The sequence below is a fragment of the Haliotis cracherodii genome, unplaced genomic scaffold, assembly GCF_022045235.1.
Source record: "Haliotis cracherodii isolate W230 unplaced genomic scaffold, xgHalCrac1.p SCAF_5, whole genome shotgun sequence".
NCBI lineage: Eukaryota > Metazoa > Mollusca > Gastropoda > Lepetellida > Haliotidae > Haliotis > Haliotis cracherodii.
Window position 1 is genome coordinate 5226385 of NW_027266308.1, and position 72089 is coordinate 5298473.

The 72089-nt window shown below is 40.9% G+C and overlaps 1 protein-coding gene across 4 annotated transcripts; it reads right to left on the minus strand.

The window, feature by feature from the left end:
• Window positions 1–1990: 1990 nt before the first annotated feature.
• Window positions 1991–58946, minus strand: LOC139442095 (limbic system-associated membrane protein-like). Of its 4 annotated transcripts, none has more exons than XM_071222880.1 (8): window positions 58295–58946; window positions 30712–30818; window positions 24273–24477; window positions 19557–19709; window positions 8282–8410; window positions 7448–7735; window positions 5620–5919; window positions 1991–4901 (listed from the first exon to the last, which is right to left on the minus strand). In XM_071222880.1, the coding sequence occupies exons 1-8, from the start codon at window positions 58362–58364 to the stop codon at window positions 4789–4791; spliced, it is 1365 nt and encodes a 454-aa protein (XP_071078981.1). In that variant the 5' UTR covers window positions 58365–58946; the 3' UTR covers window positions 1991–4788. The 4 variants fall into 4 exon arrangements, with proteins under 4 accessions (XP_071078981.1, XP_071078983.1, XP_071078982.1 ...); XM_071222882.1 differs by having other exon boundaries at window positions 5719–5919; window positions 19533–19709; XM_071222881.1 differs by having other exon boundaries at window positions 5695–5919; window positions 19533–19709.
• Window positions 58947–72089: the final 13143 nt, after the last annotated feature.

Genomic DNA, 72089 nt, shown 5'->3' on the forward strand with positions numbered 1-72089 from the left:
AAAGAAAAACCAGTTATCTTTGGGAGGTATTAATCTCTCAAAAATATATCGATGAGGATAAGGCCATTTATCAGCGAATTTCCCATGTGGGGCGTATTCATGAACGAGTTTCTAGGCGAATGAAACCATGAGAGGAATTTATTCGTTTGAGACTGTGTGAGGTCGGGCAGAATGGAGGCCAATTTGTCATGGGACATCGGGGTTTTATGTTTCTAAGCCCAATCAGCTGCAGGACCACTTAGGGCCTTAGTGAGAACACAAAGTTCTTTGAAGCATACAGCGTTGAGGACGGTGATAAACATTCTTAATATTTCGTAACGTGCGTATTTTATTGAAGATCAAATTGGAAATAATTTACTAATTTGTAATTATTTGTTTAATCTGTTTAACACTGAACCATAATTCCGTGCTGAGTGATAAAACTCGTGTAATAAACCAGTGATAAAAGCCTTTGTAATTTGTCTGGTGATATAAATGCTAATCCACAATGATAGCTATTCAGTTTATGTCTAAGACATGAACATCGTTACCATCGTATAAACTCAGACAGCTTCTGAGAAGCTATTTGATTCAAATTAATCAGATATTCTCAAATTCAAGTTATTGATTTGAACTGAGATCGAGCAAGAAACTATATTCATCATAAAACTATTCATCGACCCTCTGTAAAAAAGTCATCTTTTCATACATGTATTTCTCATTGGCATTGCATTTCGTATAAAATGACCAGCCTGGATTGATGTATGTAATCGTACCCCGACTTCGTGAGACGATGTTCATAATATCAATCACTGGTTTGTCTAACCTAGACTTGATAAGTTACAGGCCACCATCATATAATTTCGTTATAAACAAACGAAACAAGCAACATAATAATAAGACCTGTAAAAAACTAAAAACATATCCATCAAAGAGTTGACTGACTCGAAATTCAGGTTCAAACATTATATTCAAACTAATTCTTAAACAATTCAAAGAGGCGTTAAATCAAACTCACTCTCTCACTCACAGAACATAGGTTATCTTAAAGTTCTTCCGTGGTCACTTGCACTTCGTATAAGAGGAAGATTAATTGTGTTTAAGAATAAAGATCCAGCTGTATTATCTTGTTAAGCCCTCTACAGTGCAATGCTTTCGGTGCAAACATAACATTAATGAACCGCATTGTTAATTTCGAAATGCAACAATGTCGTTAATCTGGAAGCAAGTCTTGCGATGGACAAACTTAGCAAATATCTTTTTATATAAAAAAAACCAAGCAATGTTCAGCAGTAAGTTCAAAAATGTTTTATTCTACATGACTGCATGAGCATGATAATGACATACAGCATAATCACATGATATCATGACATAACGATGTAACATAGTTTTCGCCCTTTCACATCAACAGTAAAACGCATCACGTGCACACTGTTTGCGTACATCGTATCTACATGACAGCGACACCTTTTTCTAGTATCCATCTGTCAAACGTAAAATGGAAACACCAGTCTTCTGTTTCTTCAAACATTAACATAGTAATAACATGGATGACTGTGTGAAAGAAAGAAAGTTTGAGGTGTTTTGAATTCGTTATATTTACATGTCTATAGATAAGGTTGGTAAAATTCTAACTTTCCCCCAAATAACCATAAACCAGGCCAGTATTATGACAACAATCAGCATCTTCATTTCAGAATGAAACATGTTATGTTTATCACAAAATCGTTTCAGACAAAATGACCAAACACGAGATCTTTAATGCTTAGTGTCTATATACTTTGATATCTAAACGTTATAAAGACAATATCAATGGAAGTTCTGGAACAAATTGAACTCGACAATTGAACCAAATATGCATGTTTGATGATGAAGTAAGACGAGTTCTATGGATGAACAACTTCTTTATTACAATAGTGCGACGTTTCGGTGTAGATTCTAACACCTTTATCAAGCAATAGATAAAGGTGTTAGAATCTACACCGAAACGTCGCACTATTGTAATAAAGAAGTTGTTCATCCATAGAACTCGTCTTACTTCATCACTCCAACTTCTAAATGCCACTGAAAGAAGTTATGTTTGATGATGTTTTTTGAACACAAACAGTTACATGGTCATGAAGAATATTTCTGGAATTATCAACTGGATAGTGTGTGTCTGAATTAGCTAACCGGTAAATTATATTCTCGTTGTATAAACTGACATTTCTCTTAATTGCATGTTCGCTGTTCCCAATAACGTTTCGTATGTACATTATAGTAATATTGTGCAACGTAGTCTTATATTAGTATTATGTTCAAAAATCATTCGTCCAACCATTTCAGTTTCTGAACAGTAATAATCAGTGTCTTGAGTGTGAAAAGTACACCAAACCAGTTTTAGTGCCAGAAAGAGTTGTGATGTAATTCATTGTGTCGTCATGGTAACTGATGACGTCAAAATGGTCTGCAAATCATATTGGTGCAAGTTCATTGTCGCAATATCTCCTCGAAGATATTGCTTCATTTTACCCAAGTCTATCTCCTGTGGAAGCCAGGTTTGGATGACACATACAAATGATAGCATAGCGTAACATAAGCGCTATGCAAACATACATATTACCCATCACTTTGGACATGATCATCTCAGAGTCAATATAATATTGCCATGTCCTCAGACAGCAATCATCTACATCAATGTATGTGATTGACTTTCACATCCTCTTGACTCTACATTTGATAACAGACAGTGACATGTAATCACAGCAATTTATAGCGAACTTATACATGCAATGATTATAAGTACGATGCAGAAACTCTCATGGTCACACTCACGTATATACAAACATATACATGCAATTTAAATATACAGTGCCAACTATCTAAATGTCAAAAAAGATATGTACAAAGCTTTTCAAGACATATCAGGCAAAGATAATATCGCAATATACCAACTTAAATAAGTCTGAAAAGATTACAATCAGGTTATAATACTAAACTGACGTAGCTTATCCTTTGTACATATGTATATATAAAACAGTTCATCTCGGAGGATTGCCTTGAAGCAGTAACAACAATTTGAGATAAATGCTGCAATGAAAATAATCATATTTGAATTTTTTATTTCTAAATAAAGTAAACATAGAAATAATTAAAAGTCTGAGAACGGTTCATCCATGAATTATGACATGCCGATTTCTTTCATGGCCATGTAACACCTCGTGCCATCAAGCTATAGATCAAAATTCCCTATTTATACTCGTATACCTGTCACAGTTAATAATGATCTTGTTGTGATTACACCAGGAGTTTGCGAATCAACTGAGCTTGTCTCTACAATCTGACAACAGTGCATCAATGTATATTTTTTAAACCAACACGAGATTCCCAATTGAGGCAGCAGTTGACAGCACGGCAATTGAAATTCCTAAAAGAGTTAATTATCATGATACTGTGCGTATGGTCTGATATCTCTGAGGAAGAAAGAGTAATTGTTCTAAATGTCGCAGTTTGGTTTAACTTCCGCCATGAAATATGTGACCAAAGTGGTCCAGTATTACTAAACCCTAAATAGTTCTCTGCTTCTTGTCCATCACTACAGACCCGTGAAGATCCGGGGTAGAATAGGTCTCCAGCAACCCATGCTTGCTGTAAAAGGCGACTACTCTTGTCGTTAGAGGCGACTAACGGGATCGGGTGGTCAGGCTCGCTGACTTGGTTGATGCATGTCATCGTATCCCAAATGCGTGGATCTATGTTCAATCACTGGATTGTCTGGTCCAGACTCGATTATTTACAGACCGCCGTCATATAGCTGGAATACTGCTGAGTGCGGTGTTAAACATCAAACCAACCAACCAATCCATCACTACAAGCAGTAGCAAATGAGCGATACGTGATAATGTACACTATTGACGACAAGCATCTATATCTGACACAATATGGATGGTTAATATACATCTTTGTCAGTACTACGTGCCCTATACACAACCATGTTATAAAGTATACAAGTATATAAACAGCTGAGCAAGATGATTGGCTTCTTGGCTTCAGGTTATGGAATCAGGTTAACGTATTTGGTAATATCTCGTCGTGATGATGGACATAAAGTCCTTACGCAAACGTTGAATGTATATCCAGGCATATGAAGTCACATTGCAATTGTTCTTTGGTGTATTCGTGGTATGGCCTTTTGATTTGTCACCATCGATGTTGTTTCATATTTCACAAAGGCTTCATTTCACGTTTCCCATTTGTCTATAGCATATCCACATATTAAATCCATAGTGTGTGGACATTCATGGAATAGTTGATTATCGTCACCGTGAGCTACTGTGTTGGAGAGTTCTTCTGGTTGTAGTCATCATGGAATGCTCAACCTGTCTTCGAAAACAGTATCAGTTTCATAAATTGTTTGATACAACCAACTTGGCACCAAGACATTGACCTTGTTCTTGGTTTACAAGAACATGTTATTACACAAACATTTCCTGTGGCACACCAAATGTTGGGTAAGCCAATAATATAAAGGAGAGACCCTCTTTAATTTAATAACTGGATCTCTGGATTGTTCATCTAACTTGAAGAACACACACTGACATGTCTTGTTTAGGAAAACTCTTTCTCCTTTTTATAACAGTTTTCATTTTACACATCTGTAATAAATCATAATTGCACAGTAGGTGATACAAGTTCTGTGATTCCGTGCCACCGTTCTGTTTCCTGCTCCTTGTTGTCGATGGTATAACTTTGAACCCAGGATCAACAGGGTTAGCATTAAAGCTCTTTTCCTTCCTTGCATAGCACATACCCCACACGACGTAGAAACAGTTAGCTATGAAACCACACAAATAATAATCCATATAAAACTACACTGGTTGAGCAAATATTCCTATGTGCCTGTCCTTGGACTGTTTTAGACTGTATTGGTCCACCAGGTGCACCTACAAGAGAAAAACAGGTAAGGTCGTAATAGATTATAACCCTTGTCAAACAAGGTTGTTCGACTCCAAACTTACAAACATGTGGATGCAGATAGCACAGTGATCCGAGGCGCCACAACCCTAGATCTATGGTTAATTTCCCGGATCCATTACTTCTGGGTTCGAATCCAAGATTACTATCTTTGACGCGTCAGTGTCAAAGCCGTTCTGGTACGTTTAACTAAAGTGGTTATTGAGTCTATGCACCATATTTTTCATACAAAGATTACATTGGGTTATGACTGAAATAATGAATGTCCAACGTGGAGAAAAAGCCAGACTAACTCTCTACACAAATGACGTCAACAAAATGGTAAACAAACCAGTGAGTGAGTCAGCAGGTCTCAGACGTTTACCACTTCGGTGAAACCCACAAGCACGGGTATCGTGCTGAAAAACCTAGAAACATAATTGGGGCGAACCGGGATTCGAACCCACAATCATTGGTTTCTGGCGTGTCTAAGGGACGCAACTCTGCACAGCGAATAGCGGCGCTTTAAACGACTGGCCCACCCATGCCCCCAGTTAACAAACGAATGCACATGCAGTTACAAAAAATTGGCAACAGGTGATTCCTCTTTTATTCGTGTATCAGTGCGAATAACGTGCAAATAACCTATATAATCATTGTATTCAACCATGGAAAAAATTGGTATCTATATATATTTTGTATACATACACACAGGCAACAGACTGCCCGTACACAGGGTCGCCATATTGTTGTTGATAGTGTTGTAGGCTTTAAGAGAGTTACCCGGAACTAACTGTGGCCTCTGACCTGGCCTCGGTGTGGGTTTCCTGGTGACTATGTTGACCAATGTCCCTCCTGGTCTCCCATCCTGGCGATTAGGGGGGTTACGGCTTGCGTGTGGGTTCCACGTTATAATTGGAATGGTTGTCGTTGTAGATGAAGCAGGGGGTGACGTAGTTGGAATTATTGATGTAGTCGCTGCTGTCGTTTTTCGGTTTGCAGAGTAATCTGATAAAAATGAACGCACGTTTATCAAACTTGTACTCCACTCTCAAACCTATTCTAAATTATCATAAACATTTGGAATGTTAACAAGGGTAGAAATTATTAGGTGAGGTGAAATTGGGTTTAATTTCGCGTCCAAGATTATTGCACTTATAAAGCGACGTGCATGTACGTGTGTGTGTTTGTGTGGCTGCTTGTACTAGTCCGGGCTGATGCCGATTTATAGTGCTAGCTCACTGAGATACCATGCCGCAGCTTAACATGAATACCACACTCAGACACAGTATACTGACTCAGAGCCGACCAGTCCTTGTTTTAGCCCCTTAATGCCGAGCGCCAGACAGGGTAACAACAAGCAGCATCTTTTAACGTCTTTTGGCATGACGTGGTCGGGGATCGAACCCCGGACCATCCGCTCTCCGTGCGGACGCTCTATCACTATACCGCGGAGGCGGTCCTAGAAATTATTAACTGTTATGGGAAGCACAGTACATTATGGGCCGACCATTTGTTATTATAGGGGTGAGCTGACATAATGTTAAAAATAACTTGTTCCAGAAAATAATAGAATTTTTTTTGTTGCCTCAAGTTTGTTAAGAGAAAAATATTGTTCGCTACAAATTGCGTGAACTTGCGAAAGGTAATGAAATGGTTCGACTCCCTCTTTCAGAAAAATCCACACTTTTCAAAATATTTAATTTTGTAAAATTATTATGTAGTCTATCTTCAGTAGAAACTGTTTTATGCCATTAAAATATGATAAAAGCGACATTATAAAAACTCCTTCCAATAATCATAAGAAACCGTTGTACGATTTCGCTATCAGTGATGATACAAGGTGTACGCGAAAAAGGTGGGTGTTTCCTGCCCCACCGGTGACCCCATCACAAATACATGCAAAGACAAGTCAAGTGTTTATTTGAACAAACACGGGAACATATGTTGTTATTGTACAAGTCAAAATATAGAAGTATAGAAATAGTCACTGTTGCGTCAAATTTAGAAATGAGTTCCACATGTCTACCATACAACTTTTCGAAAGGGTTCCAAAGGCATTGGATGATGTAACCATGATCAAACAACATTTGAGCAAGAGTCGTATGACGCTATTTGAAATCTTTGTAAAAATCATGCTCGATTGTGAAATGTGGACATCAAAGGTTTGAACAACTGGAATATTCCTCGACATGTAGGGAAAAGTTCATCTCTCTTGTCATACATTCTTGTGGATGGGTAATTGCCACTGCCAGTGAAGGAACTAACTACTGAGTTCACTACATTACGGAATAACCTCTTGTTTTCTTAAGGATGCATATACAGTTTCATACCCCAAACATATTTTCCCTCACAGCAGTTCTGTTATTTATGTATATATTATGTATTGTTGTTTATAATTATCATATTTTTTTAATATTTATTTAGTTGTACATAGCATGACTGCAGAGTTCGTTCTTAATAAAAAAAATTATTTCGAAGCTTGTCAACTGTCCATGTCTGCAACTACTAAACCGTCCTCATATGTAAAACTCACCATATAAAATCATATTCTCAGCGTCCTTCCCTACAGAGTTGGAAGACATACATGTGTAACTGCCAAAGTCTGTTTCCTCCAGGTTCCTGATCCGCAGACTGAGGGTCATGGTGTGTTCCCCTTCGTGATATATCTCCACCCTGTACTTGCCACCGTTAGAAATCACCGACCCCTTCCTCATCCAGACACTGATCTCCTGGGGATAGGCAGAGATTTTGCACTCCAGTATTGTCTCCCGACCTAGGTCATGACCAATCCGTTTGTTTGGAAGACGTACCTCGGGCGGAACTGTTTGAAAACAATGATGTGATGTGATAGTATTAAAATGAACACAAAGACACAACACTTGTATGAACAGTTAAAACCCATGCAAAGTTGATAGTGTTAAAACAGGCAAAGCTGTGGTTAAAAAAATGCGTTGCCACCCATCACGTTATTAAAGTAAAACGACTTAATACACATATCTGACTTAATATTATAGACATACTACCTTAATAATACCTTAATCAAAATTAAAGAGGTGACCCAAAATGCTACGAATGTAGTTTTTAAGATGTAGTCATATATAAACGTACAGTATTTCGTACAGTGTGACAGTTTGACCCTGTATACAATTATACCTCTATGCGTGTCTAAATACTACCCAACATTGGCAGTTCTGCCCTGATAGTTTTAAATTAAGTCTTAACTTAAGGTCATCGATAAACTGAAGGGCAGATGTATTATTTTGCAAAAAGTATTCATCACTATTTGGAAAATCATAAATATTCATATATCAAACTTTCTGGGTTCATTTTTAAAAAAATGAACTTACAATCTTCGTCACTCACTTACATTCAACCGAAATCCGTATCAATCTGTTCACGGCTGGGGGCACCCCGTTGAAGGCGACGCATTCATAGGTGCCACCGCAGTAACGACTGACGTTGTGGATGAGGAGCACCTCACCGCTGATGCCGATCTCTAAAATATAGTAAATCATGTCATATCGATCTTACACGCGACAACAGTAAAACATGTCATATCGAACATTGTCCTGTATGTGCGTTCTGTGTTCATATAAGGTTTATTCCAGTCACTGCAATTTACGACTACATACCATAATAAGAGATTATATCCTTTCATCACTGGATATCGATTTTACAAAAAAACATGGCGTATCAGTTGACTTGCTATTATGTTTGCTCATGGTTTTTTTAGCTCTTAAAGGAGAAAAATCAGGTGTTTTATTTCCTTTCATAATGCAGATATATTGTAATGGCCTTTTACGTCACCTACATACAGTCCATTTAAAATGAGAAGTCAGCCTACGGTACACGAATATGCATGATCAAAGTGTCATCAAGTGTTCATTCAGAGGCTTGTGTCAGAACAAAGTTTTCAAAGAGTAAGAAGGGACACAAATAAACCAAATGTATGCATAAACTCAATCAATGTATGCATGAATTCGTATGCATGAAGTAAATAGAATTAAAAGTCATATCCAAGACCAGTAAGAACGTATTTCAACCATGCGTAAGAAATCCAGTTCATGCTCTTACATTCATGCTGGAAACTTAAATTAAAATACTTCAAATCAAATGATTAAAGTCAATCAATTTTAGATTTATCCAGAAACGGCCATTCCCATTCCGTAAATAACACCAGTATTGTTCCGTGCAACTGGAACTATGTGTAACTATTAATTTATTCACATGTAAAGAAATGAATCATACATTTAAAACAAGGTGTTTATAGATGCATTTTACCTTTAACAAATGTAGGATATAATCGGGATTATACGTTAATTGATCAACGTGTAAATGCAGCAAATTTCCAACTCTGCTGATTGGTCGAATAACCTCATTCCATCTTCAGCGGTCTGTCTTTTTTCTTTCTGCTGTTGCATTATTCTTATACATGCATGCTACATGCATGACTTATTAATGATTGCCATGATTCGATGTTCTTATGGCGATTTTGTGTTTGAAAAAGGTTATTTAAAATGTCACCTTTTTCTGCGCTATAGCACAATCCCTACGGCTTGAAGTTATTTAAGAGATGAAACGAAATTATGCAGTTTCCATGGTACTGCTTGAGGCACATGCCGAGCTGTACATGGTATTTACAATGTCATTCCAAAATATCATGAGTTGAGTGTCTACATGAATATTGTATATAATGCACATGCACCTTGAACGCTTTGATTAGCTGCAGCTCAGACATGAAAGCAGCAGCATCATACAAAAGCATGTATTATATATTTAGACTAAAATACACTAAACAGAAACATCATCGGAATGCGCTGTAATGGTCTCAGGGGTACGAACCCTGAAGTGTTTTTTTTTAACTTCTCGTGAGTACCTTCGGTTTCGTCAATTGGCGCTGCCAACATCGAGCCATTGTCTGTCAGCGTTTGTAAACTGATCTGTTAGTGTTTCAACTATCCTGTCAGCTACCAGCGGATGAGTGGGTTTTATTTTATGTGCACATGAGTGTTTATTGTACTCTGGTGGTGAGTACAGTAAAGGACCTGAACACTAGGTATAATAAGCACAGAAAAGCACCTCAAAGTAAAGGACCTGAACACTAGGTATAATAAGCACAGTATAGCACCTCAAAGTAAAGGACCTGAACACTAGGTATAATAAGCACAGAAAAGCACCTCAAAGTAAAGGACCTGAACACTAGGTATAATAAGCACAGAAAAAGCACCTCAAAGTAAAGGACCTGAACACTAGGTATAATAAGCACAGAATAGCACCTCAAAGTAAAGGACCTAAACACTAGGTATAATAAGCACAGAAAAGCACCTCAAAGTAAAGGACCTGAACACTAGGTATAATAAGCACAGAAAAAGCACCTCAAAGTAAAGGACCTGAACACTAGGTATAATAAGCACAGAATAGCACCTCAAAGTAAAGGACCTAAACACTAGGTATAATAAGCACAGAAAAGCACCTCAAAGTAAAGGACCTGAACACTAGGTATAATAAGCACTGTTAAGCACCTCAAAGTAAAGGACCTGAACACTAGGTATAATAAGCACAGAATAGCACCTCAAAGTAAAGGACCTGAACACTAGGTATAATAAGCACAGAATAGCACCTCAAAGTAAAAGACCTGAACACTAGGTATAATAAGCACTGTTAAGCACCTCAAAGTAATGGACCTGAACACTAGGTATAATAAGCACAGTTAAGCACCTCAAAGTAAAGGACCTGAACACTAGGTATAATAAGCACACTATAGCACTTCAAAGTAAAGGACCTGAACACTAGGTACAATAAGCACAGTATAGCACCTCACAGTAAAGGACCTGAACACTAGGTATAATAAGCACACTATAGCACCTCAAAGTAAAGGACCTGAACGCTAGGTATAATAAGCAAAGAATGGCACCTGACAGTAAAGGACCTGAACACTAGATACCAGTATAAGGCCTGCACACAAGGGTTGGTTGGCTCTAGTAAAGGAACTGCAATCAAAGGTTTGGCGGGCAATAGTATAGGGCCTACACGCAAGGGTTGTGGGGACCAGTATACGGCCTGCACACAAGGGTTATAGCACCTCACAGTAAAGGACCTGAACACAAGGCATAATAAGCACAGTACAGCACTTCAAAGTAAAGGACCTGAACACTAGGTATGATAATCACAGTACAGCACCTCAATGTAAAGGACCTGAACACTAGGTATAATAAGAATAGTTCAGCACCTCACAGTAAAGGACCTGAACACTAAGTATGATAAGCACAGTATAGCACCTCAAAGTAAAGGACCTGAACACTAGGTATAATAAGCACAGTATAGCACCTCACAGTAAAGGATTCGAACTCTAGGTATGATAAGTACAGTTCAGCACCTCACAGTAAAGGACCTGAACAATAGGTACAATAAGCACAGTATAGCACCTCACAGTAAAGGGCCTGAACACTAGGTATAATAAGCACAGTTCAGCACCTCAAAGTAAAGGACCTGAACACTAGGTATAATAAGAACAGTTCAGCACCTCACAGTAAAGGACCTGAACACTAGGTATAATAAGCACAGTATAGCACCTCAAAGTAAAGGACCTGAACACTAGCTATAATAAGCACGCTATAGCACCTCACAGTAAAGGACCTGAACACTAGGTATAATAAGCACAGTATAGCACCTCACTGTAAAGGACCCGAACTCTAGGTATAATAAGTACAGTTCAGCACCTCAAAGTAAAGGACCTGAACACTAGGTACAATAAGCACAGTATAGCACCTCACAGTAAAGGACCTGAACACTAGGTATAATAAGTACAGAAAAGCACCTCAATGTAAAGGACCTGAACACTAGGTATAATAAGCACACTATAGCACCTCAAAGTAAAGGACCTGAACACTAGGTATAATAAGAACAGTTCAGCACCTCACAGTAAAGGACCTGAACACTAGGTATGATAAGCACAGTATAGCACCTCAAAGTAAAGGACCTGAACACTAGGTAAAATCAGCACACTATAGCACCTCACAGTAAAAGACCTGAACACTAGGTATAATAAGCACAGTATAGCACCTCACAGTAAAGGACCCGAACTCTAGGTAAAATAAGTACAGTTCAGTACCTCACAGTAAAGGACCTGAACACTAGGTATAATAAGAACAGTTCAGCACCTCACAGTAAAGGACCTGAACACTAGGTATGATAAGCACAGTAGAGCACCTCACAGTAAAGGACCCGAACACTAGGTAAAATAAGTACAGTTCAGCACCTCAAAGTAAAGGAGCTGAACACTAAGTATAATAAGCACAGTATAGCACCTCACAGTAAAGGACCTGCAAACACTAGGTATAATAAGCATACTATAGCACCTGACAGTAAAGGACCTGAACACTAGGTATAATAAGAACAGTTTAGCATCTCACAGTAAATGACCTGCATGTTAGGGATGGTGTCTGAGTATCTGACTTATTCACCAGTGGCAGTGAGGACAATACAAGGTCTGAACCCTAGGGATGTTGGGTGATCTATGGGACCTGCACACTACGGGTGGTGCTTATAGTAAAAGGCCTGAACACTAGGGGTGATGCACAGGACCTGCACACTACGGGTGGTGATTACAAGGTTTAGTTGGCACCGGTAAAGGGCCTGCACACAAGATTTAGTTGGCACCAGTATAAAGCCTGCACACAAGGTTTAGTCGGCACCAGTAAAGGGCCTGCGCACAAGGATTGTGGGCACCAGTATAAGGCCTGCACACAAGGATTGTGGGCACCAGTATATAGCCTACACACAAGGTTAAGTTGGCACCAGTATAAGGCCTGCACACAAGGTTAAGTTGGCACCAGTACAAGGCCTGCACACAAGGTGTAGTTGGCACCAGTATAGGGCCTGCACACAAGGTTTAGTTGGCACAAGTATAAGGCCTGCACACAAGGTGTAGTTGGCACCAGTATAGGGCCTGCACACAAGGTTTAGTTGGCACCAGTATAAGGCCTGCACACAAGGTTTAGTTGGCACCAGTATAGGGCCTGCACACAAGGTGTAGTTTGCACCAGTATAAGGCCTGCATACAAGGTTTAGTTGGCACCAGTATAAGGCCTGCACACAAGGATTGTGGGCACCAGTATAGGGCCTGCACACAAGGATTGTGGGCACCAGTATAGGGCCTGCATACAAGGTTTAGTTGGCACCAGTATAAGGCCTGCACACAAGGTTTAGTTGGCACCAGTAAAGGGCCTGCACACAAGGTTTAGATGGCACCAGTATAAGGTCTGCACACAAGGTTTTGGTTGGCACCAGTATAAGGCCTGCACACAAGGTTAAGTTGGCACCAGTATAAGGCCTGCACACAAGGTTTAGTTGGCACCAGTATAGGGCCTGCACACAAGGTTTAGTTGGCACCAGTATAAGGCCTGCACACAAGGTTTAGTTGGCACCAGTGTCAGGCCTACACACAAGGTTAAGTTGGCACCAGTATAGGTCCTGCACACAAGGTTTAGTTGGCACAAGTATAAGGCCTGCACACAAGGTGTAGTTGGCACCAGTATAGGGCCTGCACACAAGGTTTAGTTGGCACCAGTATAAGGCCTGCACACAAGGTTTAGTTGGCACCAGTATAGGGCCTGCACACAAGGTGTAGTTTGCACCAGTATAAGGCCTGCATACAAGGTTTAGTTGGCACCAGTATAAGGCCTGCACACAAGGATTGTGGGCACCAGTATAGGGCCTGCACACAAGGATTGTGGGCACCAGTATAGGGCCTGCATACAAGGTTTAGTTGGCACCAGTATAAGGCCTGCACACAAGGTTTAGTTGGCACCAGTAAAGGGCCTGCACACAAGGTTTAGATGGCACCAGTATAAGGTCTGCACACAAGGTTTTGGTTGGCACCAGTATAGGGCCTGCACACAAGGTTAAGTTGGCACCAGTATAAGGCCTGCACACAAGGTTTAGTTGGCACCAGTATAGGGCCTGCACACAAGGTTTAGTTGGCACCAGTATAAGGCCTGCACACAAGGTTTAGTTGGCACCAGTGTCAGGCCTACACACAAGGTTAAGTTGGCACCAGTATAGGTCCTGCACACAAGGTTTAGTTGGCACCAGTATAAAGCCAGCACACAAGGTGTAGTTGGCACCAGTATAAGGCCTGCACACAAGGTGTAGTTGGCACCAGTATAGGGCCTGCACACAAGGTGTAGTTGGCACCAGTATAGGTCCTGCATACAAGGTTTAGTTGGCACCAGTATAAGGCCTGCATACAAGGTTAAGTTGGCACCAGTATAGGGCCTGCGCACAAGGTGTAGTTGGCACCAGTATAAGGCCTGCACACAAGGTGTAGTTGGCACCAGTATAGGGCCTGCACACAAGGTGTAGTTGGCACCAGTATAGGTCCTGCATACAAGGTTTAGTTGGCACCAGTATAAGGCCTGCATACAAGGTGTAGTTGGCACCAGTATAGGGCCTGCACACAAGGTGTAGTTGGCACCAGTATAGGGCCTGCACACAAGGTTAAGTTGGCACCAGTATAAGGCCTGCACACAAGGTTTAGTTGGCACCAGTATAGGGCCTGCACACAAGGTTTAGTTGGCACCAGTATAAGGCCTGCACACAAGGTTTAGTTGGCACCAGTGTCAGGCCTACACACAAGGTTAAGTTGGCACCAGTATAGGTCCTGCACACAAGGTTTAGTTGGCACCAGTATAAAGCCAGCACACAAGGTGTAGTTGGCACCAGTATAAGGCCTGCACACAAGGTGTAGTTGGCACCAGTATAGGGCCTGCACACAAGGTGTAGTTGGCACCAGTATAGGTCCTGCATACAAGGTTTAGTTGGCACCAGTATAAGGCCTGCATACAAGGTTAAGTTGGCACCAGTATAGGTCCTGCACACAAGGTTTAGTTGGCACAAGTATAAGGCCTGCACACAAGGTGTAGTTGGCACCAGTATAGGGCCTGCACACAAGGTTTAGTTGGCACCAGTATAAGGCCTGCACACAAGGTTTAGTTGGCACCAGTATAGGGCCTGCACACAAGGTGTAGTTGGCACCAGTATAAAGCCAGCACACAAGGTGTAGTTGGCACCAGTATAAGGCCTGCACACAAGGTGTAGTTGGCACCAGTATAGGGCCTGCACACAAGGTGTAGTTGGCACCAGTATAGGTCCTGCATACAAGGTTTAGTTGGCACCAGTATAAGGCCTGCATACAAGGTTAAGTTGGCACCAGTATAGGTCCTGCACACAAGGTTTAGTTGGCACAAGTATAAGGCCTGCACACAAGGTGTAGTTGGCACCAGTATAGGGCCTGCACACAAGGTTTAGTTGGCACCAGTATAAGGCCTGCACACAAGGTTTAGTTGGCACCAGTATAGGGCCTGCACACAAGGTGTAGTTTGCACCAGTATAAGGCCTGCATACAAGGTTTAGTTGGCACCAGTATAAGGCCTGCACACAAGGATTGTGGGCACCAGTATAGGGCCTGCACACAAGGATTGTGGGCACCAGTATAGGGCCTGCATACAAGGTTTAGTTGGCACCAGTATAAGGCCTGCACACAAGGTTTAGTTGGCACCAGTAAAGGGCCTGCACACAAGGTTTAGATGGCACCAGTATAAGGTCTGCACACAAGGTTTTGGTTGGCACCAGTATAGGGCCTGCACACAAGGTTAAGTTGGCACCAGTATAAGGCCTGCACACAAGGTTTAGTTGGCACCAGTATAGGGCCTGCACACAAGGTTTAGTTGGCACCAGTATAAGGCCTGCACACAAGGTTTAGTTGGCACCAGTGTCAGGCCTACACACAAGGTTAAGTTGGCACCAGTATAGGTCCTGCACACAAGGTTTAGTTGGCACCAGTATAAAGCCAGCACACAAGGTGTAGTTGGCACCAGTATAAGGCCTGCACACAAGGTGTAGTTGGCACCAGTATAGGGCCTGCACACAAGGTGTAGTTGGCACCAGTATAGGTCCTGCATACAAGGTTTAGTTGGCACCAGTATAAGGCCTGCATACAAGGTTAAGTTGGCACCAGTATAGGGCCTGCGCACAAGGTGTAGTTGGCACCAGTATAAGGCCTGCACACAAGGTGTAGTTGGCACCAGTATAGGGCCTGCACACAAGGTGTAGTTGGCACCAGTATAGGTCCTGCATACAAGGTTTAGTTGGCACCAGTATAAGGCCTGCATACAAGGTGTAGTTGGCACCAGTATAGGGCCTGCACACAAGGTGTAGTTGGCACCAGTATAGGGCCTGCACACAAGGTTAAGTTGGCACCAGTATAAGGCCTGCACACAAGGTTTAGTTGGCACCAGTATAGGGCCTGCACACAAGGTTTAGTTGGCACCAGTATAAGGCCTGCACACAAGGTTTAGTTGGCACCAGTGTCAGGCCTACACACAAGGTTAAGTTGGCACCAGTATAGGTCCTGCACACAAGGTTTAGTTGGCACCAGTATAAAGCCAGCACACAAGGTGTAGTTGGCACCAGTATAAGGCCTGCACACAAGGTGTAGTTGGCACCAGTATAGGGCCTGCACACAAGGTGTAGTTGGCACCAGTATAGGTCCTGCATACAAGGTTTAGTTGGCACCAGTATAAGGCCTGCATACAAGGTTAAGTTGGCACCAGTATAGGGCCTGCGCACAAGGTGTAGTTGGCACCAGTATAAGGCCTGCACACAAGGTGTAGTTGGCACCAGTATAGGGCCTGCACACAAGGTGTAGTTGGCACCAGTATAGGTCCTGCATACAAGGTTTAGTTGGCACCAGTATAAGGCCTGCATACAAGGTGTAGTTGGCACCAGTATAGGGCCTGCACACAAGGTGTAGTTGGCACCAGTATAGGGCCTGCACACAAGGTGTAGTTGGCACCAGTATAAGGCCTGCGCACAAGGTTTAGTTGGCACCAGTATAGGACCTGCACACAAGGATTGTGGGCACCAGTATAGGGCCTGCACACGAGGTTTAGTTGGCACCAGTATAGGGCCTGCACACAAGGTTTAGTATAAGGCCTGCACGAAAGGTTTAGTGGGCTCCAGTATAGGGCCTGCACACAAGGGCTGTGGTGCCTACATATTCGGTATGGAATCCATTGGTTATCAGGTTTAATATTTTTGTTTTTAACAATCACGAGATGATGTTACACATTAATTAGATTAATTCATATTTTGGAAAGGAAATATTTCAAATGTAAAAGATAAATGTTTAATGGAAAAACTGCAAACTAGGTAAAAATACTGTTTACGTATCTTAGGATATTACAGGTTTCAAACAAAGAATAAGTATACAAATGTGCACCAATTCCAATTAACAAGCCTACCAAGTAACGTCTAGACCAAACTCATCCACCACCATCCTGGTCACCCAGTTCTCACTTACAGTGGAAATCATTATATTCAGCATTGTCGTCTAATCTTGTGGATGATGGACATAGATCCTTATTAAATCCACAAAGAAATAAAGTGGTTTACTTTGCTGCTATGGAAAGTGACAAGTGATCCGACTGAAGAATACAATTTCCTCCACCCCTGACTGTGTCGATGTCCCATATGTCCCCCTGACGTGATCTTTACGGCCAGATTGACGCCAGACAGACTCCGAGGTTTTAATAAACCAACTGTAGTCCTTAAACACACTTTAATTTCCTTCGTTCAGTGTTCGCTTAATTTCCTGACTTTGATTTCGCTGTCAAGTCCAAACTATGCTAAAAGTAAAGTTCAAAGGAGACTGTCAAATACCACAGAGCATTTCCTCCATGTAGCCCGAATTAATGGCTTGGATATTTCATCATTTTTCTTTTCCTGTCGTTCCGTATTTATACCTGAAAGGAAATAGCTATCTTTTCGTGTCAAAGTAGCCTCGTTGGAACAGTTATTTCTCAGAAGGTATCTTAACGTAGTACATAGACAGTCGCTGGGCTGTATTTATTACACAGCGGCTATATATAAATAGATGCGCCTTCCCGATACCAGTAACGGGTTTAATGTCATTCCGGAGAACACAACCCCCTATCCTTGAATTGCCAGGAATTACCCTACGTCACGACGCAACTTTCCTTCTTTTCTCGATAGGGTTTCGTATATAGGCGCAAAATTCTATTTTCTTACATTTGATAATATGCATCCATATGTGTGTAATGGTTTGCGATGGTTTGTCTGATACCGCAAGTTACTGAAACTTCATAAAGTATATGGAAGCGTTGCTGCGAAAATAAACAATTTTAGATATTTTAATAATGTGAAGATTACATTACGACGTTTATTCATATTATTCTTCAAATGTTAAGAATATCAATCAATCAATATTTGTACATATGCAATAATTAACTTGTAACGGGGTCAGCTTTCTCAAGGTCGTAGAGCTTGATGTATAACTGGAACAGGTTTCATTACGATAATTAAAGAACCAAAATTACGACTCTTGTTATTGGAAATATAATATTTTACCGTTCCCGAAGTCGAAACAGTATAACCGTTTTCACCAATATCCTACACATATCACGTCAAAGGAGAACAAACCGTGGCTGTAACCATGTGGGGATCAAACTCGGTCTTCGGTGTGAAGAGCGAACACACTTGAACCACTGTGCTACTAAACCGCCCCCTGTAGTTGTTGTTTTTGTTTTTTTGTTTTACGCCGCACTCAGCAATATTCCAGCTATATTACTGCGGTCTGAAAACTAATCGAGTCTGGACCAGACAATCCAGTGACTGGCATCATGAGCATAGATCCACGCAATTGGGATACTTTGAAATGAATCAACCAAGTCAGCGAGCCTGACCACCCGATCCCGATAGTCGCCTCTTACGACAAGCATAGTCGCTTTTTACGGCAAGCATGGGTTGCTGAAGACCTATTCAAACCCGGATCTTCACGGGTCTTGTAACAAAGGCAGTCAACCCCAAACATATTGTGCAGAGAAGAATATGGATATAATTGTTGTATACAAGTCAACTTTTGATACAGATAAAAAGATATGTATTTACCGTCTCAACTCTTAGAAGACAACGACCCCGTTAATCCGAACGGTACAGATTCAAGTGAATACTTCCGGCGGGATTAATACATTGTCTGATTAACGAATATCTGCATATATTTATACGTCCCTAGCAGTAATCGTCCGAATCACGTGGTTTCCAAATTACCTCGGGCTTATTGTATATGTACATGTATGAGTATACATTAAACCATTTTACTCATGCACACTGACCTCACGTACGGCAGGTGTCATGGCTTAAATAGTGACAGCGTTCAAAACAGTTACATGGATGGTTGCCATAGTTACCTTTTATATATATATATATATATATATATATATATATATATATATATATATATACACATATATATATATATACACACATATATATATATATACCTTTTACCTTTTATATATATATATATATATATATATATATATATATATATATATATATATATATATATATATATATATATAAGGTAACTATGGCAACCATCCATGTAACGAGTATATATATATATCTAGATTTTTAGAATAATTATAATACCATATAGTACCATATAGATATCGTCATAGTCTCCTGATTGCAAATACACCTTATTACTTCGGGAGTGACATAAAATCAACATGCAAACAAAACCAAATATATCTTACTATTCGTGCCTGGGCAGAACTCACTGGTTTTAGTATCATCGTCATCGGTTGGTTTATGTCTGTACCACGTGACGGTTGGCATGGGAATCCCCGTGACGTTGCATATTAGCGTCACTGTCTCGCCTTCTCGTACAGCCATGTCCTCAGAAGATAGCTCAGGTAAAATCTTTGCTGGAACTGAAAGCGAAATACTTGATACACGAAATAAAATAAAAATTATGGTAAAATGATGAAGGGAATATCTGAGAGAATATCGGACCTGTTGCGTTTCATTGTTCATGTAATCGTTAGACGAAATCGATACTTCCAAGGTTATGACATAGTTGTCTGTTAGACTTTATCTCCTAAGAACAAAAGAAGTATGCAAAACAAGTGAGTCTTATCATCTTAACTTAACATACGTAAAACATATACCATGTTGTTGTTGTTGGGTTTTTTTAAATTACTTTGTTTAATATATACAGGTTTGAGTAACATGAATAAAAATGTGTACATATTTGAGTAAGCAAACCATACATTTTCCATATAAACACATGTTTTACGTATTTGAGTGACAGCTTTCTGAGGTTGTGTGGGCTTCGAAAGTATTTGCTCTGCTTAGTAATTACATATCAAATAAACTCGGTTTCTTCAGTTTTCATGATGGTATTAAGCCATTTCATAGTAACTACTTAGAGATTTTCCTAACATTTTTATTTCATTATTTGAGTGAGTGAGTGAGTATGGTTTTACGCGGCTTTTAGCAATATTCCAGCAATATCACGGCGGGGGACACCAGAAATGGGCTTCACACATTGTACCCATGTCGGGAATCGAACCCGGGTCTTCGGCGTGACGAACGAACGCTTTAACCACTAGGATACCCGACCGCCCCTTTCATTATTTGAAAGGAGGTGTGTCAGCAGAACGCTTGTTTGTTAGTTTCAGGTGAACAACTACATTAGTTCGTTAATTTATCAGCTGATCAGCTGAATAGTGAATGGTCACGATTTTCATGGTTTTATTTATATTTCTGATACTTAAAAACTTTTAAAGCGCCCCAAGGATGTATTCACACTATGTTCCATAAAGAAATTTGAAAGGCATTATTTATACTTTTTAACAAAGTTATTTCGGTGGAGAAATTTCAATAAAATATTATTACACAAATGCAAGTACTTTCATGGTTATTTCAACAATTTCAATATTATGGGCCATTCCGTTTCTTCCAATAGCGATATGTACAGGACATTGGCTCTGTTAGCCGACACGATTGATCTTGGGTGAGAATTGGCGCCCCAAGGTAATTTCATTCCATATGCTGTCACTAACTAAATATGACAAATATTGGTAAGGGGCTCACGGGTTTCGCTCCTTCGTCACAATAAACGTGAAATATGCTGATACCATTTCCCCCGGGTCAGTCCAAGATCCCCAGTCTTAGTTAGATATAGAACATAACGTTCCCCTGCATGACTAGGAACACAATTCGATATTTTCCGGAAATGCTACATTTAATGTAATCAAGGATGTTGATCTCTTGGGAGAGCACTTTGAAAACGGGATCGATAGTAGGTAAATACCTCAGTATAATTGTGACTGAAAACGCACACTGAAAATCACAGTACTTTAAGATTTACTGTCATATTGTGTCACTTTGAATCAAAATCGTAATTATGGGTTTCAATAGCAACGTTTCACTGCAATTGAGATTATGGGTTGTCAGAAGAGTACAAACGCCAGTCCAGTCTTCATGCTTTGAACAGAAATGACTCATTGCGACAGGCTTCGTGATTGAAGTTAAAATTGAATGTGTACACATGGCTTTAGCAAAAGTCTAAAATTACTGAGAACAACATCGATCACTTTTATCGGAAATATTCAACTTCAAATGCCCATCTAGATATATTTTATCATGTAAATACGTGTTTCATCGAGGTATATGATAGTGAAGGGGTCTTCGGGGAAAACGATGGTAAATATATGCTTTGGGAAAGCCAAATGGAACATTTTAAAAAGATGAACACTCACAGATGTAAAGTGGCGTTATACTGCCAGTGTCCAAACACAAAACATATGGGGTGAGTGAGTAAGTTGAGTTTAACGTCGCTAGGAAAGTATTTCAGTTATCTCAGACGTGTCCGTTCAATCTCATTAAAATCAGACCTTAGTTCTCGCTACCGATAAACAAAGATCTGAGGACATCCCATTAGGGGTCACGTCAGACCGACCTTACACCCGACCAATCAGAGCGTCGCTAACCAGATCATGAAAGTAACAGTCGGAATGTGATTTCTAATCGTGCAACCTCGAAAACATTAACACGGGGTATTCCGAACGAAAGTTACGGGCTTAACGGCTGAATCCATACAATCTAGACTATTTCTAAGCCATTCCAGAATGTTCTTTTGTTCAGGTGTCAAATTTTTAATCGAGAATTTGTCAAAATATGTTTCGAAACGTAGTCGCCAAATTGAAATTAGTGCCGTAAAGCACGAGAAAGCTGCCTTCTGATTGGCTAATGTCGACTTCTTGCCAGTCATTCCATTGGTCGGTTAAAGTTCGCGCAAGGTCGGTCTGACGTGACCCCTAATGTCCTCAGATCTTTGTTTAGCGGTAGCGAAAACTAAGATCTGATTTTAATGAGATCGCGTGTCAGCTTAATGTGGGATGAAAGCCCGAAGTGATGCAGACGTGTGCCACTTTGGTGAAACCCACAAGTATGTGTTGATTTTGATCATTCGTAAGAAATGCGTGAATACCAGGTACTGTTTAATAACTACGATTTGTATATCCAAAATCAAGTTTATAGCTGACAATTCTACTTCGAACACCTAACGAGTTTGTGGCCATGTGGGTTAAAGTGTTCACCTAAGGCCTGCCTGTTGGTAATCTCAATAACAGACTTCTTGCCTGACATCCACCGCAAAGAAACAAAACCCAAGCACCATGGGAAATTAGAAAACCACTTTACGGAGCTGTTTGGTGAGTCGTAAGAAAGTGGTATCTGAAATACAACGTCGCCATTCACATATCGTTTGCAGCTTGATCGCATTTCAAGTATATAAGTGACCACACTGTACCGTTGCTTCGAGGGAATATCCAAGGTGTATGAAAATCATTCTTGTCTTGAAATAAGAAAGTTTGGGAATTCAACTGCTAATTATAAACAAAATGAAACAAATTGTTATGAGTTTCTGATTAAGCAAAACTGTGACACACTGTAACGTGAAAGACGTCAACGCGAGAGTTGAGGTGAGGTGAAATGGGGTTTAACGTTGCGTCAAAGATTATTGCACTTATATCGCGACGTGTGTGTGTGTCTGTGTGTGTGTGTGTGGCTGCGTGTACTAGTCAGGACTGATGCTGACTTATAGTGCTAGCTCACTGAGATACCATGCCGCAGTTTAACATAAATACCCCGCTCAGACACAGTATACTGACTCCGAGCCGACCAGTCCTTGTTTTTGCCCCTAAATGCCAAGGGCCAGTCTGCGTAACAACAAGTACACTAGTACTGTATTAATAACCTACCTTACTCTTCAACGTGTCTACTTTTTCATAGTATCACATACAAATATGTTGTAAATACTGCTTTGAATAAGTCAAAACCTGTACCCTTTCACTCCTATTAGATGTGAATTTTATTTTAGCTTAGTTATATACAAGAGCTCATGAAACCTTTTTCCTATTTAGATACAAGTATTCGGAAAGACGATAGGGAAATAAAACATCCAAGTAATGGATGGCTGTAGCTATTCCAAACAAAAGTAATTACAAAGTCTTCGTCTGTATGTGTATGTCTTTATTGCAACGTTATCTCATAAACGACCAATTGTTTGTATAATTTCTCTCACCACACAGGTTAGCCCTTGGCATTCCAACATTAAAACGCACCAATGTATGTAATATAATTTGAGAATAAACCTTATCGCGTTATAATGTCTATAACACTCTACTAAAAGTATGGCTGGGAAACTATAATGCGAAAGAAATGGAAATTGGAGAATCACTGCCAATTACTGACGTTACTGGAATCAGTGTTAATCAAGCGAGACTCCACCATCTAAAACAGCCATATAAATGCTTATATTTCAGTATGAAAAAACACATTCAGTTCCTTTGATATTTTCTTTTTATGAAGTATTTTTTTATCAGAATAGATGGCATGTTCTTGTGGAAATAGCTGTACCGGTTTTGATTTGCCATTCCTATCAAATTTCTAAAGTATTTTTTTTCAGCTTTTCATTTTACTGTCAAAGTGTAACTGAATGTTTAGTTCCTTTGCCCAAAGCTCTTTAATGCAATCAATACCACAGCGTGTCATTTCGTAATACTAATATTTGATTATTCCAATGTCTTAGATTGACAGGGACAGTGGTTTCTTTATATCTTAAGCTTTTATTGAGAAATGATTTTCAAATTCTAACCTTACATATTGAAAAAATTCTACCGTACCTAAATATCATCGAGATTTGATACACACATGTATTGACAATTGATAATCAGCAAATTAACATTTCATAATCAGAAAAAGGTATTTGTAATGAACTATTTCAACTGAAGTACAACACATTTACTGAAAAAGTTTGATGTCACTGTCAGTATTTCTATCTCTGGAGATTCTTACTCAGTGAGTTCGATATTGCTGAACTAGAAGCATTCGTGTACACAAGACAGTTTCTTTAACTGACAGGTTGGGCTAGACCAAGTCATTTACAAACTGCACGATAGACTAGCACTCTTTCATATATTCGTTACCTATTACGTTGAGGTTGATGGTTTTGATCTTGACAGGACTCGTGTTGATCTGGCAGCTGTATATTCCCTGATCTCGATATCTAACAGAACGGATATGAAGATTCCAGTCCTTCGTGTAGGGCCTTTCAATGCTTAGACGCTCATCGTCGATGATGCGCCGGTCTTCAAACGTCAACAACGTCGACAGCTGATCAGTCCACACCACCTGTGCGGATTAGAGACAACGCCATTGGAACTCGTATAAGTAGGTGCCTTAATGAAACGTAAATTGAGCTACGAAAAATGTCAATATATTTTTTAGCAAAACTGACTTGGGTTTGCACAGAAAATGTTGCATTAAACACCAAGTAAAGTAAAAGCCAGTGCAGCTAGACGTTTGCATATACCTAACACAGACAATTGCAATATGCATGATATATGAATAAATCATATATGCAAAGTTTTTAAAGGTGAGGTGTGTTGAAATGGTGAATAAGGTCGCGTTCAACATTACAGCACGTACATAGCGACGTGAATGTATGGCGGCTTCTACTAGCCGAGACCAATGATGGTTTGATACTGCTAGCCCGCCGAGATACCATGCCGCAGTTAAGAATTGATTCCTCACTCAGACACATACTGAATCCAGTCCTTGTTTTATCCTCTTAATACCGAGTGCCAGGCAGAGTAACAAAAAGTACCATCTTTTAATATAACGTCTTTGTGGTATTACACGACCCGGGGATCGAACATCTACGGTGGTGATGTTATTAAAGGGGGGTTTTGCTCGGGCACAAAGGCAGTCCCAGCCAATCTAATTCATGTCCCTGAAACACTCTTTACGACTCTGCCAACTCACGTTCATGAAGCATGCGAACACTTGATTGATTACCCTAATAACACAGAGGCGATGTCTCAATGCAAACATTAATTTTCAACGTCTAGAGCAAGACTGGAATTAGACACTTTAAAACTTTGCAGTTATCCTTAACAACTTCAAACCAAGTGTTGCCCAGGTATACTTTACTTCTTCTTGTATGTATTTGCTTCGCAATCACTATGTCAAACATTCATGGATTGAAAATGCGCAATTTTAAACTTCTCAATACTTTTAATGAGAACTTTGCGCTGAGCGTAAACATGCAATGTTACAAACTTGGCCTTCATTAGAACGTTATACGAACATACAAAATAATTGTATGTTTCTTCAATGTAGTATTAAACATTAAAGGGTGGTAAATTGTCATGAATCAAATTTCTTTTTTTGTCGTGGGAATAGAATTCTATCTTCACCTTGTTTAATTGTTGTCATTTAATAAAGCACGTTCTGACCCCTCTTTCAGCATAGCAGACATCACCCGAGCTCATTTGATTTTATGCCTGATATGTCATTTTGAAATAAATATAAATTTATTTAAAGTCTTGTAGATTGAGTGGTATATTGTCAATGCTTTAGGAGTTTCAGATACGCGTATGTGGAGTGTAGCTTGAGTAATGTCATCACAGACATTCAACTAAACACATAACCTTCACGTGGTCTTCTTGCTGTAACGTTATACGTATTGATTTAGGGCTAAATGTCTCCTGTACATTAAAACGTTGTTCTGAGTTAGTGTTTCGTATGCGAGGGATAGTATTTCCGGATGAACCGGGAAAGGTTTTATGTTTCAAGCAATAAACCGGAAATAGTTCAATAAATAACACAAAAAGTCGCCAATACAGGGAGTGAGATGGACGTTAATTTGGTTAGATTAATCTCACTCGTTACAATGTGCATAAGCTGCAATCTAACAAGCCTAATACAACTATGAACTGGAGATATGTTCTGAGAATGAAGTGTTCAACGAGAATCAAAATAAATGGAATATCTTTCAAGGCTGGGTTAAAGGCATTTGTCTTCAGTAGATATATCTCGCAAAGGTCGTGCTTGTTTTAAGGCAGTAATTTATCAACATAAATACGCACACGGCTCTAATTGTTGCATCTCACAAGCGACAATGCCAGTTCAAGAGGTTTGCCATTTTATTAAGACATTAACCAATCGCAAAGAGTGATTTATTCCACGCGTCTTAACCCCTAAGTCTAGCATTTATGCCGACATTATCAATATCGTCAATTAGACCCGTGTTATCGATCGGCCAGATTAGGGCAGGCTTAGCGTGCAACTAACTGTCCACCAAGAAATAAAACATGTCAGAGTCACTCCATGGGTCGCCGAATTTCCAATAATTTGCCCACCTTCCAATTGAGAAATCCCTCGCGCCCGTTTCAAAGTTGGGGAAAAACGCCAACGGAGTAGCATAAATTTCAGAATTAATCTGAATAACTCCCAGACGGCGGTAGGAAATTGGCAATTTCTTCATGTAGTATTGTCAATTCATGTTGCTTCTCTGTCATGCATGTTTTGTAAGTCCCTGGGTTTTCTCATGAAAGTTATTTCCTTTACGGGATTAAACTTGTAGAATGTTGAAACCTCGGCAAGCTAATATCATATGACGGTTCTGTACATCACACGACTTTTTCACGCATTTGCTTTATCGTTTGATATGCACGAAGTCTCTGGTGCACTTGTATTAATCTATATGCGCCTTCCAAATCCGGACCTTTCACATCAGAATGGATGAAAAAGATTCGTGTTTTAAAGTTTTCAGAACGCGTACCGTTACTGGAAGATGATTACATTTTTCGATGTAGGATTAAAAACTGTAATCCTTGATTTTTAAATAATTTTCGAAATCATCCTTTTTGAAAAAAATCATTTGAGAAAGTTTCACTCCATAAATCGATAGAACGACATAGCACGAAATGCACGTATTAACATCGCAACATTTGCTGACTCTAGCTTAAGTGCTAAAGCACCCTGGTGACAGCACATGCGTCATGTCATCCCAAAGAACGCTTGAAACACACCACGTATTCATGAACAATCTATATTCGAATTAAATCATTAACCCTGAACATTTCAGGAATGCTTGTTGGAGGTTCATCAACATTTTTGAATGTTAGATTTTATGAAATATTTATCTGCTATGAGAGACCTCTTTGGTAATCATTTATTAAAAATGACCGCTGAGGTGGCCCGGTCGCTGAAGGCACCCAATTTCGTGCAATGTCCGCCTTAGGAGTGCCAGAAACCTTTGGTCGTGGACTAACTTTGTGGTTGCAATCCTAGATTCGACATGATTATGTTTCATAAACATGATATATTCTCTATAAGTAATACGTCGCTGTGCAGAGTTGCGTCTCTATGGTAAGCCAGAAACCTATGATTGTGGGTTCGAATCCCGGTTAGCTCCGATTATGTTTCTAGGTTTGTCAGTGACATACCCGGGTTGGTGGGTTTCACCAAAGTGGCATCACTTTGAGCTTTCCTCCAGATTCTCCTGATTATATCCTGAGTATGCCAGCGCAATACTTGTGCTTGTGGCTTACACCAAAGTAGAAAACGTCTGACCTCCATCTTTCGGAGTTTTCCTCTCACCAACTCTGTTACATGGTTTTGTCGAAGTAGTTGATCCTAATACAGTAAACTACGGTTATAACGAACACGCTTATAACAAACTGACGGATATAACGAACTTACTTTTTTGGTCCCGACTATTTGCTGTAGTTATGCTGTATATATGCTTACAACGAACTACGGTTATAACGAACTAAAATTAGTAGTCCCTTTGAGTTCGTTATAACCGTACTTTACTGTATATTACAAGAGTTTATATCCACGCTCAACCATGACCAATCTGCCCATCGGTTCCTTTAAGGACATGGTAAACACAGTGGTCTGAGGCATCGCATTTCGCTGTGCAGATTCCGTTACCCGTGCAGAAATCCTTTGACAAGATTCGCCACGAATATGATCTTTCGTCCACAACAGTATCCTTGCTAGTTGGTTTCGCCTAAGTGAAGAACGTCTATGACCCGCTTGGGTTTAGGATTTTCTGTGACATTCAGACAGGACATGATACACCTGGAATATGTTCGCCGCACTGACAATGAGTTCATTCATTGTATTCATTATTCAATTCAACGGTTATCGACTGTGTGTTCCACTAGAACAGCCGCATCCCCTCCAAGTTCGTGGTTTAATTATGGTTTAATGACCCTCAGTATTTCAGTTATATCCCTGCGTCTCCACCTGTGGGATTCGAACCCACGATGTTTGGTTTCTAGCATAGTGAGTGAGTGAGTTGGGTTTAACGCCGCGTGTCAGCTTAATGTGGGAGGAAAGCCAGAAGTGATGCAGGTCTTAGACTGTTACCACTTCGGTGAAACCCACGAGCACGGGTATGGTGCTGACAAACCTAGAAACATAATCGGGGTGAACCGGGATTCGAACCCACAATCATAGGTTTCTGGCGTGTCCAGGGGACGCAACTCTGCACAGCGAATCGCGGCCCCTTAGACGACTGGGCCACCCGTGCCCCCTTCTAGCATAGAAGGAGCAGCACTTAACAACGAATTGCAACGTCTTCAACGACTGGTCTATTCGGGAATTGTAAAATTAGTCACTATAAGAGAGTTGCGATTTCACCGAGATGAAATTTAGTGTTTACCATATTACCATTGATCTTTTCTGGTGTCATGCTAACTACTTACACCACATGACACACCTCAAATCGGTTCATTTAACTTCAAAACAACATCAATTTGTTGTAGCCATTTTTATATAATTATTAAGTTGATGTCTACAGGTTGCATTTAGAAGTAACAGAACACTACAATAAAGGAAAATGCCGAATATTAAAAGAAAACAGTTGAGCGGTATATATGATATGATGTGATCCTATTTCATTTAACCGCCCCCGTGGTCTAAAGGTAGAGCGTCCGTTCGGAGAGCGGAAGGTCCGGGCTTCGATCCCCAGCCGCGTCATACCAAAAGACATTAAAAGATGGTACTTGTTGTTACCCTGTCTGGCGCTCGGCATTAAGGGGCTAAGACAAGGACTGGTCGGCTCGGAGTCAGTATACTGTGTCTGAGTGGGGTATTCATGTTAAACTGCGGCATGGTATCTCAGTGTGCTAGCACTATAAATCAGCATCAGTTAGTACAAGCAGCCACACACATACATACACATGCATGCACGTCGCTGTGTAAGTGCAGTAATCTTGGACGCGACGTTAAACCCCATTTCACCTCACCTCACCTATTTAGTTTACAGAAATAAAAACAGTTGTAATATCAACCGATGTATGACTAATAAGCTTCGAGATGTCATGTTGTGGATAGGGCCGCGTTCGAGATACGAGTTGGTGTCTAAATAAAACTTTACCTAACGTTGTCCGAGGCATTTTACAATACGCGGCAACATGATAGCTCTTGGCAGCCTAACCGAGTGGTTCATGAAACTTCGAGGTAGGGAAGTTGAATGTATGTATCGTGTCAAATACCAGTAGTTAACGTAGTAAACAGTTTCAAATGTCGACAGAGAAAGCCACTTAACAAAAGTTACTGTGAACATTGATATTCAAATATGTTCTGCATATATAAATAAAGAGTTAGACTGAAAATCCACATTTCATATTTTGAGAGCATACATGAGCATTGTCATGAAAAGGGACATAAAAAATAAATAAATATTGCAAAAAAATAATAATATCCAATTGAATTACATAGTGTACAGAAATGGCCGAAAAATGAAAATGAATGAATGGGGAACTTCAACATAACTATAAATCGGTAAAATAGTGGTCGAAGTAAAAGGGGCGGTGGGGTAGCCCAGTGGTTAAAGCGTCACGCCGAAGTGATTGAGTGAGTTGGGTTTAACGCCGCTTTTAACAGTATTCCAGTTATATCACGGCGTGTCAGCTTAATGTGGGAGGAAAGCCCGAAGTGATGCAGGTCTCAGACGTTTACCACTTTGGTGAAACCCATGAGCATGGTGCTGACAAACATAATCGGGGCGAACCGGGATTCGAACCCCCAATTATAGGTTTCTGGCGTGCCCAAGGGACGCAACTCTGCACAGCGAATCGCGGCGCCTTAGACGACTGGGCCACCCGTGCCCCCCGTCACGCCGAAGACCCTAGTTCGATTCTCCACACGGGTACAATGATTGAAGCCCGTTTTCTGGTGTCCCCCGTAGTGATGTTGCTGGAATATTGCTAAAAGCGGCGTGAAACAATACTCACTCACTACTCACTCCAAGTAAAAGAACATATATATGTAATGATGACATTTATACTTTGCTAGTGTTACAAAAGGAACTTTACAGAAAACGGTTTTGGAATTAACTTAACTTAAATTCGACGAACAATGTAGCCGCATTTGCATGCAAGATAAGTGAGTGAGTGAGTGAGTATGGTTTTACGCCGCTTTTAGCAATATTCCACCACACATTGGCTTCACAAATTGTACCCATGTCGGGAATCGAACCCGGGTCTTCGGCGTGACGAGCGAACGCTTTAAACAATAGGCTACCCGACCGCAAGATGAGTTATTTGTGACGAAATTTCACTTTACCTGGTGTTGCCCAAGGAATTTTACAGAACATGGCAATATGGCAGTGGTACCTTCCTTCACTGTCACGTTGACCATTGGAACATCAAAGCTTGGCTCCAGCTCCACACCTGCAAACAGTTAAGTAATATGATGATAGATGAAGAACGGGATGAACATGACAAACATAATTTCGCCGTGCCACACCTATCACCGTCTTATCAGTGATTTAATAAAGCAAGGAACGATTTCCAAAGTCAGGTGAAATATCTTCATCTCCGAAATACCTTCAACCAGATGGTTAAAGTACCCAGGTGTGTCCATGTCAGTCTCCCCGACTCTTCGCGGTGCACAGTACCAGGTCGGATGCTGCGGGCTGTATTTATTTAGGGAAGATGCATGTGCATTCCATCATTTCTAATTTAATAAACCTTATCTCTCTGTAACATGAATTTACGTCCAGATACAGTGCACTGATACACGTATGCTAAAGCATCGATAAAATTCCACTCGACGTGTGACACACTCGTGCGAAAAAAATTATGTTCGTCTAAAATGTTTTATGTCAGCGTTTATGTATATATTTTAAACTGTCGGGTAAACGTATGCATTTGCAAATTGGATTTGTCCAAAACATTACAAACGTTATGAAACTAGGCTGGAAACAGTCGCCAAAACACTGCCAACACTGCAACTATGATAACCCTATCAAATTAATGAGCATCGAAAAAGTTTTCTTGTTTGTTTCAGGTTAAGCCAGCATCAACCATGGGCGTATACTTTCTTTTCCCTTGCAGTTTAGTTTGATGTTTAACGACACATTCAGCAATGTTCCAGCTATATGGCGGCGGTCTGTAAATAATCGTGTCTGGACCAGACAATCCATTGAGCACTGATCTACGCAGTTAGGAAACGATGCCATGCATCAACCAAGTCAGTCCTGACCTTCCGATCCCGTTAGTCGCCTCTCATGACAAGCATAGTCGCCTTTTACGGTAAGTATGGGTTACTGAAGACGTATTCTTCACGCGTAGGCAGTTTTGTGAAGAGATCAGATGATATGAATTTAGAGAATACCAAATGAGTTACGAGAAATTACAGATTATCTGTCCTCAGTGAAGTCACTTTGTATGTTTCATCAGGAATTAACAGATAATACATAATTCTATATTTCTAGTAGGCTATTCTTTTTTTATCCACAAGAGTGAGTGAGTTGGGTTTAACGCCGCTTTTAACAGTATTACAGTTATATCACAGCGTTTCAGCTTAATGTGGGAGGAAAGCCCGAAGTGATGCAGGTCTCAGACGTTTACCACTTCGGTGAAACCCACGAGCACGGGCATGGTGCTGGCAAACCTAGAAACATAATCGGGGCGAACCGGGATTCGAACCCACAATCATAGGTTTCTGGCGTGCCCAAGGGACGCAACTCTGCACAGCGAATCGCGGCGCCTTAGACGACTGGGCCACCCGTTCCCCCTTATCCACAAGACTTTTCTGATCTCAATTTGAGACATCATTCAGGTAATCCATTGTTGGAACGATGTCACATAGTTGTTTTTGTTTTCAATCAATGGACTAGAGGCAGAGGGGTAGCCCTGTGGTTAAAGCGTTCACTGTAACTCCGAAGACCCGGGTTCGATTCCTTTCATAGGTACAGTGTGTGAAGACCATTGCAGGACCCACTTGCACAAAGCGATCTTAGCGCTAAGACTACTGTAAGCCTATGTTAAAGAATGGGATTTACGATCATCTTAGCGCCATGATGGCTTTGTGCAAGTGGTCCCTTGTGTCCACCGTCGTGATATTGCTGGAATATTGCCAAAAGCGGCCTAAAACCACACAAACTGACTCAATATTCAATGGACTACGTCACCTTTGAATGTTTCATATTATGATACGTTTTTTATGCCTTCTCAAACAATGAAACAATCAGCACAAGCTGATTGGTTATCAGGATTATACATTTAACAAAAAATACAATGATCAGTGAAAATAACTGACAATGATATCACCAATATCTGTACCACATGAGTAATATCTAAAAGTAAATTATACTACATTATACCAGTGACCAACAAAATAAACGCCTTCTTATGAAAATCATTACTCTACACAGTGTAGTGAGTGAGTGAGTTGGGTTTAACGCCGCCTTTAACAGTATTCCAGTTATATCGCGGCGTGTCAGCTTAATGTGGGAGGAAAGCCCGAAGTGATGCGGGTCTCAGACGTTTACCACTTCGGTGAAACCCACGAGCGAGGGTATGGTGCTGACAAAGCTAGAAACATAATCGGGACGAACCGGAATTCGAACCCCATCATAGGTTTCTGGCGTACCCAAGGGACGCAACTCTGCAAAGCGAATCGCGGCCCCTTAGACGACTGGGCCACCCGTGCCCCCTCCACGCAGAGTAACTTTGTGTTTTAAGTGCATCTATGCCTACAATGTGTGCCTACTATGTAAAAAACTATCGCGAAATACATTGCCCAGATTTTAACTCCTTGCATAAGCAACTCCTTCTTATACCAAACTACTGTGCATAAATCCGACAGATCAACTTTAGTAATATGAAATACTCGGGTGTACTTCTTTTGAGTAATATATATAATAGCAGGCTTTTATTGGAGACTAAAGTGCACACTGGTACAGACCCTGTTGTTTGATAGTGCAAGGAACTGGTCATAGCGCTAGCGCTGTTTGATTTAGGACATCCATCGATGGTTTGTAATCGCTGTTCGGATACGTGGCGTTATTAATTAATGCAAATGAGAATCCATGGAGATTGGTGGACAATATCAGCAAGTACCAAGGGCATGGTAACTATTCACAGATAGAAACTGATAATTGTGAAGCGACCCCGAAGAAGTGGCATCGGTGAACAAGTGCATCAAGATTTGATTTAGAACATCCTCCGAAGCCCAGAAGGTCATATTCGGGTTTATGCTGTGATGCTTTGCTGTAACATCGGATGAATCACATCTCCGCCTGTTCGATCGCATTATGGTGTACAGAGAGTAAGGGGAACATAGATCTCATTTTGGAATCATTGTTTTGTAGCGTGCCTGCGTGCGTTCGTTCGTTCGTGCGTGCGTGTATGTGTGTTAGTTTAAACCAGCCATCCATACTGTTGTAGGGCATCAACTCTGCACATCCATCCGGAGCGGTCGGGTACCCTAGTGGTTAAAGCGTTCGCTCGTCACGCCGAAGGCTCGGGTTCGATTCCCGATAAGGGTACAATGTGTGAAGCCCATTTCTGGTGTCCCTCGTCGTGATATTGCTGGAATATTGCTAAAAGCGGCGTAAAACCATACTCACTCACTCAATGCACAACCCACCCCATCCCACCTCCGACATTCCGATCTCAGGGCAAACGCTCGACCCACAAGACTATGAATGAGGTCCAAACAATTGCAATGCATATTCTGCTACATAAGCCCAGACAAGCCTCCGATGTCTTAGTTATTCCGCAACGATCCTCAACGTGTTTACGTTTTTATCTCAAAGAGACACTTGATCCTAACCTTCTTAGTCACATTGCACACCATCATCTGAAACGGGGGATTTCTGTGTGTGATAGAGGGGATATCTGTTACAGATCATCACGTCGGGCCCACTCCAGTAATAATGAAATACATTATGTTGTTTAGTGAGTAAGTGAGTTTGTTTCAGTAAAGAGGCCACTGGTCCATTATACAATATGGATACAGTGGATTACAACAATAGCAGGCGCCAGATAATATAAGTGATATACACAGAGAGAAAAATGAAGTATTGCACACATTTGAAAAACTGTTGTCGTTTCTTAAAAGCAAGAAAAATATATTTAGCTAATTAATAATTATGTTGCTTAGTAAAAAACGAATATTGGCATGCCGTGCATTACAGAGTATATGAAATTACCACTTTTTACTGCTTTAGCCCGTTGATGTCAGTGATACAACTGGGATAAATGAGAAAACAACCATATACGTGCGTGAAATATTATAGATACATGCATGTTTTTGTTTAAAGGGACCGCCTCCGTGGTCTAGTTGTAGAGCGTCCGCCCGGAGAGCGGAAGGTCCGGGCTTCGATCCCCGACCGCGTCATACCAAAAGACGTTAAAAGATGGTACTTGTTGTTACCCTGTCTGGCGCTCGGCATTCAGGGGCTAAAACAAGGACTGGTCGGCTCGGAGTCAGTATACTGTGTCTGAATGGGTGTTCATGTTAAAATGCAGTGTTATCTCAGTGGGCTAGCACTATCAATCGGCATCAGTCCGGGCTAGTACAAGCAGCCACACAAACACACACACGTACATGCACGTCGCTATATAAGTGCAATAATCTTGGACGCGACGTTAAACCCCATTTCACCTCACCTCACCTTTTGTTTAAAAGGGTTTGTATAATTAGAGATTTTTGGAACAATTGTCAGTGTGAAAATTTATATTTCGAAAAGGTGTTGTTAATAGTACAGATACCTTCATACCATTGTCATCAACCCCGTTAATGTTATTGGACGTCATGAAAACAAGTGCACATGTGGGTTTTAAGTGTGTGAACGCAGTGACAGAACAAATGCGCAAACCCCTATCTGTAATTATAAGAAATATCTGTTAAAAGTATTTGACGATTCCGACAAAGCATGTGTTTATAAATAACGATCAAATATTCGCGAAAAGGTGAGCGTATACCGGTGAACCCCATGTTAAAACATTAGAATGTCCCAAAAACCAATACAACTGGAGATTTTCAACATTTTAACTTAAAAATACGTCATGTATCGAATATTTTACACTGAAGCTTTACGAGCCGAACTCTTTGCTCTCTGCGGAAGTCATCAGAAGCAGTCCGTCAAGTGGATGTATCACTCCGCTGCCAATGTCCATTGACAGGGTTAGGGTTAGGGTTAAGGTTAAGGTTAGGGTTAGGGTTAGGGTAATCCTAGATATCCTAAATCTGATCCTTGGTCTGTAAGCACCGGGTCTTGTTCGTCGGTTTAACCAAACAACTGAGACCTTCGTGATCTTTCGCCCTCCTTCCTCGTTAAACATGACGTTGACAATGCTGAATTTGAAGAGGACGCTTCAGTGGCCAAAATGATGTCCGATGCAAGTCCCTATTTGGACTTATACTAAATGTGTTTTCAGGTGAACAAGTGGCTTGCCTTTGCGTGTGTTTGTGACAGGTGCCACCAGTGGGGCAGGATGCGCTAAACCTACTCGCGGACACTTGGTATCATGCGTATGATTTAGTCGGAATCGTACAACGGCCTTTTATGACTGATCATAAAAATGGTTTTGTCAGCTTTGGCTTGTGACATAGTACTAGGATAAAGTAAATGTGGCATATGGCAGAAAATTGAATAGACTAAATGTTCGCTGTCTTGGATTCTTGTGGAGAAGTCAAAGACAAATCAGTCTCGAAAATGTTTGGACATTTCATACACCTTTTCGTTGTGTTCTACCCCTAAATATGTACCACTCACATATGCATAAAATCTCCAGACAAACAAGATTGTCATAAAACATTTTTGCATAAACAAAACACTCATTTAAAAAATCTAAGTAAAATTACACATGATTTAGAAAATGACACCAGTATCAAGACACAGGAAATACATCCTGTGTTATAACAAATGCGGTTTTCTTTTGGCCATCAGTAAAGTTAAGCTCCTTTCGCTGACGATCTCTCCACGCTGGCACCGTGGGATATAATTGCTGTAACGACTGGCTTCGTACGTTTGTTCTCTGTCACTGTCAACCAAACACTGTCATTATAGTATCAGACTGCAACTATGTAGATAATTCTACAGGCGCCTATGCCTTTCTGGAGAACACTCATTTATAGAAAATCACCGGAGGTGGTCCAATTGGTATATATCCTCTTCGTTAGGAAATGATCATTTTAGGGCACGCTGTCTTCTTCCCATGCTGTTTTCGGTAAGAAAATCAAGTTGGCTGTAATCTAGACGAATGGGAGAGATTGTGATTTGAAATGTCCCATAATATCTGGCATAGAAATCACCGTAAAGATCAAAGTTTAGTTTCATTGTGACATTGAAGACACACCAAGGCTAACACTTCGGATTGAAATTATAAGAATTGAACAGTAACATGTTTTGTTTTGTTTTATACTTTTTCACCATCTTACAAAGGAATACTTACAATAACACGTAGGTCAGGATTAATTCTCTACCTGCAAAAAGCAATCTAACATATGTTTACGAGTTTATGATTTTTATATTGGTTCAAAATTGACAAGGAACCAAATAAAAGTAGAATCGAAATGTTTTATATGAGTATTTTTTAAACCAACGCGAGAATGATTGAACGACGTGCCTTTTTGCATTTGTTTTTGTGCTATGATATCACCATAGCGTGCATGAAAACGTCCTTGCTTGACATATGTGATAGTTCGGTAATTTTGAAAGTAGATGATCACAAATGAGACCAGATATCCTGACCATTTCTAATTACGAGCATCACGCCATGTATCAGGGAACTCCGTCTTCTTCACGCTGTAAGGCAAGAAGACCTGACGTCGTCAGTCGCATACAATGTATCACGTTAGCTTACAGGCACCAAGCCTGTCAGGGCCGTGATGAATAGCACTTGTACCAGCAAGACATCGGATGAATACATAGTTGTTCAAACAGCATCGTGATAGAGCTTTTTGCCTCCTGTGATCAGTGAGACCGACATTTATCCCAACTGCGATGATTACGACCAGGATGACACATGACACTCGCGTTTTGACAACGAGATCATAATGTAACACTGAACAGTCCTATCACAAATTTGAGAGTGTCGATTTTATGTCTGACAGGCCACAACAATTCCCTATTATTTTCACATGTGGGACTGAACGTCTTCCTGCTATTGTAAGGCAGGACAAATCCAAGAACACGTAGGCGTGCTCTATGCTTTAAACACATCTGGCACTTTGGTTCTTAAGAAGAACATGGCAATCGTTGTATCTTTCAATTGGTTTTATGCTGTGCTAATTATTTCAATATTCCGTCATACTTTAAGTTATATGTCTTTGTTCAAAGGTGCTAGGGTAATGTCACATTAACACACGTGGGTAATAATATATATCTTCATGTCGCGGCCGTCAAGCCATATGTAATCAGCCACGACAAAGGTTACTTACACAGATAATAAGTCAGCTGTTGTGCAGTGATAGCCTCGCTAAAACAGACATATTCCGTCTGAAAGGCTTTGGTTTGACTTGCCAATTTTACCTACAATTCCACTGAGAGACATTCATATTACAAGACTGAGAAAAATGCGATGATGAGGTCAGACACTTCTGATTAATGTTCTACTGCTGTTGAATGTTCTGCCTTTAACCGTAGGCGGTAACTTCAATTTACCTTTTACGCAAGAGGAATATTAAGTGTTTCTTATCAACCAATGCCAATGTTGAAAAAGACAAATGTTTGTAAGTAATTAACCAAAACTGTTGATTAGTAGAAATGATAGAGCCTGGTAAATTCTTGCCGATGTCAAAGTTTCTGTTTCTAACTGTTCCAGGTTTGTTGTCTTTGGTATCTTTTCTGGTGTCGTTTGACGGCTGCTTTCATCGTTTGTTTTGGATATCATTTATTTGATACAATCAATTACAACTGATTGAACCATTTTCGTAACATGTTATGCATTATTTTGACACAGTCATGGGTCTTGCTAGCAAATCCTAACTCATCATTCTGAGACGTTTCCTGTTATCGTCTAGAATCAAACTCCAGTGGTGATTCATCGGCATCCTCTGGAGCCCATCGCCTAAGAGCATGTATTAATCAGATCATGCCGTAGTTCTGTACACATATACACGTAAATCCATAACATGATGATCACGCCGACTTACAGATGGTAATGTGTCCAACTGTCTGAAAAAGTGATTTTCACAGCATTGAAAGCCCCATGTTGTTTTTACCATGCTGTTGATGCAGGAGCTTTAAGAAGTGTGGTAATTGCTGGAAAGTGCCATTGCATTTTCAACCTTTTTACATCATTGCTTGTAATCTAAAACATTCATTAAACAAGCGATCCATTACACTCCCATGTCGCGTATGTTCACGGAGCGGGCTGCCGTTGGAGGCTACAATCTCCGCCCCCTGCTTTGTTTATCACAATCTAGGGGATAATTCCTGGCAATGACTACGTGGCCTATCCTCGGAGACCCCGGAGTGTTACTGTAGCGAGTGTTCAAGCAGGAAAAGGCGCTGTGCCAGAAGTTCAGAATCCCCTCGGAGTCTTCGTGTCGGTGAGGCAAGTTCTTAAGGGGAGAATTGCCTGACCGTGCTGAGGACAAAACAGGAGACCATGCCTTGTGGAGGAATACATTAAACTTTACACCAATATGACTCATGAACATTATTCTGGTCGGTCGGAAACTTATCATATTGGTATGCATTACTTGACCAGTTCCATCGCACATTTGTAATAAAGAATCTAAGTTAAAAGACAGTATGACTAATGGGACGTTGAGGTTCACTGGAAAAATAAGGCAACATTTACATATATACTCATTGTGAGAAATGAGAAACTAATACAGGCAAAGATGCAATGCTGTCGTATTTGTTATGAACAAATAACATGTATAGTCAGTGTACTTAAAAAACGCATTCTAAAATTTCAATATCAAAAACCTTCAAACTGACACAACGCAGTGATCGATGTTCATTTCTTCACAGCACCTGTTTAAAGACTTCTCCGTTAAGAGTAAAAGCATTCTGTGAGGGCTCAAGCATCGACGGAAAGAACACGACAATTCTGAACTTCTAAGTCATCACCAGGATAGAAGCAAAGATAGAATACAGTAAAACAACTTCCACGATTGGTGGCAGGAGTGAAAAATGAAAGATCAGTCAGATTTTTTTTTCGTAAGATAACAAACCCATCCGAGATGAGAAGCGGTAATGAAAAAGGATATTCGATCCTCAAATCTAGTAATTTGAACTCTGACTTTTCACGGCCTGGTTTGGCACGTTTCTAATCAACATCAGAACTTTGACAAGAAAAAGATATTTTAGATGATCCAGTTTCCCCCGATCAATGTGTGACGTCACTCTGTAATCACTGTAACAGGTTCGTGGTAAAGGTTTCTTAATGAAACACATACAGTTCTTGGGGGCGATCACAAAGACTCTCCAGAACGTCTTCTGACCACCACCAATCCAAAACCTGTCGTTATGAATCTATCACGGAATTAGGAAAGTTTTTCTTTTCATTATAACGTGTGTACAACAGCGTATATCTGTGTTGAAACGACGCGTAGGGTAGCTTAATGGTCAAAGCGTTCGCTTGTCACTCTGAAGATCCGAACTCGATTCCCCAACGTGTGACGCCCCTTTCTGGGGACAGGTGTCGGGATATTGCTGGAATTTTGCCAAATGCGACTGTAACACCATAGTAACTCACTCAATTATTGCTTGGAGTCAATGGTTAATTGATTTCTATTTCAAATCTGATTCGAAATAGCAAAATCATAAATATCTTCAATTCGATGAGCAATGAAATCGTTATAACGTTAACTTTCGAATTAATTATAACTGTTGATTTACTTATATTACGAATCATGTGCATAAATGATAAGGTGATTCGAATTACACTGAGGTGGCAGGAGGTGAAATGTGGTATAAGGTCACGTTCAAGATTATTGAACTTATATATAGCGACGTGCATGCACGTGTGTGGCTGCTTGAACAAGTCTGGACTAAAGCCGATTTAATAATGCTAGCCTACTGAGATACCAAGCCGCAGTTTAATATGAATACCCAACTCAGACACAGTGTACTGACTTCGAGTCAGCTTAATGTGGGAGGAAAGCCCGAAGTGATGCAGGTCTCAGACGTTTACCACTTCGATGAAACCCACGAGCACGGGTATGGTGCTGACAAACCTAGAACAATAATCGGGGCGAACCCAGTCGGGGTGGCCCAGTCGTCTAAGGCGCCGCGATTCGCTGTGCAGAGTTGCGTCCCTTGGGCACGCCAGAAACCTATGATTGTGGGTTCGAATCCCGGTTCGCCCCGTTTGTGTTTCTAGGTTTGTCAGCACCATACCCGTGCTCGTGGGTTTCACCGACGTGGTAAACGTCTGAGACCTGCATCACTTCGGGCTTTCCGCCCACATTAAGCTGACACGCCGCGATATAACTGGAATACTGTTAAAAGCGGCGTTAAACCCAACTCACTCACTCACTCATTTCAAATTTGAATGCCAGATTCTATCACAGATCCATGTGTGTTAAAAAATGCATGTGATGAAGGAGGTTCATGTACGGTTTTTTTCTCATAACACTTTCAATGTATCACGGAGCACCGCATACTTCATCACTGATTAAGACATAAGTATTCCGCTTTTCGCACCTTTGAAATATATGAATGTACACTTTGAAACTCACTACATGTGTCGTTTAATGACTTCTGTGCAGATTTTGGCAAAGATAAAGATATAAGCTAGAGCTACAGCATATCTTATCTACCTTTAAAACAAGGCGTCACTTTATACATGTTAAGTTTTAAATTCATAAGTTCGACAGGCTCGCTGACTTGGTTGAAGCATGTCATCGATCCCAATGATATGCTCATGATATCAATCACTGGATTGTCTGGCCCAGACTCGATTATTTACAGACCGCCGTCATATAGCTGGAATATTGCTGAGTGGGTCGTAAAACAAAAAACCAACCAGCCAATCATTAGTTCGAAAGCTGATAAAACACTTAATGTCTTAGTTTTGAGACATCAGCTAAACTTTCAGTTAATGAGTACCCCATGGGAATTAATGTCAGTGAAATGTTACCAACGTGCGACAACCGCACGAGGTGTTATTTTAAATACTCCATAGGAAGTTAAAGAACATTTTTGTACCCATCTGTGGACGAGACTTCTTCCCATTCCCTAAAGAGCAGTAGAACTGCACTACATCTAAAAGGCAGCTTTAAAACAGTTACCTTGCTATAGTTTTTCTTTTTTTTCCTGATATAACATCGATAAAGAGAGACAGTTTTATTATTTTCTGCCTACGTGCAGATTCCATTAACTTATCATTACGCTCCCCTGTGTGTGGCAAACGTAAAACCGGCTGTGGTCATATACATAAATATACTGAATATTTGATGATGATGAAAATAATGATGATAAATGGCTTGTGGTTTTTATTCATTATTCAATAGAGACAAGGGTAGTCTGATGCCTTTTTAAGGCGAGTGAGTGAGTATCGCTTTTAGCAATATTCCAGCAATATCACGTCGGGGGACACCAGAAATGGGCTTCACACATTTTACCCATATCGGGAATCGAACCCGGGTCTCCGGCGTGACGAGCGAACGCTTCAATTACTCGACTACCCGACTGCCCCGATGCCTTTTAAATGTGCATTGGGATCGAAGAGAAAGTAACACCTTTAAAGCGGCAGTACGTCTCTTGTGGGAACGTAAAATAACTAGACACTTTACAATAACCTGCGTAAAGATCACACAAATTGCTAGAATTTTGTTATTATTTTTTTTAATTAAAAATCCTTACAAAGCTTAAGGGATCGTTTTCATCCAAATTAAACACAAGCCCACTTCAAATTTCCTAAGAATAATATATGATTATATTTAAGTTACGTACATCTGAATCATGATGGTAGATCTGCGATTCTTGAAAACATTCCAAGATTAAATAAACAGGGCATTGCTTCCTCGCATCAATCCAACTGTCACATTGTTGACCTGTTCATAAGGCTGATTAAAGCTCCACAGTGTGTTGGGAACAGATATTTACATAAACGTAGGTTCAGCTAGCAGTTTATTGAACCCACACATTAAGTCCTGACATGCAAGCTTAGTCCTGGACGTATTAATTAACAGCACTGGAGACGTATTAAAGTCATGTGATTTGTCAAGAGTACAACAAACACGGGCTTATATAAAATGTAATGCCTTTCTGTTTGAGAATAGCTTTTAAATGTCAATCAGTTTATTGGCCTAAAGTGTTTAATCAATGTTCTTCCTGGTCGGCGATTAAGAATTTAGTTTTTCCTTAGAGAAGAGAATTGTTTTATGTTTTGTTTGAAAACGCAAATGAGATACCACATTTCAAACTTAAAAGCCTAAATAAATAACGTTCTTGTTTGTTTCAGTACCTTAACATAATGTCACTAACGTGGCTGTGTACAGTCTGTTTTGAAGCCATCTACATTCTGTGTCTCGTGTTTAAATAGCTTCAGCTAAGTCGATTGCCTTTTTGATGAGGTTAAAACAAAATATTATCCCATTTTATGGGCAGCCCTTAATGTTTGCTTGAAGGAAAACACAAAATAATAAGCTTTAATGTCCAAACAAAAAGCTTCTTCGTGATAAATTTCAACTGACTTATTTAATAACCTTTCTTTTCCCTGAAATGTTTGTTTCTAATTTGACAACGGAGGTTCTGGAAAATAAAATGTTAATGACGAACAAATAGCACAATTTACGGATACTTAGTTACATATGAACTCACTCACTATCGATTTCGCAAAATTGATGTATTATAGTAAAAAAAAAACAATCTATATAGTGTGGGTTTTGATTGGGAGTTAATAAAAGCTCAAATGAGAAAAAAACAATATAATATGACATAAATCATAAACCGCTGTTTAAGATACCTTGAAAATTGAATTATATCTCCACTCCCTTATCTTGCAGTTAGCTTTGACATTCTGCGAACCTGCGTTGTAATACACGTTAATTCTCGCCAGTCCTTAGAACATCTGTCCCCACAGTTTATAACAAACAACCCTATAAATGAAATCCTAGGACACATGTGATGCGTGTATGTGCGTCTTTATGAGGATCCCAAACCAACGCTTACAATGAAGTGTCTAGCGGGTAGCCGCTGTAGCCATACATATTTACGCTTTCAAGGAATTCCTCTGCACTGATCCCAAGAGTGCGTATCGGACAGGGCTATAACATGTATGTAGCCATCTATTTTGAAGAATATGCAAACAATATGACAAGTAAGTTTTTGCGGTAACATAATAAAATCTATTCAAATATCCAAACATATTTACTATATTGCAACCGGAGACATCAAGGTGACGATGTTTGACGAAATGTTGATATATGACTATGGTCTACGTGTAGCTATTCTTATATAAGAGCTCTTTCGATTTCCCGAACTCTTGATAAGGGCTATATTTGAACCCTGTGTTAATGAGGATGACTTCAACTTTCCATGAGCACAGTTGACCTTCATGTCGAGCAATATTCCACTAGCTCCAGGCTTTTGGTCTACGTTGTACACGTTTTGAGGTAGAATCGAGCCAACGAATTTGTTTTTAAATAGCGTCATACGACTCTTGCTCAAAGTGTTTGATCAGGGTTACAATATGCAAAGTCCTACTCATGTTTTGAGTTTTATTTGTGGAAGACATGGAAGACATTTTGACGCCTTTGTGACCACAATGATGTCTGATGTATTTCCCTATTGTGACCCTACGTTTGTTTAGGTGAAAACTTTACTTGCCTTTTCGAGAGTTTTTAAAGGGTGCCATCGATTACTTTCATCTTTTCGCGAATCACATTTCGTGATTGATAAACACATGCTTATGATATAGTCGGAATCGTACATGGGACCCTGATTTTAGAAGTCATTTCTTTTGATTATGGAAATGGTTTTGTCGTTTTTATCAATAATTACCACAACGGATACATAGCAGTTTCTTGACATTTGACTTGACTGTAGATGAGGGTTATATTGACCCCTGTGTTAAATAATTACCACGACGGATACATAACATTTTCACATACCATTTGACTTGACTGTAAATTAGGATTATATTTGAACCCTGTGTTAAATAATTACCACAACGGATACATAGCCGTTTCACATATCATTTGACTTGACTGTTGATGAGGGTTATATTGACCCATGTGTTAAATAATTACCACAACGGATACATAGCAGTTTCACATACCATTTGACCTGACTGTAGAAGAGGGTTATATTTGAATTAAATAATTGTGTTAAATAATTTCCACAACGGGTACACCACAGTGTTACATACAATTTAATCAAACTCAAGATAATGGTTATGGTTTAACATTGTGTTAAATAATAAACACAAACGGTACACATCAGTTTCACATCAGTTATAACATATAACATATTAGTTGACCAGCTTTTAGATAAGAATTATATTTTAACCCTGTGATAAACAATTTCCACAACGGGAAACAGTGACTGGAATTTGACCACCTTGGCTTAGACGCGTTCGCGTAATTCAATATTTCTCAAGGCGGTATGTTCACACAATTTGATATAATAAACTATTTTATGTTTTCAGACATAGCGTCCAGTCTTATAGTTAGCTTAGGATGTGTTGCAACTCTTGAATATGTTTGTAAATATATTTGGAAATTCAGACTGTAAATGAATCATTATATTTCAACCAGTGCTTAGCTATTCAGAAGTGTCAGTGATATTTGATATGTTATCAGTGCTAACATTACATATGATAACGAGAGGAGATGAAAGAGGAAATGTTATCCAACCATTTTCCATTTAGTATAAAATAACTATTAGGATGTCTAAATATGTTTTACTCATCGACCAGCACAGCTGTACAGGGATACGGTTACCGCAGCTAAATGTCTAGAAATACCAGGTAGACTTAATACTATCATAGTGCCCAGTTACATATATTGATTTTAGTATTGTTAAATAGTCTTTAAATCTTTCAGAACTGTTCAGAGTGAGCTTAAACTTTGCAGCGTTGTCAGCAGCTCGCAGCGTTAGCCTCTAGCCCTGAGCCCGAGTCTCGTGCAACAGCCTGTCGGACTAATGGAGTATGGTTAGTGGTAGCCCAATTCAGTTAAGTAGTGTACTGACGTGTCAGGTGTATGGAAAGATCTGTTGATAATCACTGAGACCAGAACTATGAGTAGTAAATACATTCTTGGCAACATTCGTCATTATGTGCACAACGACTGAAACTGAATATTTGTTAATTGATTGAAAATTAATGAATGTTTATAAACATGCAATGGTTCTGAATCGTATTAATATTAAAATGTTTCTTGTGTTTATTTGACATTTGCACTAAGCTACAGTACTTGTTTGCTCTTTTCGTGAACACCTATATAATTCCCATCAATATTTTGCGTCTTTCACCAAATCGAATTTGTTTCGGCAGATAATCGAGACTGGTTATTTTCTGGCGTTGACGATGTATATCATATTCACATGACCCTGAGAAAAATCCAGGTCAGATGCATCATGTTTCAAATGGATAATTACAAGGAGATTCCGAATCTTTTATACATGGCCTAAACGTAGTCATAATAAGAAAAAATCGATAAGACGCTGGTCGTTTCTTGAATTATAAATATATCTTATGACTTGCAAAAGTAGAAATAGGATTATGGATTGAAGAGAAAACCTACATGTTATTTGTACATTTCAATGTGTTTACAACTTTTTGTATATTTTCGAGAAAGGGACTTTACACATAAAGGTTGGTATTTTCCAGTGGCAACCCATAAACTTCATCAGTGCTCGAAGATATGGAATATAGTTTCAATGGAAAATATCACAGTGTGCACTTTCTTTCAATTCACTTGGCTCACCCCCAACCGTGGACTGTTTGTCTAAATCTCAAGGGTTCGATTTTTTTAAATGACCTCCACGATGAATTAGTTTCATATTGATTCCCAAACTGATACAATTGAAGGGCTGACTAGGACAAAGGATGCATTGCTACTGGCTTGAGTGCTCGACACAGGAGATCGTTAATGTTCACAATGTTCGCTAATTTCCTAATGTCCACTGTGAGAAAAGATTAAACCTTATAATGACTTTTAAATCTTATACGGTTACTATGACGGTATAACGTTGGCGCTCGTTACTTGTATCATATTCTGCACTTTCTTGCTGTTGTTAACTATACGGACACGTGTAGATATTAAAGAAGTTTGCAGTTTCACATGGAACGTGACACTTCATTGCATTTTGACCATCAGAAAGGGACAATGGCATCAGATATCAAGAACCCAATTTGATATCTTGTTAGGAGATCATTGTGCCCAGAAAATGAGAAATATTCTTCATCCGTTTTCTACCTCAATGATAGACATACCATAATGAATAATAATAAGGCTACACGCTAGAATAATAATAAAACCGGTAAGCTAGGTATTGATCTAGATCCGTTCACAGTTATGGTGCCAATGTTCATGAAATAACCAATTACCTTAAAGTTCCAAATAAATTTCATTTTCAAAGTGTAACAATCCAGAGTTCTTTGCGTGTTGGTTTTCCTTTGATACATGTTTTGTTACGAAGATATGAGAGGTGCATTCACTGCCAGACTCAGAAGTATTATTTCAGGTTTCCATACATTTTCATAGTTATTTTGATTTTGTATTCACGAAATGTACAAAAGTAAAATGGGAAACAAAATATAAAATTTAGTCAAAACACATACAATGTAGCACTCATAAACTATGATATGTGTATAGATGACAACCAACCTGTGTTGTGATGAAAAGCTTGCATTTGGCACTATTATTAGTCATGTCTTCAGACACATGCACAACATGATGGAATATGCATGATCGTTATAATATCACTAACATCCTGTGATGTCCACACACGTGAAGATCTAGAACATAGCAAATTACATACATCAAATAAAACGCATACTGGTACTTGAAAGCGTCCACCCTTGATAACAAGTCAGATCTATCAAATAACTGGGTTTCAGCCAACATGCAGTAAAGACCGGTTTCCCCAACGCAACAAATGCATCATTTCGACCAAATTGTCACTTGGACAGGTTGGAAACAACAGACATAGAGGATTAAAAACCTTCCTGATATTACGTTCCCTTCGCTTAAGATAAATACATGTACAATGAAATTTCGAGGTCATTTTTATATAATATTTCAAATGATAACTTTGTAATATATTGACATCACAGGTATGCCAGCTTGTATTGCAAGGTTTTAAATTTCTTTATCAATGTCGATGATGACTAATATTAGAGCAGCATTATGAAAAGCAGTACGTGTAACGCAACATATTTGGGGACTTGGTTACCATGACGTCACAATCAAATGACATCACTTATGGCTCTGCTACTGAAGCTGTTAGCAGTCCTTTTTTGCTTATTACTTTCTACAAACTGAAAAAGTTGGAAGAATGATGGTGGATGATAAATAAAATCTCATCCTCGTGTCTTTTGATATCAAATATATCAACGCTCGTTGATAAAAGTGGGAAAAAAATCCTCGGCAAGCCTCGGAGTTTTCCCACTTTTATCAACTCGTGTTGATATATTTGATATCAAAAGACACGAGGGTGAGATTCTCTATATGCTGGGACGAATATGACAGTTCAGATACATGATTTGTTTAGATCTAAGCAAACCCATACTACATACCTAATTTATTTAAACATATGCACAACATGGATAAAACGAGAGTACGTATACTCAGGTAAGTTCGGAGCTTTATTCCACATGTCCCAAACGTACAGTAAACCGTTTTGGACGTGTAAATGTATACCCAATTAACACCCGATATATCGAACATACAACAATTCAGTAAACTACGGTTATAACGAAAACAAAGGGACCACTTATTATAATTCGTAATAACCGCAGTTCGTTATAAGCATATATATAGCATATTTACAACAAATGCCGTGACTAAAATTAAGTTCGTTACATCGGTCAGTTCATAATATGCGTGTTTGTTATAAACGTAGTTTTCTGTAGTTATTCCCTCATATTCGTTTTTGGTTATTTGTTAATACGTGACAACCACTATCAACTACAACTTTAGGAATGTTTTGTTTCATATACAGCGTGCATCTGTCAATTTAATGCTGGTTAAATAAATAAAATCAATAATAACGTTGTACATTGTACATGGCATTGCTCGCTTAGGCCAAACCAATGTCGTGAACATCACGACCCCGTGCCTTAAACGTGACACGTGAATGCTCCTTATTCATTTAACCAGATTGCTGCTCGTGCACGTGTGTAACCACTTTATTGTTGGTTAAAATAAAAGAATGATTTTATTATATCGCATGTGATTTTATAGAATGACTTTTGTATATAAAAAAACTTATATTTCGATTGCGCCTGTTAGACCTGTTAGGCGTGCAAGAAACCTATTATCGTTGTTTCGAATCCCGGTTAGCTCTGATTATATTTCTAGGTTTGTCTGTACCATACAACACCACATCAAGTGGGGGACATCTAAGACATGCATTACGACCGGACTTTCCTTCCACTTCCAGCTGGGGTGGTCGGGTAGCCTAGTAGTTAAAGCGTTCGCTCGTCACGCCGAAGACCCGGGTTCGACTCCTGACATGGGTACAATGTTTAAAGCTCACTCACTCATTCACCCACTCCACATCAAGCTGACACGCTGTGAAGAAACTGAAATAATGTTCCAAGCGGTTTTTAACCCAACTCACTCACTCACTTACATAGGACCTAACTATTTTGAACGGGAATTGTGTCCAAATCCACTAGAATCCCCTAAACAAACTACTAATCTTAGTGTGAAGATTAGATTTAAGGGCACTACGGCATATCAATACACGCTGTTACTTGTAATGAATCTCTTTATGTCTCGTCCAATATTATTTCAAAGTGGCAATTGGCCATACACGTCCACTTTCAACAAAATGAAAATAACCAACACATTGTACAACAAAGATTTAATTTTCTGTTCATGCCATCCAAAAGATAATCGAAATATTCAAATACAGTTCTACAAGTGTAACCTTACCAACCTCAACCAAACGTACAAACTCAATTTTACAATTCTCTAATCATATTGATCCGAGGGGTCGGATTTTGAAACTTACTGTCGCAATATTAATACGATGCTCGTATGTCGTGCCAATTTAGATGAGAATACTATAAGATTTGAACACACTCTTCAGACAGCTTCTAGCAGATTATTATATTTCATACCGCTTCACCACATTCTATCAACTTGAATCATTAAGAGCAACAATGATAGGGATGCGGTGGCGTGGAAAAACTAAATTTCACATTTATACAGGTCCTAGAGCGCCTCATGTAATCAGACTCAGTCTTATTGAAATACGATATTCCGTTTGTTAAGGAAATAAAATTAGAAGTGCGGAGATTTTTAATGCACTGCATAGCTGCCAATATTAAGTCAAACTGGCAAATGATTTAAACATTCTGTTAACCTACTAGCTTCCAGTTTATGCATACAGAATTACATGTCCCCAATGATTACATTACTTCAATGAATGGACTAACAACATTAAACGGACACAAATCAACCTTTTGGGTCAACTAATACCTTTTGACCATAAGTTAGACGAAAATCAATTTGCAATTTTGAGTTTTAGTATAAAATTAACTCTGTTGTTTTTGGAGTGCATATGGCGGGTATCATTGTCAGCAGAGATGTATGTATGTATGTATGTATGTATGTATGTATGTATGTATGTGTGTGTGTGTGTGTGTGTGTGTGTGTGTGTGTGTGTGTGTGTGTGTGTGTGTGTGTGTGTATGCGTGCGTGCTTGCGTGCGTACGTGTGTGTATGTATGTATGTCTGTCTGTCTGTATGTATTTGTGTCTGTGTGCGTGCTTGCTTGCTGTGTCTGTGTGCGTGCTTGCTTGCGTGCGTGGGTGCGTGCGTATGTATGTATGTCTGTCTTTTTATTGTCGTGCTATCATTAAAGTGAACACCGCACATTATTAATGAAATTGATTAGCTTCTGAAAGGAAAAACATTTACGCCTGAATTAAAAACACTCAAGCTAATGGCCTGTTTTTATTCACTGGGGCAAGATTACAAACAGAGGTTGTGCCGAGAGTCGTTTCCCTTTATTTACGTAAATGATGAGGTTCCAGGTTTCAAAGAGGTGGTAGAAAAAAAAATAGTTACTTTCTTTAACGAAAGAGTTATTGTCATATTGACCGAGACAAAAATCCAAGTGTTGTTAAATAAGCTTTATCTAGATCTACGAAAGGAGGTAAAACATATTCGATGATGACTCACGGGGATCATCGATTTAGTTGAAGCTGAAGGAGAACACGCGTCAACAAAAAAGAGGAACATGTGTATCCATGAAAAAGGAACATATCCTTAGGTTGTGAAGGAACACGGGAGTAGGGGAACCAGGGACGTTACGAGAACATGGGAGAAGTGGGAACATTATTTTAGATGAAGGAGGAACACGGGAGTAGGGGAACCAGGGACATGGCGAGAACATGGGAGAAGTGGGAACATGAGGTTAGACGAAGGAGGAACACGGGAGTAGGGGAACCAGGGACATGGCGAGAACATGGGAGAAGTAGGAACATGAGTTTAGATGAAGGAGGAACATGGGAGTAGGGGAACCAGGGACATAACGAGAACATGGAAGAAGTGGGAACATGAGTTTAGATGAAGGAGGAACATGGGAGTAGGGGAACCAGGGACATGACGAGAACATGGAAGAAGTGGGAACATGAGTTTAGATGAAGGAGGAACATGGGAGTAGGGGAACCAGGGACATGACGAGAACATGGGAGATGTGGGAACATGAGTTTAGATGAAGGAGGAACATGGGAGTAGGGGAACCAGGGACATGACGAGAACATGGGAGAAGTGGGAACATGAGTTTAGATGAAGGAGGAGCATGGGAGTAGGGGAACCAGGGACATGACGAGAACATGGGAGAAGTGGGAACATGAGTTTAGATGAAGGAGGAGCACGGGAGTAGGGGAACCAGGAACATGACGAGAACATGGGAGAAGTAGGAACATGAGTTTAGATGTAGGAGGAACATGGGAGTAGGGGAACCAGGGACATGGCAAGAACATGGGAGAAGTAGGAACATGAGTTTAGATGAAGGAGGAACATGGGAGTAGGGGAACCAGGAACATAACGAGAACATGGGAGAAGTGGGAACATGAGTTTAGATGAAGGAGGAACATGTGAGTAGGGGAACCAGGGACATGGCGAGAACATGGGAGAAGTAGGAACATGAGTTTAGATGAAGGAGGAACATGGGAGTAGGGGAACCAGGGACATGACGAGAACATGGGAGAAATAGGAACATGAGTTTAGATGAAGGAGGAACATGGGAGTAGGGGAACCAGGGACATGACGAGAACATGGGAGAAGTAGGAACATGAGTTTAGATGAAGGAGGAACATGGGAGTAGAGGAACCAGGGACATAACGAGAACATGGGAGAAGTAGGAACATGTGTTTAGATGAAGGAGGAACATGGGAGTAGGGGAACCAGGGACATGACGAGAACATGGGAGAAATAGGAACATGAGTTTAGATGAAGGAGGAACATGGGAGTAGGGGAAACAGGGACATGACGAGAACATGGGAGAAGTAGGAACATGAGTTTAGATGAAGGAGGAACATGGGAGTAGGGGAAACAGGGACATGGCGAGAACATGGGAGAAGTGGGAACATGAGGATAGACGAAGGAGGAACACGGGAGTAGGGGAACCAGGGACATGACGAGAACATGGGAGAAATGGGAACATGAGTTTAGATGAAGGAGGAACATGGGAGTAGGACGAGGAAAGTGGGCAAAGAAAGTGTATGTGAAGGGGAAACATAGGAGCGGGGGGCGGGGGGACATGGATGTTGTGAAGGAGAAACTGTGTTGATGAAGGAGGAACATTAGTGTAGGTGGCGGTGGAACAAGGATGAAGGTGAACGAGGAACATGGGTGTTGGTGAAAGAAGGAGGAACATTGTTGTTGGTGAAGGGTGAACATGGGTGTAGGTGGATGAGAAATAAGGGTGTAGGTGCAGGAGGAATACAGGTTTTGGTGTTGAGGAACGTGAGTGAGTGAGTGAGTTGGGTTTAACGCCGCTTTTAACAGTATTACAGTTATATCGCAGCGTGTCAGCTTAATGTGAGAGGGAAGCCCGAGGTGATGCAGGTCTTTAAGTTCACCTGGCGCTACCAAGAGAGGGGTGGTATCAGAGAAAAAGATATGATTTGATGACATTGAGCCTCGATAGAAACTTGGATGAAAACAAAACGCCGGTGACGAAACTTAATGCCATGCAAAACGGTACCAAAGGAACGCCGTTTTTTTAAAAAGAATTGTCATTTCGATTTGTGATTCTGGTTTGTATAAATGACATGTACCTGAATTGAAAATGACATTCTGTCTCGAATGAAGGCGTTCTCGAGTGGATCAAGTGCATTCCTAAACGAAGTACCACCTCCCTCCACCCCACCCCCCCCCCCCCCCCCCACCCCCACCCCACAAACCCCAACCCCCTCCTATACCACCACCCCACCCCCACCCCCCACCCCCCACCCCACCTTCTTAAAAAAAAACACAAAAAACATGAAAAAGTGGACATTTTGACACACAAGCTGAATGAGTGGGATTGTTTACAAAATACCGATTATTCTGTTTTAAATAATATCGGTTGAACATGGAACCTGTTTAAGAAACGGTTTACTGTTTAATGGGTGTCTTTCTATGAATTAATCCGTCAATAGCTTATAAAAGCATGCACTCAGCCTATACACAGTTATCCAAACAACAACAGTGCTGCCAAAACATCATCAAAGTATTCACAAATAGAACGTTTTTAAGGGGGAAAAACGTGAATATCTGATACATATTTTACGTATTAAGCCGAAATGTGAAAACTCCACGGGGAAATGCATCTCAAAGTCATTGGATTCATCGAGATAAGCAAGCCATAATGTACAATGTTGATTAGCATTGTGGATACCATCTGAAGAACTCCAAGACCATTACAATTTACATCGTCGCCCTTGTTCTGTGGATGGAGATGCTGTATCTCCCATCTCCACAATTCTTCACCAGCCATAAAAGAAACGTATTGATTCTGAGAACAAGGTCCGAGGCTTCTTTCACTAAGTAACGAGTTGATTTCCTTCAACGTTTCCAAAAGCATCCTATGTCTCCCCTTCCACAATTATGTTTTTGCAACACAAGACTTACATGAATTCCTAATTGAAACGACCTGACCAGAACCACATGTCTCGAACATGAAGTACTTGATGCGACTAAGGTTCCGTAACGGTCAGCGCCAAATCAGGCGTGGTATGTACTCTTAATAATGCATGGAGCTATTCAGCGAGAGCTACTAACACTACATGTTTAATCGTTTCTTTGTTCATGGAACTAAGACATTATCTCACGAATGGTGCCGCTCGAAGAGCTCATTAAAGGAAGCGTAAGTTGAGAGGGTGTTAAAGGTGGCGAGACGAGTCATTTTAAAGACATTACCAGGAAGGGCCGTTTCTTATAATTCCTGTATGCTTCTGTTTCGACGATAAGGTATTCATGTAACATTTCTAATACACTGTACTTTCAGAAAATGAAACTGAGGAATTGAAGGTTTTCGGGGCATTTCCATTTTATAAAACTGAATTTCGATTGAAATGAACGAAATGGAACTTGATTCACTGTGTAATGTTAATATTACAAATAAACTCCTGCTAATATCATTTCAGGCAAAGATGTCATTATGAACAAAGCATTACTGAACAGCCGCGTAAAAGGGATTATAAATAGAAGCTTAATTGACAGCTGATGGCATGGTTTTTTAACATCATACACGATAGCAGCGAAAAACAGCTGATGGAAACGAAAGCAATTTTTCATTCTCCCGCTTAAGCACGATGAATTGTTTTGCATAAATATCAATAAGTATTTAGTCGTACAAAACGTATTTTACACACATTTGTCATGTGTTATACAGGGATTGAACCTATCAATTATATGCATTTTCCTTTCAGGATAATTCACTGTATGCTAATATTGGCATATTGGCATATTACATGTTATTGATCAATTAGGGGAGATAGTGAAACATTGTTTTATTCCGCGGAGTTCTATCCCGAGCATGGGTACAAAATGCAAAGCCCGTTTCTAATATTCCCCGAATGTGATATGTCTGGAATATTGTTTAAAACGACGGAGAAAAAGTATTCACTCACTATTCAAAACGTTACATGTAGGTACGGGTATCTAGAAATCAGTCTTGTTAATTCAAGGTTTGGTCGTACATAAATAAATACTTTATACGTACAGTCTACCTACATCTGAATATTTATGATACCCTTAACCCTTCATCCACAAGCGATTCTAGTTAGTTTAAAATTCATTCAGGTGGAAAACACTAACATTCAAATTTAATGAACAATTTGACTAACGTTTCTACTTTTTATGCATAAATAATTCCACGGGTGTCAATTAATATGACATGGTCTCGGGAGAACGGGTGGCCAAGTCGTCTGAGGCGCCGCGATTCGCTGTGCAGAGAAACCTAAGATTATGAATTCGAATCCCGGTTCGCCCCAATTATGTTTCTAGGTTTGTCAGCACCATACCCGTGCTCGTGGGTTTCACCGAAGTGGTAAACGTCTGAGACCTGCATCACTTCGAGCTTTACTCCCACATCAAGCAGACACGCCGTGATATACCTGGAATACTGTTCAAAGCGGCGTTAAACCCAACTCACTCACTCACTCATGCAAATTCATTCACTGATGCCAACTAGAACTAGTGATCAAAAGAACGAATGCATCGAGTTGGACTCCTTATAAAAAGAAAAACGAGAAAACGTTCACAATATTGTAAAGTTCAAACATCTATGGCACATTCATTGCACTTGGGATGGAATTACAAAAAACAAAACAAATCAAATGCATCTGTCATAACTGTTCACATTTTTTCACACGAAAAACAGAAGATGAATGGCTGACAATTAAGCTTCTGGAAGCTTTCATGGCACCTCGGTAATGGCATCGATACGATGGATACGATGTCTCACCGATGACGTACCGATGACGTACCGATGACGTACCGATGGGTATGTGATCCTACACCTCCAGTAAGTGCTGTACGTTGTCCATCATGTTTGGACATATCTGTCGCCCAAGATGATTTCAGAGATGTTCTATGGGTGAGAGGTCGGTTGGGCGTCGGCGTGGACGTGGGCGTGGGCGTTGGCGTTGTCGTAGGCGTGGGCGTGGGCGTGGGCGTGGACGTTACACAGATTCGATATGGATCTTGAGAATCTCCTGGATTATTCGAGCAGTGTGGGACTGACATTGTATTGTTGGAACAGGAACTCTTGTGGCAGGGGCTGTAGGGTAGCCTAGTGGTTAAAGCGTTCGCTCGTCACGCCAAAGACCCGGATTCGATTCCCGACATGGGTACAATATGTAAAGCCCATTTCTGGTGTCCCCCGCCGTGATATTGCTAGAATATTGCTAAAAGCGGCGTAAAACCATACTCACTCACTCACTTGTGGCTGTCTTCTGAGAAGTGAAGGTCAAATGGCTGCAGAACGACCTCTAAGTAATTTTGGGCGTTGGCGTTTCCACGGATGACGACCACCCTTGTCTTCCTATCACCACCAATCCCGCCCCACACCATAACGCCACCGACCCTTTGAATGCATCCTAGAGCGAATCGATATCCTTTCCGTTGACATACCCCGTATCCGACCATCAGGATTTGAACCACGCTCTCGTCGATGAACAGCACCCTTGACCAGTCACGTCGATGCCAACGTCACAGCACGCATATTTCGCCAGTGTTGACGGGTCAAGGCCATTCCACGGTGGGGAATTGTGAGCTTTTTCAGGTCCAGCAATGCCGATGAAGTCTCAGGAAGAGGTTGCGCAGATGTAACGTTTGCAGATAGCAGTCCTACACGGGTGCTGAGTACTCGAGGGTTTCAAAGTAATAACGGCTAAGACTTGCTTCACTTCGGGGTTTCATCCCACATGAAGCTAACACGCCGTGATCAAAGCAATGGTATGTCGATTTTCCCCGCACCTATTAACGGATCGTGGAATAGAGACACGTCCCTTTGAATACATTCAAGTCATTACCGACTGTAATTGTCCAGTATCCTGGGTTTTGGGCTGACAGGATCTGGACCATTAACGTATCGCTGTGAGTGACCTGTTGTTGGATAACCGATATTCCAAGAGTTGAATGTTACATTTCAAAACGTTTTGCTCATGAGCAAAACAATATAATCATAAAATAACGATTATATTGTATAATATTAAGGATGAAATGGATCAAATGTTCACTGTTAAGTTCCAAGTCGTTCAATCTTAGGGTCTTTCAACATTAATTTATGAAAGATAGGAAATTCTTCATTGCGAATAAGAAACAAGGTTATACTTCGAACAATATAAATTATTTTAAGTAAGAATACGTATCTAAATATGTCAGGACATCGGTCATTCATGGGCTACTTACTGCTATGACGTTGGGTAGCGTGCCGAAAACAGTGCATGACACCGTCCTAAATTGTTTGGTAAAGGTACTAAAGTGACATCGTGATGCCAAGGGCCGCTTCCCAAACAATAAAACAATACCACAATAGGGACGGATAAGTGTAAGTTCCTTTTCAGCTGGAATTACTAAAACTAATAACCCATTATCCGTCTCCCTATGGGTTTTAAACTGTCGGTATTTTCCGGCAATATCTGACTCTTTCTGCCATTATATACGTCGTTCCATCTCCGCCCATTAAGACCATTTCCTCAGCGTTAAAGCATGGTGTATGTGACAAGAAAGGGGAATTCATTAACGCATGTATAAAAAGAGATTTGAAGTAGGTTTGTTAATGTTTGTTCAAGTTGTAAATTGCTTAGGACGTATGTAATTACAAACGTGCAGTACAAACACCTTCCATTAGGATTAACAGTGAAGGATTCCCGTCGGAGCCTTTGACAAAAATTGTAGCTAACTTGAGAAAAGCGAAAAAAAGCAGTTTTCTAATAACGCAGGCGTTTTCGTCAGGAGGCGCATCACGCAACGGCCCCGCCGTTAGCCCACAGTAAGCCGAGGCTGTGAGAAACTGAATTAAGGGATTTATGTTGGCTTAAAAACCAATGACTCTTGGCATACTGAAAGACGGTTGATCCTTCCAGAATAGAGGGATCGCGTCTCCCTGGGAGGAATCGGAAGATCTTTCTTAGACCCTCTCGAGTGACACACTCGGCCCAAGTCATCAATCATGGCAAATTGCACCATTAATAAAGGTCGGCAACGGAGGCAAGTCATATACGGTATGAGAATATCTGCGGTAACGATAGCCATACGCAATCTGACAGACTGTAATCTCCTCCAGCTCATTAGCATGTGATGAATATTCAACGTGAAGGTAATCAGACATCCAATCTGGTTCAGGGGTGTTTGAGAGACACGAGGAATTTCACGTGAGAAAATTAAACAATCAGTGAAAGATCTATGTTCAGCAAGTGTCTAGATATGAACGCAAACTGCGAAACAGGTTAGCCTGAAAACTGATTTTCTTTTTAAAAACTAATTCCCTCATAATTGTTTATTTTAAAACCTCTGACAATAATTAATCTACACCTATATTATTTACATGTATAAAATATCCCGTTGACAATATACCTGCTATTTTAACCAGTACCATAGTCAATGTATGCTTTACATCGGTGATATCTGTTAAAGTGAAAAAACATTTCATGAAAAACGTAATGTAGTAATAAATACGAAGCATATATGTCCACCTTAAAAATGAATCTTATATTCGAACAAATATATATATATTCTGAAAGCGTAATCAAATATGAAATTTCTCACTCACCTGATGCTAAAGAAAGAACGAAGAAGAGATTCACAATGACACATGACTGCATGTATAACAGAAAACCCATTGTAACGGTTCACGGAGTTAATCTGTATCTGTTAAGGTGTTCTGCAATAGATAACAGTTGGTCCGAATGCTGTCCTCAGCCATAGAATAGAGGCGGCATGCCAGGATGAACGTAACTACCTCTACACTCACTCATGTGTTAATGAAACCAATTTGCCAGAAAGAATGGCAGTCTGAGGGTCGCTCACAGTTGGGAGTCACAGTAGTTGTCATACTAGCCCCATAGATACTAGCTTCCTGTTCACTTGGTGTGTCACAGCTTCAAAACAAACAGCCAATCACAGACTCCGGACTTCACAGTTACTTTCAATTTGCTCATTGACTTCTGAACCCCGCACTCTTAAGCAGCTGACTATAGAAATGGCAGGAGAGTGAATAATCTATCACAAAACGGCAAGCACAGAACAGCGGGTAGAGGCATAATCCAACAAATCACGTTCTTGCATGTTCCTTGATGGACCTGTTAAGATATCCCAGATCACCGGCTCTCCTCCGTAGCTTATCGTGTGCCCATAAACCGTTTCCCTGTATTTGTACTGTACCGTGTGCACACCGCGGCTGTCTGTCTGGCTGCGTTCTCAACCCTGAAACTTCCTGAGCGAGAACACACATGCTATGTATTATAAAATATGCCTTTGTGTCACTCCATAACAAATGCCATACCCTTTACCCAGACCATGAGTCATTAAGCTTCACCTCACTGAATCATTGATTATGGGCCAGAGCCGTGCGGATAAGCAGTCGGGAAGTTTAAAAGACCAATCGAGACAAGTTTTTATAGGAGCAGAAGGGAAACAACTTGAGGATTACCATGCATTTTTCATAGTTTTAATATACAAGCAGAAACTATCGATTTTTTAAGTGTATATGAAACAGAACCGTATTTACATCAGCACTGTCTTCAAAGGAAATGCATCATTGCCGGCTAATTGTAAGGTTCTACATAGTAGCGGTATCAACGGTGGATTGCTTTCCATATATTTTGCTCATCTGGTCGTTCGCCCAATAAGGCTTATGTGGTAATGCGGAGCGTCTTCATTCATATATCAATGTCATGTCCACTCTATTTAAACATTTTACATTAGTTCAGTGGAAGCTTGGGAAATGTTTTAAAGGTTATGAAGCAGCATCGCGTTGAACACCCTTGCGTATTACATGATTACGCTGTAGACGAAGTGCGATGCAACAGTATTGAATGTTGACGCTATAGGTTATCTGCTGAATATGTTTAATCAATATCTTAATTCAATATTGAGTAATTAGTCCAATATAATCCGAAACTCTTCTATAGAGCTTTTGTAATGAAAAGATGGCTATCAAGCGAAAGGTTTCAAATCGGAATTGATAACGAAGCTAGGCAAGAGATTATGTTTCAATTGCATGTCATCTTTTCAAATGCTCTTCTTGCATCTAATGGCTCAAGGGTTGAAGTGGAAGTTAAACTAACGATGAGTAGTTCCTCGGCGAAACTAGGACAATATTATCACTGTATAGTATTTGTAATTCTATTGCAAAAAATGTCATATCTATCTTACAACGCGATGATCATATTTTACTTCTTTGTGTTACTTTGCATTGATGTGTACAAAGAACGGACATGATGACTAACAAAGTGACACGCTGTAAGAGAGATCTCATCCAACCTTATAATAACACTTTCCTTACAACTAGTGATATGGTAGCCTAATGGATAACGCGTTCGTTCATAGCGTCGAAGGTCGGGGTTCGAATCCACACAAGGGTACACTGTGTGAGTCCATTTCTGGTGTCCCCCCGCCGTGATATTGCTGGAATATTGGGGTATGAACCCCAACTCACTCGCTGAGTCACCAACCCGCTATTACTACGGAAAAAGGTAACCGCCAAAAGAGTAACATGTTTCAACGTTAATGGTTATCAATTCGCAAATAAACCAGTGACTGTCCCACGTGCGTGTCTTTGATGGATTTACCTTATCGAACTGGTCGTGTGACTGTTTCAGGAAACAAGCAAGTATTGGTATCATATAACGCTGAAATAAAATCGGCCATGTGTCCTATTTGTTGAGTTTGGAAAAGGGTACCCACTGTACCCACTTTTCCTTACATTAACTTAACATGCAACGGTTTAAATTAAAACCCCACTGTTTGAATATACCAAATGTTTTTATCAAAATAGTGTGTGTGAATAGTTTACGCGACAACTGGGGTCGAACCTGCAATTCAATGTTGGTTGGTTGGTTTGTTGTTTAACGCCGCACTCAGCAATACTCCAGCTATAGGCGGGCGGTTTGTTAATAATCGAGTCTGAACCAGACAATCTAGTGATTGACATCATGAGCATCGATCCACGCAATTAGGATCGATGACATGCATCAACCAAGTCGGCGAGCGTGACCACCCGATCCCATTAGTCGCCTTTTACGACAGCAAAGTCACCTTTTACGGCAAGCATGGGTTGATGAAGACCTATTCTACCTCCGGATCTTCTCGGGTCCAATATCAGTGAATCAGGACATCGTTATCTGCAATAATACGGTTTCTTTTTTATGCAAAAAGGGTCCCATGTCCAATCAGTCATACCTTTAACAATTTAGTGTGTGATCTTTGACATCTGAGGTCGCTACGTCCGTGTGAATAATTTATAAACCCGTCCCTGTGAGCCACATTGCTTTACGTAATAGTTATTGAATTGCAACTGAAGTAATCCACAACTCTTGTTTTGGAAAACTCGTCGTGTCAGTCATGACTTTGTAATATTGTGATCACTGGTTGAATTATCGCCGGAAGGGACCGTATGTAAGAACTGAAACCGACTTTCAATTTCATTACATAAACAGATCTGGAAGGATAATTATAAACCTGTCAACATACAAGAATTGAAAGATCACTGATTCAGCCATATTGCCAATAGCATGAAATCATATTGATGATAATTTTTGGCTTCGAGTGATGATCGTCCGAGAAGTACATGATTCCAAATTTGATACTCGCTCTACAACACGGGCCATGTTGCACAATATATCACTTAAATGTAATATTACATGCATTGTGTTATGGAGTATACTATTTGATTTATGGGTAGCCGCAACTGATGTCGGAGAAAGGGTCGCTCACATGGAAATACCTCACTGCAGAATGCGAAGAACAAATGTGCACACAAATCACCACGATGACAATTATGAAACATGTACGCAAAGAATGTTGTCTCTTCTGGCACGCTTTGTTGACAGCATTTACCTTTTAAAGTGAGTGAGTTGGGTTTAACGCCGCTTTTAAAAGTATTCCAGTTATATCACGGCGTGTCAGCTTAATGTGGGAGGAAAGCCCGAAGTGATGGAAGTCTCAGACGTTTACCACCTGGTTAAACCAACGAGCAGGGGTATGGTGCTGACAAACCTAGAAACATAATCGGGGTGAACCGGGATTTGAACCCACAATCATAGGTTTCTGGCTTGCTCAAGGGACGCAACTCTGCACAGCGAATCGCGGCGCCTGAGACGACGGGGCAACCCGTGCCCCCTACCTTTTTATAGAATGTAGCTATAAATGCAAACTATGTAACTGGCCTAGTTTTTAATTTAGATAACCATACCAATTTAGCTATTATTCGCATAAACCCCTAATGCATTCTATTTACATGGTTATGTGTTGGTATTTAATTATGAACGTTTAACAAAGCATTGGGGATTTCTCATAAACTGTTTTATCACATAATGGATAGTGTTATCGATTAAAAAATTTCCAACCCGATAAACTATCACTATCTGACAAATACTTGTATGAAACGGGGACCTTTATCATGAACTACTTTTAAGCTCGATACATGAATGTCTTAATGTCTTCCTGCCTTACGACCGCCTCCGTGGTCTAGTGGTAAGCGTCCGCCCGGAGAGCGGAAGGTCCGGGATTCGATTCCCGGCCGCGTCATACCAAAAAAGACGTTAAAAGATGGTACTTGTTGTTACCCTGTCTGGCGCTCGGCATTAAGGGGCTAAAACAAGGACTGGTCGGCTCGGAGTCAGGATACTGTGTCTGAATGGGGTATTAATGTTAAACCCCATGGTATCTCAGTGAGATAGCACTATAAATCGGCATCAGTCCGGGCTAGTACAAGCAGCCACACCAACACACACACGTGCATGCACGTCGATATATTAGTGCAATAATCTTGGACGCGACGTTAAACCCAATTTCACCTCACCTCTTCCTGCTTGATGAACTCTTGAATAACGTTACCTATTAGTTTAGATTTGGGTTTGCCAAAATGCGGATTTTTCTGCAGACATAACTGCTGCAACACAGAATAATAACACCCGAAACGATCCGAAAGTTAACCGAAATTGCTGTGTATAAGATTATGCGAGGCTTTGAAAATGGATCATGGGCCGGGACATCGAATATCTGAACCGCGGTTGGAAAATTATTCGTTTGATGACCAGGTACCTTGTGTGCAAGAAATTGATATCAAGGTACCGGGATATCGCAAATACAACCAGATTGAACACCGTTTATTGTAGGCAGTATGAATGAAGGCATTCGTGAATGAATGTACAGGAATATGTACATTTTCTATAAATATCAACAACTGATATCAACAACTATGATCTCAATGCCCAATCTCCGGAGTAGACTAGGTTTTCAGCAACACATGCTTTTCGTAAAAGGTGACTATGCTTGTCGTAAGAGGCAACTAATGGGATCGGGTGGTCAGGCTCGCTATTTTGGTTGATGGATGTCATCGATCCTAATTGCATGGATCGATGCTCATGATGTCAGTCGCTGGATTGTCTGGTCTAGACTCGATTATTTACAGACCGCCGTCATATAGCTGGAATACTTACGGCGTTAAACAACAAACAAATAAACAATAGTATGATATCAAACTGCATATTAATGGACAAATGAATAAACAACATGTAATTTCATTTTGATCCCATTTTGGCCACAGCAGCAGGACATGTTTCAGTATATTTACGCGAGCTGTATCAACTAGAAAACATGGTGTGTTTTCTCAATTGCCGACGTGAGATGATTCATAAAATCCTCCTTCAGAACACGGATTCTAGAATCATGTTTGACGTATCTGTATTTCCTGGGAGGAGCTGCGCAGGGTCCGTTCAACTGCACGTACAAGCTTCCGATCCATCGCGGTCTCTCACGCGCCATCGGGTAGATGTCAGGATATTGTTTCTAGGCCAAGGAGCGGAAGTCACACTCTCGAGTGTTGGTGACAACACTTACCCGCTGCATTATTCTGCTGCATGTTCGACAGACTTACACTTGGTCTATTAAAACATTGCTTTAAGCTAATTGTAATTTCTTTTTTATTCAAAAGAACCTTCCCCCCTCTGCTGTTTAGGTTGCAGTTGTGGGTTGTGGGTTGTGGGTTGCAGTTGTGGGTTGTGGGTTGTGGGTTGCAGTTGTGGGTTGTGGTCGCAGTTGGGCAACTATAATAGACTATGATCAGTTTGATCTAGACTTGCCTAGGCTTTTAGTAAAAAAATAGAAAATATATATTAATGCAACAGTCATAGGCAGGATTACATGTAGGAAGACCAACTGAAACACAGCAAGGTTGAGGAAACATTCTAGGATTTGAGCAGCTACTTGGATAATTTCAAACACACGGGCGTATCTTTCATCTTTTCTGTTCGACCCGTAAAGATTCCAGGGTAGAATAGGTCTTCAGCAACCCATGCTTGCCGTAAAAGGTGATTATGCTTGTCGTAAAAGGCGACTAACGGGATCGGGTGGTCAGATTCGCTGACATGGTTTTGATGCATGTCATCGATCCAAATTGCGTGGATCGATGCTCATGATATTAATCACTGGATTGTCTGGTCCAGACTCGATTATCTACAGACCACCGTCATAAAGCTGGAATATTTCTGAGTGCGTCCTTAAAAAACCAACCAACCAACCAACCAACCCACTAACCAACCAACCAACCAACTTTTCTGTTCGGTAGTAGACAGTGGACGAGGGGCTTGACCTTGTAGTTCCGATGGATGGTACAAGTCTGATCATAGAGATGAGGATATGTTTGGAATGTATCATGCCCATACCCTACAGTAGATACGCACAGCTGCTCAAGATTCCTGTCGGTGATGAAACTCAATAGTCCCTCGCCAGCCTCAGTGCAAGGTCGATCTCAACTTTAACCCTTTACTCGTGCGTCCTAATTCCAATATAATGGTACGCACAGCAGATAGACGTTTAGTGCTTAGTGATTTACTTAACATTTCGGTTAACTCACGAATTGATTTGGTAGAGGTTCTACCAAACGATGTCTAAAACAATTAAAATCTTATGACCTCTTTACTCAGAAATTATAACTTCCTCCAGTCATACGTGTCCGCGATTGCAAGAGTCTACAGTCGAAAGGTCTTCCTTGCTTCAGTGATCCTTAGCATTCGATGTCCCGGCTTCTAGCCTTTATTCTATGTCGCAGTTCTACTGGGTTTTTTTTGTTCGATGTCCATGTCCGACACCTTAAAACGTATTGCTCAGATTATCAAGTGGAACCAAAGAGAAATTGATGTGAAGTATACTTGTGTTAAAAGTATCAAATTACTATATTGACGTCTTTGAATCCTCACACTATAAATAGGATGCCACACTTCACAGATTGAGACGTGCCAAGTTTCAAATATTTCGATCCCCCCCCCCCTCCAAGGACTTTGATATACTCTCTAAATCCTTTTAAACTGTTTTATGTACTGCTATAGCAGCTACATATTGCTGTAACTTACAATTTTGTAACGTTTTCATGCTATGTCAATGACCTACATCCTCACAGTCTGCATGTCATACTGTGTCTCAGCGGAGTTGGTCACTTAATTTCAATAGAGAATGCTGACTGACCAGAGCTGTTGCTTTCACGCCAACTCGTCCGCACGCAGAGTATGCCCTAAGCAGCGATGCAGAACTGTTTGGTTCGGTGATCTATGCTGTATGAGCTGATAGGAGAGTCTCGGTGTACCGGCGATTTAGCGGTGGCAGCGTAATGATATGGGCGGGATTCTCCCAAACGGATTGAACCTGGGTCATGCAAGCTAATGACCCAAAGCTATTGTGATGAAGTCTTACAGCCTTACGATGTTCCCATTATGAGTCAGGCTAACGTCATCGTTCAAGACGTCAATCAAGACTGCATACATCATATGTATTGGCTATATTCGTATGGAGCCACAATGTACAGGCCTTTCCATGGGCCTATAGATGTTCTATGAGACGAGTTGGATCGCTATGTACGACAGCGTCACCCTGAACCCCAGATATGGACAATAGCTTGCATTCCAGGGCAAGTGAGCTAACATTCCCCAAGGTGCGACCCCTACTCTCATTTCGTCCTAGGGCAGGAGTTGCCAGAGGATTCGTTAGACTGATATTGATATTGAGTTCTCGCGACTTCTTTTTACAATAAACCGTTTACTGATTTATAAATTTATAGATACAGTAAATACATCCAGAACATAAATGCCATTTTGTTGTCATTACCTGTTTGCATTCATTTATTACACAAATCTACGTTTTCAACAATATACAAGTACATAAACTCAACTTAGCCCAACTCATCATTCGTCTAGCTTTTATTCACGTAAAAACACACCTTAAAAATTGGCATCGATCTTGCGGCAAGGATGGAATCATTTGTTTTAGAATAACAACAACACATTAAGTGCATGGTGCCTTCGTGCTTGTTAATTCAGTTTATGCTGGCATTTATCAAATGGCCATCAATATCGCCATATCGCAGGGCCATATCGCATTATCGCCTTTTATCTTTATTGCATATCGCCTTGTCGTATCGCGATCTTGCAAGATCTTATTGTACTAACGCTTTTGTGGCGATACTGTCTGGATATCTCAGCCACAATACATATTGCATGCATTGTTTTTAACATGACAGATTCGTCTTGGTAATTATCCCAAAGGATGAGCACGTCTTCATACAACTGTCTATATACAGTGAACGATGCAATAATCAAGTTGTCTTCAGTTTGTGAACTCATCTAGCAACGTCAGATGTATACAGTTTCATCATTACGCTCTGAAATGTCAAAACCTTTTTTCGGTTTGAAGAAGCAAGTGGTTAGTCTTTTACCATTAATTCATCAAGAACCGCACAATAAAAACAAATCATTCCAAGCAGGGCATAATTTGATTAGATTCAAAATACATAAGGCTTGGAACATAGAGTACAATTGTTCTCATTACAACACTGCCACAAGCAACCATTCCTTTTACTAAATAAATGTTGAACTAACAATCATATGATGTATGATATTTTATGTAACTTGATAACCCTTTGAGAACAAATGCTCACAACACTATAGAGCACAAGTCGTGTTTCATTAGATTTTTTGCCTTCCAGATGGTCTCAAATGACGTTATGTTTATTTGTCTTTGGCTAGCCACAAAGTTGAGGTCATCATTGCTATCTATTGATTGTATGATAAACTATTACCCCAAGGTCACGTATACAAATTCGCGATGCAAAAATAACAACCTTCATTACAAACTGCAAGACACTACGTCCAAAAAGGATTTCGAAAAATATATATTTTTTAAACTGTTTCTGGAGTAATTTAATACGTCATATACCGATTGTGTTGTTGTTTTCTGCACTAACCCTTATAAAAAGTTAATTTTTGTGACCCTTCAACAAAAGGTTGATGTTGTTGGCATTAATTATATCAAACAATATCAAACAGTGAAATGAAATCCTTTGAAATTTGTTATAACATCATTATGAAGGAAAACTTATAACTGAATAATCAGTAGTCATCTATGCATTATCGGTCATGTTTATATTGAAGGGTAATTTTAACAACAGTTTTGAGGAGTAGATCCTGCAGTCGTCGAGATGAAGGAGCATGGATTTAGGTGAAGGAGGAACAAGGGTGTAGGTGAAGGAGGAACACAGGTGTAGGTGACGGGAGAACATGTTTCTCCTTCACCTACACCCATGTTCCTCCATTGGTGATGGAGGAACATGGATGTAGGTGATGGAGGAACATGGGTGTAGGTGAAGGAGGAACATAGGTGTAGGTGACGGGAGAACATGTTTCTCCTTCACCTACACCCATGTTCCTCCATCACCTACATCCATGTTCCTCCTTTACCTACATCCATGTTCCTCCTTTATCTACATCCATGTTCCCCCTTCACCTACATCCATGTTCCTCCATCACCTACATCCATGTTCCTCCATCACCTTAATCCATGTTCCTCCTTCACCTTCACCCACGTTCCTCCTTCACCTACACCCATGTTCCTCCTTTATCTACATCCATGTTCCCCCATCACCTACATCCATGTACCTCCTTCACCTACATCCATGTTCCTCCTTCCATACACCCATGTTCCTCCTTCACCTATACCCATGTTCCTCCATCACCTACATCCATGTACCTCCTTCACCTACATCCATGTTCCTCCTTCCATACACCCATGTTCCTCCTTCACCTACACCCATGTTCCTCCTTCACCTACATCCATGTACCTCCTTCACCTACACCCATGTACCTCCTTCACCTACATCCATGTTCCTCCTTCACCTACATCCATGTTCCTCCTTCACCTACACCCATGTTCCTCCTTCACCTACACCCATGTTCCTCCTTCACCTACATCCATGTTCCTCCTTCACCTACACCCATGTTCTTCCTTCACCTAAAGCTTATATGAGTCAAATATGCTTTCTTAGAATGTGGAATAAGAAAGGAGGACTATTGTTCTACTGAACTGGATTGTTATTCTGTATGTATGTACATGTGTGTGTGTGTGTGTGTGTGTGTGTGTTGTTTTTTTTGTGTGTGTGTGTGTGTGTGTGTGTGTGTGTGTGTTTGTGTGTGCTGCTGCTAAGAGAAAGACATATGTGCTTGAATTGAAACACTCAAGCTAATGGCCTGTTTGTATCCAATGGGGCAAGATTACAAACAGAAGTAGTCCCAAGAGTCATTTCCCTTTATAAACGTAAATGATGAGGTTCCAGGTTTTAAACAGGCGGTAGAAAAAAATTGTAACTTTGTTTAACGATGGGGTTATTGTCAGATCGACCGAGACAAAAATCCAAGTTTCGATAAATATAGCTTTATCTACGAAAGGTGACAACATATATTCGATGATGGCAAATGAATAATATCGATGTAGCCTAAGAAGGTGAAGGGCGAACATGTATGGAGGGTTGGGGGAATGGGCGAATTATGAACATGGGTGTAGGTAAAGGATGGACACTGGTGTAGGTGGAGGATGGACACAGGTGTAGGTGAAGGATGGACACAGGTGTAGGTGAAGGATGGACACAGGTGTAGGTGAAGGCTGGAAACAGGTGTAGGTAAAGGATGGACACAGGTGTAGGTGGAGGATGGGCACAGCTGTAGGTGAAGGCTGGACACAGGTGTAGGTGAAGGATGTACACGGGTGTAGGTGAAGGATGGACACAGCTGTAGGTGAAGGATGGACACAGGTGTAGGTGAAGGATGTACACGGGTGTAGGTGAAGGATGGACACAGGTGTAGGTGAAGGATGGACACAGGTGTAGGTGAAGGATGGACACAGCTGTAGGTGAAGGATGGGCACAGGTGTAGGTGAAGGATGTACACGGGTGTAGGTGAAGGATGGACACAGGTGTAGGTGAAGGATGTACACGGGTGTAGGTGAAGGATGGACACAGGTGTAGGTGAAGGATGGACACAGGTGTAGGTGAAGGATGGACACAGCTGTAGGTGAAGGATGGGCACGGGTGTAGGTGAAGGATGGACACGGATGTAGGTGAAGGATGGGCACGGGTGTAGGTGAAGGATGGACACAGGTGTAGGTGAAGGATGTACATGGGTGTAGGTGAAGGATGGACACAGGTGTAGATGAAGGATGGACACAGGTGTAGGTGAAGGATGGACACAGGTGTAGGTGAAGGATGGACACAGGTGTAGGTGAAGGATGGACACAGGTGTAGGTGAAGGATGGACACAGGTGCAGGTGAAGGATGGACACAGGTGTAGGTGAAGGATGTACACGGGTGTAGGTGAAGGATGTACACAGGTGTAGGTGAAAGATGGACACGGATGTAGGTGAAGGATGGACACAGCTGTAGGTGAAGGATGTACACGGGTGTAGGTGAAGGATGGACACAGGTGCAGGTGAAGGATGTACACGGTTGTAGGTGAAAGATGGACACAGGTGTAGGTGAAGGCTGGAAACAGGTGTAGGTAAAGGATGGACACAGGTGTAGGTGGAGGATTTACACTGGTGTAGGTGAAGGATGGACACAGGTGTAGGTGAAAGATGGACACAGGTGTAGGTGAAGGATGGACACAGGTCTAGGTGAAGGATGTACACAGGTGTAGGTGAAGGATGTACACGGGTGTAGATGAAGGATGTACACGGGTGTAGGTGAAGGATGGACACAGCTGTAGGTGAAGGATGTACACGGGTGTAGGTGAAGGATGGACACAGGTGTAGGTGAAGGATGGACACAGGTGTAGGTGAAGGATGGACACAGGTGTAGGTGGAGGATTTACACTGGTGTAGGTGAAGGATGGACACAGGTGTAGGTGAAGGATGGACACAGGTGTAGGTGAAGGATGTACATGGGTGTAGGTGAAGGATGTACATGGGTGTAGGTGAAGGATGTACATGGGTGTAGGTGAAGGATGTACATGGGTGTAGGTGAAGGATGGACACAGGTGTAGGTGAAGGATGTACATGGGTGTAGGTGAAGGATGTACATGGGTGTAGGTGAAGGATGTACATGGGTGTAGGTGAAGGATGGACACAGGTGTAGGTGAAGGATGTACATGGGTGTAGGTGAAGGATGTACATGGGTGTAGGTGAAGGATGTACATGGGTGTAGGTGAAGGATGGACACAGGTGTAGGTGAAGGATGTACATGGGTGTAGGTGAAGGATGGACACAGGTGTAGGTGAAGGATGTACATGGGTGTAGGTGAAGGATGTACATGGGTGTAGGTGAAGGATGGACACAGGTGCAGGTGAAGGATGTACATGGGTGTAGGTGAAGGATGTACATGGGTGTAGGTGAAGGATGGACACAGGTGTAGGTGAAGGATGGACACAGGTGCAGGTGAAGGATGTACACGGGTGTAGGTGAAGGATGTACATGGGTGTAGGTGAAGGATGTACATGGGTGTAGGTGAAGGATGGACACAGCTGTAGGTGAAGGATGTACATGGGTGTAGGTGAAGGATGGACACAGGTGTAGGTGAAGGGTGGACACGGGTGCAGGTGAAGGATGTACATGGGTGTAGGTGAAGGATGGAAACAGCTGTAGGTGGAGGATTTACACGGGTGTAGGTGAAGGATGGACACAGGTGTAGGTGAAGGATGTACATGGGTGTAGGTGAAGGATGTACATGGGTGTAGGTGAAGGATGGAAACAGCTGTAGGTGGAGGATTTACACGGGTGCAGGTGAAGGATGGACACAGGTGTAGGTGAAGGATGTACATGGGTGTAGGTGAAGGATGGACACAGGTGTAGGTGAAGGGTGGACACGGGTGCAGGTGAAGGATGTACACGGGTGTAGGTGAAGGATGTACATGGGTGTAGGTGAAGGATGTACATGGGTGTAGGTGAAGGATGGACACAGGTGTAGGTGAAGGGTGGACACGGGTGTAGGTGAAGGATGGACACAGCTGTAGGTGAAGGATGTACATGGGTGTAGGTGAAGGATGTACATGGGTGTAGGTGAAGGATGGACACAGGTGCAGGTGAAGGATGTACACAGGTGTAGGTGAAGGATGGACACAGGTGTAGGTGAAGGATGGACACAGGTGCAGGTGAAGGATGTACACGGGTGTAGGTGGAGGATGTACACAGGTGTAGGTGAAGGATGGACACGGGTGCAGGTGAAGGATGTACACAGGTGTAGATGAAGGATGGACACAGGTGCAGGTGAAGGATGTACACAGGTGTAGGTGAAGGATGGACACAGGTGTAGGTGAAGGATGGACACAGGTGCAGGTGAAGGATGTACACAGGTGTAGGTGAAGGATGGACACAGGTGTAGGTGAAGGATGGACACAGGTGTAGGTGAAGGATGTACACGGGTGTAGGTGAAGGATGTACATGGGTGTAGGTGAAGGATGTACATGGGTGTAGGTGAAGGATGTACATGGGTGTAGGTGAAGGATGGACACAGGTGTAGGTGAAGGGTGGACACGGGTGCAGGTGAAGGATGTACACGGGTGTAGGTGAAGGATGTACATGGGTGTAGGTGAAGGATGTACATGGGTGTAGGTGAAGGATGGACACAGGTGTAGGTGAAGGGTGGACACGGGTGTAGGTGAAGGATGGACACAGCTGTAGGTGAAGGATGTACATGGGTGTAGGTGAAGGATGTACATGGGTGTAGGTGAAGGATGGACACAGGTGCAGGTGAAGGATGTACACAGGTGTAGGTGAAGGATGGACACAGGTGTAGGTGAAGGATGGACACAGGTGCAGGTGAAGGATGTACACGGGTGTAGGTGGAGGATGTACACAGGTGTAGGTGAAGGATGGACACGGGTGCAGGTGAAGGATGTACACAGGTGTAGATGAAGGATGGACACAGGTGCAGGTGAAGGATGTACACAGGTGTAGGTGAAGGATGGACACAGGTGTAGGTGAAGGATGGACACAGGTGCAGGTGAAGGATGTACACAGGTGTAGGTGAAGGATGGACACAGGTGTAGGTGAAGGATGGACACAGGTGCAGGTGAAGGATGTACACAGGTGTA

What these genes read in the sequence shown, in the direction of transcription:
- LOC139442095 (XM_071222879.1), bottom strand. Translation starts at nt 58,364, where the DNA reads ATGGGTTTTCTGTTATACATGCAGTCATGTGTCATTGTGAATCTCTTC. An exon ending in AATTCCTTGGGCAACACCAG is followed by an intron (nt 24,478 to 30,711) that starts GTAAAGTGAAAT and finishes TAATCCGCACAG; the next exon opens with GTGGTGTGGACTGATCAGCT. An exon ending in GATACGGATTTCGGTTGAAT is followed by an intron (nt 7,736 to 8,281) that starts GTAAGTGAGTGA and finishes GTTTTCAAACAG; the next exon opens with TTCCGCCCGAGGTACGTCTT.